The sequence below is a fragment of the Plectropomus leopardus genome, chromosome 5 (assembly GCF_008729295.1).
Source record: "Plectropomus leopardus isolate mb chromosome 5, YSFRI_Pleo_2.0, whole genome shotgun sequence".
Lineage (NCBI taxonomy): Eukaryota > Metazoa > Chordata > Actinopteri > Perciformes > Serranidae > Plectropomus > Plectropomus leopardus.
Genome location: NC_056467.1, coordinates 8,475,693 through 8,536,910, shown reverse-complemented (window position 1 = coordinate 8,536,910; position 61,218 = coordinate 8,475,693). Strand labels below are relative to the sequence as shown.

General features: G+C 38.8%; 2 protein-coding genes across 5 annotated transcripts; one reads left to right on the top strand and one right to left on the bottom strand.

Moving 5' to 3' along the window:
• Positions 1-1,613: 1,613 nt before the first annotated feature.
• serpinh1b (serpin peptidase inhibitor, clade H (heat shock protein 47), member 1b) lies at positions 1,614-5,633 on the bottom strand. 2 transcript variants are annotated; one of them, XM_042486637.1, is made up of 7 exons: positions 5,527-5,633; positions 3,965-4,114; positions 3,652-3,844; positions 3,219-3,489; positions 3,002-3,100; positions 2,656-2,888; positions 1,614-2,546 (listed from the first exon to the last, which is right to left on the bottom strand). In XM_042486637.1, exons 2-7 carry the CDS (start codon positions 4,081-4,083, stop codon positions 2,244-2,246), a joined length of 1,218 nt encoding a protein of 405 aa, XP_042342571.1. In that variant the 5' UTR covers positions 4,084-4,114; positions 5,527-5,633; the 3' UTR covers positions 1,614-2,243. The 2 variants fall into 2 exon arrangements, with proteins under 2 accessions (XP_042342571.1, XP_042342570.1); XM_042486636.1 differs by lacking the exon at positions 5,527-5,633 and adding an exon at positions 4,874-4,989.
• Positions 5,634-13,560: 7,927 nt separating this feature from the next.
• On the top strand, positions 13,561-60,566 carry gdpd5b (glycerophosphodiester phosphodiesterase domain containing 5b). Of its 3 annotated transcripts, XR_006105843.1 has the most exons (18): positions 13,561-13,924; positions 30,852-31,025; positions 42,135-42,238; positions 44,635-44,728; positions 44,933-44,992; positions 45,347-45,445; positions 46,752-46,845; positions 48,697-48,842; positions 50,182-50,264; positions 51,921-52,071; positions 53,309-53,530; positions 54,214-54,371; positions 54,478-54,625; positions 55,722-55,804; positions 56,684-56,698; positions 58,032-58,144; positions 58,426-58,691; positions 58,870-58,960. XR_006105843.1 is itself a non-coding variant. In XM_042486619.1 (17 exons), the coding sequence occupies exons 2-17, from the start codon at positions 30,909-30,911 to the stop codon at positions 58,953-58,955; spliced, it is 1,773 nt and encodes a 590-aa protein (XP_042342553.1). In that variant the 5' UTR covers positions 13,561-13,924; positions 30,852-30,908; the 3' UTR covers positions 58,956-60,566. The 3 variants fall into 3 exon arrangements, 2 of the variants coding, with proteins under 2 accessions (XP_042342553.1, XP_042342554.1); XM_042486619.1 differs by lacking the exon at positions 58,426-58,691 and having other exon boundaries at positions 58,870-60,566; XM_042486620.1 differs by lacking the exons at positions 56,684-56,698; positions 58,426-58,691 and having other exon boundaries at positions 58,870-60,566.
• Positions 60,567-61,218: the final 652 nt, after the last annotated feature.

The following is a 61,218-nucleotide window of genomic DNA, read 5'->3' as shown; positions in this document are numbered from 1 at the left end:
TTTGTCTTGTGTTTATTTTTGCTGTAACATTAAAAATAAGATGTATTTAAATATGACTCTAAGTAATTAAATCATTCATTTGTAACACCGTCATTGTTTGGCATCCTTACAGTGTAGGGGAGAGCGGGGTGATTTGAACCTGTGGGGAAGTTTACAGTCCCTCCTTGTTTCCAGGCAACCGTACACAAAATGAAGTTCTGTGGTCTAATATAGCTGCTTGTTAGACACAATTTCAAAAGTCACAAGTGGGGTGTTTACTGACACATTTTATGTCGTTGAACAAGGCGTAAAATCTCTTAAGCTTGTGTTTACCACAGACCTTATTTAAGGCTTCTAAACAAAAACCCTTTGACTTTGAGACAAAGGAACCGTGAGTGCTGAAATGCTGACTCATTTGCAGGTTTTAGGACTCATTCTTGGGGTACCTTTTAAGTGATTAGCATATTTAAAAAAAAAACAAAAAAACAACTGCTGTCCATAGTGACTTACTGTATTTATGTTCAAGGAGTCATGATTGATTTGTCTGAGCAATTAGCTTGAGTTTGAAAGTCTGAACAAAATCACATATTATTTTAGTATTATGATACAAAGCTATACATGATGATAGCTTGTAACTACTGGGTACAGAGGTACAGAATGCAAAGTCTATGTGACGGGATCGGCGGGATGACTTTAAAGAGATACATGGATGATGTAAATCAGCCAGGAGAAGATAATAAGAACAAGGTAAAAGGTGTCCCCTCATGTGGTTCAACTTACCCTTTATTGAGGGCAAGTTTAGCCAAGTGAGCACTTTTGTTGGAAGGCCATTTAAGAAATGTTTATTTTAGATCCAGTGTGAGTATTGCCAGTGATGCATCACATTTTTATATATGTACATATTGTAGATGAAGAAAATATTGTCATGTCCTCACTCAAGTAAGACACCTCAAGGAAAAAACTGTCTTGACTGAACCCACTCTCTTCTAACCAGTCCTTTTCCTCTTTTTAACCAGAGGGTGGTGCTACAGCTCTTACATCGAAATCCATAAGGGATTCTTTTCTCAGAGAGGGACGGTATAATTTTGTAATAGTCAAGTATTCCAGACACATACTGTATATTTGACATAGTTTTGTAACGAGATTGTGACAGTATGTAAAAACAAAAGTGTTTAAATAGTTCTAATGCTATATGAAAGGCGCCTTTAAAACTACAGATTTCTGTTGTTTTGTCAGTCTGTGCATTCAGCTGCAACATTTTATTTGCTGTGATGGAATTTCAGGAGATTACCACACACCATGAGAATCCTGCACTCCAGTTTTTGCCCTGCAGAGTCTGCTTTCCTCTGTTTGGGATATCCTGGTAACACTGGCTTTATTATATAGGCCAGTGGGGGTAGGAGAAATGAACCATGAGATTCTCTGGATAGTTGTCTACGGCAGATAAGCAATAACCTTCACATTCCAGACCTGGGAGAATTGTTTGACCTCCAGCCAACTGGAAAGATTGTTATCCTTTTCCTCTGAGATGTTAACTCTAGTGAGCTCACATTTCTCTGCTTAATGCTCCAGAGGACTATATCAACTTTGTTTGAATGGTATTCAAACATGCAAAAATAGAATGCACACAAATATTCTTTCAGTTATTTTTTATTGAAAAATGAACACATTATTTCACAATCTCACAATTCAAGAGCTTCTCTGTGGAAAATACCTACAGCGAAAAAGTGGCACAGCATGGTTGGTGAGCGTAAATTAAGCACCAGACATTTGCCATCTTTCCTCTGCAGGCTCAGCTCGTGCAGAGGAACATTTCAGTGCAGACTGGATGCAATATAAAGGAAAAAAAATTGAGCATGTGAAGGGAATGAGTGACACAGTTGTAAGACAAGCTTGTGCAAAGATCTTTTTTTCTTTAAACATTAAAGATGATGCAAGAAAACGCACACGGATCATCAGAAACAAGGTGTAATGAAAACTTACTTAATATAAGCATGTCGTCTGCTGTTTGTTCATGGAGATCTCAAGTGAGGCGCATATTTGTAATTGAGATCAATCATTATTGGAAGGGGATTTAAGGCTGAGACCTAACATTTATAAAGAATGTTCCCTGGGAAGGTTTAGTGTGTCATAAAATAGCGAGCTCAGTCCACAGGTCCTATTGGAATGTGCTCATGAGGTAACAGTCATACCAAAATACACATAGATTCCTGCCATCATTTCACAAAGGACAAAATTATCCACCACAATTTACAACATTAACATTATAGCTCATCACGCATCTTGTCTCCTTTAGGTCTAACCACTCTGCCGATGTACAGGATGGAGTTGGTCTTGTTGTCCTTCACTAGGAAAATGAAGGGGTGGTCTACATAGAAAAGTTGGGGGTTCCTCAGCTTCTCAGAGCCATAGATGTTGGCGTCGAATGGGTTTCCTCCAACATCCAGCTCCAAGGCTGATGCATGGAAGACATTTGACAAGTAAAGGTCTTTCTTTCCAGAGATATTGGACAAGTCAGCCTTGGCTTTGTCCATGGCCTCAGTCAGGCCCAACTCAGCCAGATGTTTCTAGAAAAGGCAAAGAATCGATTTATTAAAAGAGCTGTTGATTGAGTTTTACATCTATAATGTACCTCTATTGTGATAACCATTAGTACATCATATTGACACCATTTACCTGCAGGTTGTGGCTGACTTCCAATGCAATTTTGGGGAGGGAAATGGCTACAGCCTTGGTCTCCAGCTTGCTGATCCAGGTTTCCACCTGCTTCCTGGTCAGGAGTTTCTCCAGGCGGTCCAGGGGCTCCAGGTGGTAGGGCATGATAAAGATCATAGAGGCCTGCTTCTGGCCCAGAGGCATGCTCAGCACAAAGATACGGTTCTCTTTGTCCTCATAGAAGTCGTACAGACCTGCAAAGTGCAGACAAATCGTACACCTTGTCTTGCTTGCATTCTTGTTGGTACAGTCAGTTTTGAGGACATAGTAAGATAAGGTCAGAAGTAGAGGCAATGGAGAAACTCACCTGTACGATGCATCATGGGAACTCCAACCGTGAATGAGCGGGTAACTAGGAAACCACGTGTATCCACCATTTTATCATGAAATTTCTCATTCCAGTGAGCTGTAAGAAAAAAATACAGTGGACTCTGTTAACACATTTGCACAATACTTTGGCATCTCCACGTCTTATTACAATGAGAAATGAAGTGAAATATGAATAAAAGACAGTTTATACTCACGCTTGAAGAACATAGCATTGACAATCATGGCGCCATCTGGGTTCTGCACATCCTTGGTGATCTCAGGCAACTTGCCATCTGTAGACTTGGCTGCCCACTCGTTGATGGAGTTCACCGCGCTCCTCTTGTCTCTGAAGTTTATTTTTGAATGGTCGTAGTTGTAGTGCTTCTTGCTTGTCTTCACAAACTCGTCAGCAAAGGAGACTGAGCTGGGGCCGTAGAGGCGGTTGTTGATCTTCCAGGTGGTGTTGCGTGTCTTGGCATCGCTCACCTAGGAGGGATCAACGTATAAATGGTGATAAATGGGCAATATGTAGAAAGTATTAAATGTCTAGTTTGAGGCTGAGTGCACTTGTGATGCCAGATTAGAGTTATAAATATGAATGTTTGAAAATTAGGTCTTACATACAGTATTTTATATTGGTGTGCTTACCTCAGAGAGAAGCTCGGACAGGCCTGAGTGCAGATGCTCATCCTTCAGTTTGTCCGCACTGAGGACAGTTTTGACCTGGGAGGCAGTGGAGGCCTTTGCACCAAGAGCCACCATGCCCAGAGACGAGGCCACCACCACAGGAGAGATCAGGATGTTCTCTGTGCCTTTCTCCTTTGCCATGTTGTGGTAGAGGCTGAATCATAAGCACAAGAAAGGTTATTTGCCTATGTTTCCAACAAGGAAAATGTAACAAAAAAAATCACCATTGTAATATACACTTAATTATAATTGCAATAATATATAAATGTCAGACCTGAAGGCCAGATTGGCGCTGTTATCAGCCAGCATGGTGGCATGGCTGCTCAATTTCTTGTCCTCTGCAGAGGCCACGAGGGCCAGTAGACAAAGAGCTACGACGTTTGTCATCCACATCCTGTTTGTCTCCAAAAGCAGCTGCAGCAGCCTGTGAAAACGGAACAGAGGACAAAGTTCTGGTTAACGTCTCTGAACCTGGGTCGGTGTCTTAAAATCTAAAATAAAACAAATATGTATTTAGATTGAGATGAAAGACACATGTCTCCTCAGAGTGAGTTTGTGTCATGAATGAATATTCAGAAATGCTTTGATTTAGTGTCTCAGTAACAAAATGCCAGGATATAGCCTATGATTAGGATGTGGCAGGAAAAGGGCCGGCTCAGCCCACACAGAAGCTTGGGAACGCCTCCAGTTTCAGGCAGCCATGTTCCCCGCCACGTAGGCAGCAACTTAGGCCTAGCTGTACTGCTGGAGCTGCTGTCCAATCAGGGTGAAGCTCTGTGCTGACTCCACACTGAAATATGATTTGTCTCTATACTCTACATTTATTGTAATTAATACAAACTGTTGCATTTCTGCACTTTGACAACTTGTTATTGAGCTAGAGGAAGACAGAATCAGAAATCACTGCATTTAGCTATGCATACATGCAGTCTTTGAGACTTTCACATGCTCTCTGTAGCAGCCATCTTTTCGCTTAGAGAAAGGGCGTGTGCCTGCAGGCTTTATTTAACTCATCACATAACTTGTTCAAACAAAGGACCAAATGCACAAAGTCGAAATTAGCCAGCTGCAGGCAGCATCTTTAAACATGTTTCTCATCAATTCTGAGTGCATATATTGCCTGTATCTCCGTACTTGCATATTTGTGATATAGCGGAAATGATTTTACATCATGTTCAGATACCTTGAGATGTTTTGATGTCTGCCATTTTCATTCTGAAAGACAAGAGTTGTATGTAGTAATAGCTGTATGTGGTAATCTCTATAGAGCAGGCAGTAGGACATTATACAGGCTCTGATGCAGACATTTTCTGTGTTGTCTTATTTCTCAATATTATACACTAGTTTTCGAACTTTAGACTAAACAAATGGAAGTTACTATACAGTTAGTCATCCACAATCTGTTTGTGACCCAGATAAAAAACTTTTATCCAATCAGCTCCAAGCAGCACTGATTTCTAGAGGACAGATTTGCACCTCTCTTAATCAAAAACAGATAGTTTACAGTCAGGGTCCAGTTCTGTATACAGGACTTGCCCTCATTTTATTGCATCTAATGCATTTCAAACAACTGACATGCAGGAAGCAGAAAGCTTTAATATCTTCATGCTGGGATAAGTTGCATGAAAACTTAAAGCAGTAGCAAAGATTTAGTCTTTTTCACTCCACATAATCTGTAATATTCTGTATGTAGGTCATACAGTCAGAGATTTGAAGAAAGTAAGGGTTAAATGGAAAGCATGCTGCACTGTTACTTTAAACCATAAAAGACAAAGCACCCCATTCTTCCTCTGCATTCCTTCCTGAATACAAAGACAGCTATCTTTTAATCCTTACCTTGTGCAGATTTGCAGGGTTTTCTCCTTCGAGTTGTGTCCAGTGAGTAGTGTAACTGTAGCACACTCTCTTGCTTTTTATATCCTGTGAGAGAACTTTCTGGAAGTGGGAATGGGATATTAAAATGAGGGCGTATTGTGTGTCCTCGGGAAGCTGGGAGCTGGGACGTCCCCCTTGAAACCACAGGCTGGAATGAGAGGGGTCGGTTTAAGTTAACTTCTCAGCACTGGTCTGGGCTCAGCCTTCAAACTTTACTTCCTGAGGCTGCACACAGAAACGCAGAGAAAATCTGATTCTGGGTCAGTCTTAGCTGCTTTGGAGCAGATATTCTTCTTAGCCTTTAGGTTCTAAAGCTTATAGCTGACTCAATCTCTAATATTGATTTCATCACATGTGAAAAGTGTGTTTTAATGTCTACTGAATGATTTTTATGCATTAAAAATGCATTAACACACTGTTTTTCTTGCAAATTTGAGTGTGTGAGACTCTTTGGTGCACAACTCCTCTGCAATCTCAGCAGACAAGACAGTGAATGAGTCCATTGAAAAGCATGACAGGGAAGTAGTCACCTTACTTCTGTTAATCGTGTTGCACATATTTCTAATTTCAAATGGAAATGTCCAGAACTTTAAAAGCTTTACTCAGGAGAATATCTGCTTCACATAAGCTCCCCAGGCCTACCCCCACCCCCACAGTGCCACGTCTGTCCAACTCAGCAGCTGATTGCAGGGTGCTGGAAGGATGGGGGTGTAAAGGAGAAACACTGTCGTAAAAACTGCCGACAAAGAGACAAAATAAGTCATAAATTGGCCACTTGTGAAACACCAATTCAGTCCTTACTTACACACATCAAACTGATATAATGTCAGCTTTTGATATCAAATTTTATAGTGTATTTCAGTTACATTTAAATACAAAGGATAACCCAATGAAGTTAAATGCATAACTTATTTCCACTGTGGTCCTCTGAAGTAAGTTATAATGGCAACTTAGACAATATTTTAGACATTTGGACAATACTTTACAAATGTCTGCACATAGCCACCACTTCTAAAACCATGCAGTTAATTTTCTTAAATTATATATATACAAGTCCACTGATTATTGTTAATACTTGCTTTTGTTGTCATTGTTTTTATGTGAAAACTTACTTGGCAATAAGCCAGATTCTCATTCTTTTTTCCCCCGTGTATAATCTGTGTAAAGACTCAGATTGCCCCGATTATATCCACTATACAATGACAGAGCAAGGCATTTTATAGCTACCCTGCATTACAGTATACATTTTGTGTCTGACACAAACTATTTTACAAAAGTGTAAAAAACTCTAGCAACATTTGTTGTATTTTGAAAAAATGTTTGCAAGACCAGATTCGGATTGTGGTCTTCATCAGAGTCTACAGGGCCACAAGCCAAAACATGTTGGTCTTAATTTAAGTTTCTTTAAATACTTCAAGTGGTGCTCAAGTTTCCAAGCCTTTGATTTTATCTCCCTTCTCCATACACCTTGGAAGAAGGTTACTCCAGTAACCCCCATCCTGCTTTTTCAACCCAACTAGAGGAATCTCATCAATCCCTTTAATCCCCCTGGCTCCTCCTCTTTTGCAGCTCCCTGTCCTGACATGCCAACTGTTGAGTGGCTTGTGTTCTTTTAATGACTTGTTTCATCAAGAATGTTGTATGAGAGTTTGATGGAAAAAAAGTGGTCCCTAAATCCAAACTCCACAACCATGTCATGTAAATTCAGATATTGCATTTTTTACATTTTGGGGACAGTGAAAAAACCCTGCTTTGAAACATTTGAAACAAGAGCAGGATTGCAGTCCTTTACCTCCCCTCAGGGGGTTATTGTCATGGTGAAGAAGCCCCAACAGTTTGCAATGAAATTCCTCAGCCTATGCAGAGTGAGGGTAACTTCAGGGTCAAGCAGGTCTGAACAAATTTCCTGATACACTTAATCTCCAATGACACTGCAAACCTTTTATTGTCTTCCTTGAGTGGCAAAGGCCTGGAAGCTCACAGGGGCAGGTAATTAAAATAAGATCACACAATTGTAAGGGTGGGATTATTTTTGCAACAGTGCATAATCTAAAGCAGGATTCATGTTTGTAAGGGACATATGTTTAGGGGTGGGTATTTGTATGTTTAGGGATGGGTATTTGTACCTCGCAGTACCACCTTTATACTGTTTAATACTGCGTGTGAGTTTAGGTGTTTTTGTGAACATAAAGAAGGCTCTCGCACTTTCCTGAACCCTATAGTGATACTTTAACTTTTAACGAATGAAGAGCGAAGGATCTTAAAGCTAAAGGCTCAACACTAAGTGATGCAATATTTCAGCACCAACCAAGAGAAGGAAAAGGAGATTTGGAGGGTGGAGCTATGGGTTGCTATTTGAGGAAAGGAGCTGATTCAACATCTGGACGTCATTCCACTACCCTCCGCACCAGTCTTGGTCAGCCGCATCCTCAGTTATGTTGCTAAAAGAGAATTGAATCTATCAATATGATGTTTTTTTTGCTGTTGATTTTCAAGTCTAAATTTGGATTTCAGTGATAAATCATATCTATTAACAGAATACCAGCACTTTTTAACAGAATCATCAGTATTTTAGAAGTAGTTTAGCGTGCAATATTACTGTGGGTAGGCCTAATCATATAAGTTGTAAATCTTTGATATATTGTAAGGAACAGAAAACAACAAAATTACACTCCAACAGGTGCAGCTGCATTGTAGCTAAGGTTTCCACTGTGCACGCTCACAGAGGTATATGGGGGGCTGCAAGCAAACAGAGGAGTTCAGTCAGTCTCCTATTTTACCATCTGTGTTAGTCTTTCAAACAAAAACACTGACAGTATTTTGGCAGCGTGTTGCAACTGTTTAGGGGGTTTCTAAACACCCCTTGGTCTGCTTATCTCTTCTAGAAGGATTGGTGTTTAGTTTCCTCTTAAATTTACTTTACAGATGGGCTGACACATTGTTATTTACTGATTCCAATGTTAAGCTCTCCCCAGGTGCAGCAGAGACAGTTTTAAGTGGAAAATAAAATGTATTAACCTATAGGAAATTAAAAGTTTTCATTATCATTAAAAGTTTCTCAAAGAGGTTTCTGACAGTTTTGTAAATTATGCAACATATCCATCTGTCTAAGTTTGTTGTGGCATACCTGTCAACCCCAAACTGCTATGACCCCGACACACTGAGGACATGATGGACACAAAGACTCAAGTGAAGGAAAGTAGAGCACAGCTGCCAAATAGAGCATGACGCAAGACCAGAGAAATGTTTCAGCTTCACTGTATGATGTAACTTTCTGAAGTTTTTTTCGCCTATAAATGCAGTGAGCTGCTTCACCAGTTTATAATCTGTCTATGTGCGCTGTCATTTTAAACCAGACTCACATTAGCTGTAATGAGGTGGTGATGAATTAAGCAAGATTTTAAAGGCACAGACTATACAGTAACTGCATTAAACAACTGCAGATTTACATGGACCGAAACAGTTCAATTACAGCTCCCTAAGAAAGTATGTTATACATTCATTTTTTTATCAGTAGATTTATGACAAAAAGGTTTTATCCTCATATCACTGATTGTATCCATTCACTAAACAGTGTATCTGTAACTTCATGAAAGAAGACATTTGAAACTAGCCTGTCTGTTTAAAAGGTGTTAAAAATATCCAAATGAATTACTTTCTGGGCAAATGTATGATAATCCATCAAAGTGATAAGGCCTGCCATGTTGACCACATGCTAAAATTCTGTACTGAACAAAATTTATAGTTGGATAACTCAAGGAAACATTTGCAGTCATATTGTGCCAGTTTTTACAGAGCAAAGGTCTATTTTGGATTTCCCTTGATGATGACAGGGCAGCCATACTCTTAATCCCTTTAATAGTTTTGACCAAACATGCCCCCTGGTGGGAAAAGTTTGAAAGGTCCCTCAAAGCAATCAAAGTTTTCTTTGTAGTAATTACGGTTTTAATTAAGGAAAGATTTAAGTTTGTGTTCTCTACTTTATTTTAGAGAAGTTTTTGAATTTAACATGCTGGCAGAGAAAACAATTAAAAAAGCAGAATTTTTGCACTGAAACTAAAAACATCCACCATCACTTAGGATCTAAGGATATAAGCCACAAATGTCAACAAATTTAAAAGAACCAGTGGAAATCATTTTAACTGTTTGTCAGACACAGTAGATATTTCAATTGTGGGTGTGTTGCATTGTGGATAAACAACCACTAGATGGGGTGCAAAGCAACACAATAAAAAAAAAAAAAAACAGTAAGTCAGTAAGATGAGTTCTAGTCACTTCCACTTTATTTTTATGACCCTCTGACACATGTTACTGTTGTCATATTTCCAGTATGGAAAATTAAATAAAATTGAAATTAAACTACATTAACAGGTTCAGTGTATGTGGGATGGCTCCTGACATCAGCACTTGTCTCTGGTTTCTATGTAGGAGTAAGTAATATATTTCATACTAACTCCCTGTAAAAGTTTTTAGAGTATTATAATGTGACAGTGTTGTTTCAGTTCCATCTCAGACGTGATGCAGTGAGGCCTCTGAATAAATCAGACGTCCAGCAGATCTTCAAAGTCATAACAAGCAGCTGAACTGGCATTTAAATGATACGCTCTACAAGTGTCTACATTGGTATTCTCTCCCTGCACCAGTCATGTTCTGTGCCCTTTCAGACAGCAGCCAGTCACAAACTCCTCACCGTGCTGTAACACCACCTGCAGAGGAGACCCATACCAGCCATCCTACCCTTCCTGCTTGTGGATTCTGGTTGACATTTTAAAATGGGTGGAGATCATAACAAAGCGCAGCAGCTTGAGCTGCCGACTAATACCTACCTGTGGAGAGAGGAGCAGGGAAGCCCAGACCTGCCACATCAAATAGAGATATGTCACAGGAAATCATCCTGAGAGGAACATTTCAGCTAGCTCCCCCACCTGTAGAGATGGTCATGGAGAGACAAGGTCAACGTGTATGTGTGTCTGTGAGCGGCTGCATGGGTATGACGGTGGTGATATGATCTTGACATCTAATTATTCGGTTTGAAGTAATCTTTAATGGTGAGAATATTAAGGAGTAGTTAAACCGCTTTTTGATGTGAATGTAGTCTTCTGCAACACACCTTGCACAAAAACAAGCTCTTCATTTGCATCAATATGATGCTACCCAACATCACTGCACTGACTGTCTCCTTGGTGATACATTTGATCTGTTACTCCTTTTAACCACAGTTCCTCCTCCACTTGACACAGACGTGTTCATAATTCAGGTTAACTAATTAAATGCGACTGATCTGAAAATCGTCAAATTCTTCATATACTGTATGTGTATCTGCTGATGAGTCATTTCACATGCTAGAGACCTGCTGTCTACCTGTTGTTGTTGAAGATGATCAACACAGTCTGAGAAAGTTTCACAAGAAAAACAGCAATGTATGAAATAAATACATAATTTTATACTTTATATGATAAATGCACTGTGGGATGATGTACTCCAGGAAAAGCAGTCTGTCTAATCAAACTAGAATCATTGTGATTGAACATCTCTTTTTTTTTTTTTTATATTGCCAGCTGTCACTTTTGGATAGCACATCACAGCACTGTCTGGATGCTTAACAATGGATGAAATTTTATCTTTGCAGACAATGCAATGTGTTTCTTTATGTCTTCAATACCCAGTGACGGCAGTGTCAGGAGCTGGAATCAGGTCAGTTTATTTGGCCCAATTCTGGGGCGTCATTCATCCTGAGTCTTAGCTGGGTCAGACATGACTATTCTTTCTGTGTGCAGAGTTTGGGTGGATGTTGGGCCAGGTCATTTTTTAAGCGGCTCTGTGATGGGAGTTTCAGCAGCCATTATTGGGCCATTGCATTTGGCCCAATTGTAGGGAGTCATTCATTCATAACTGAGTAGGGAAACCAGACGTGTTCCAACGTATTACTTCTGGCATGCTGAGTTTGGACCAATGCTGGGCCAGGAAATTCTTGATAAGGGCCTAGTGATGGTAGTGTCTGCAGCCGGTATCGGTTCTAGGGCATCATTCATTGTGAATCTCAGCCAAGTGGGGCAACCGGATGTAACTCAACTGATTGTTTCTGGCGTGCTGAGTTTGGGCTGAGGTGATTTTGGCTACCAGGGTATGTTAATTGTGGTTAAATGTAATTTCTGATGTCAGTATTGATTCAGTTAACAAATATCTTTTGTGAGGCAAACTTGTTTTATTTGATTATTTCCCGAAAACCATTTCCACATATAAGAGGTCGACACTGATGTGTCACATTGTGTGTCACTTGGGGATTTTCGAGGCACTGCTCTCATTACATGCTGTCTCTGATTATGACTTGGCTGTTGTTCTTGTGACAAAAATCAATATTTCAGTTTCATTTAATGACTCATCCGGTATGTGTCAACACAGTCAAAGGTCAACAAAGTCTGAACCTGGAAAACACTTGACTGTGGAGGTGGTTTGATTGTTTATTTTGTTTATTTGTTTGGTGGGTGACTAATTTGAAGAGTAACTCACTTTATCAGATGCAATGGTCTCCTATGATACTTGAAAGCAACCTCATCACTTATTAAAGTAGGCAACAAGCACAAAAAATAAGGATTTAAAAAAATTCAATGCAAATGAATAATCTCATTAAAAAGACAATACTTTTCATTTGCAGAAAGAATACAAGGATGGAAAAACAAAACAGATAAAGTAGGATTGGTGTGACAGAAATAAATCTGCTTGGTTGGGTGTGCCAACACTCACCTTTATGCCAGACATGGCTCATGACCTTTAAACTTTGATGTGTTAACAAGCAAAACTAAATTTTCTTTATTAACTCTCCTTACCAGCAGTCTAGCCTATTAGGTATGCTGTTAACCCTTTGAAACCTGGTTCTTGCTGCATCACACACCTTCACAAGTATTTAAACCTTCAAAATTGGTTTGCTTTGTTTTGGAAATGTAGGAAAAAAAAGGCAATGAGCAACATAGCAAAAACAGTTCTGCAAATTGCAAGAAATTTGTAGTTTTTTAAATTTTTTTTTTAAGAAGCTTACAAAAAAGTCTTAAAACCTGCATTTATAATTATAATTATAATAATCATACATCATAATAATGATTAATAATCATTTAAAATTATTTTATAGAAATATTTTTTCTTTAGGCTCTTTGTTCAAGTAATTATACATTTATTTTCTTTTGTTATTATATTAATTTTAGGTCATTTTCTTGTACTTCTCTAATTTTTGGGGAATTTCTGGGGAATTTATAGTTTTTGAAAGACATTAAGCCAGTTTACTCAGGTCTCAAGGGGTTAACCATTGTTACTTGACTTTGACATTAACTGAATTTATAATTATAATAATTATTTATTAAAATTTTAGGCACTTTTTCATTTTTTCTTTTTATTATATATATATACAAACTATATATATATATATATATATATATATATATATATATATATATATATATATATATATATATATATATATATATATATATATATATAGGGTAATTTTTGTTCTTTCTTTTTGCTAATTTTGGGTCATTTCTCAATTTTTTTAAAGACATCAAGCCAGTTTGCTCGGGTCTCAAATGGTTAAGATAATACACATATTGGTAAAATACCTTTTAGGCTTTAGCGATGCTTGGACGTTGTTGCGTTCAAATCCCATCAGATTTTTTGAATACGCATGATCTGTGTACTGGGAATGGTAGTTTAACATAATTTTTCATTGCTCTCACAGAGAAAAAATGATGACAATTGCATTTAAAATTTTAACACCATTGTTGAATTTATCTGAGTGTTGGTAATTCCAGTGAATAAAAACGATGTGGACGGTTTTAAAGTGCAGCAACGGGACATTTATCCGCACCAGCGGTTACTCTCGCCGGTACCTGAACGTGCAACAGACCGGGAGTAAAATCAGGTCGGTGACGCTCTCTCACTGTACAGGAGGGCTGGAGATAAAAAGACCGACATACTCCTCCCACTATTCAGTACATTGAATTAGTCCGCCGGTTTCTCACAGGGACGAGGAGGCACGCTTTATCCACAAAGAGGACCAAAAAACACAGAGGACGGGCTAACTGAAAACATGAAACGGGACGTTTGTTAGCCAAATCGAAGCTACCGAGTTGGTATCTGCCGGCTCTTTTCTCCTTTGTTTTCGGTGTAAACTTCAGCTCTGTCAGCGTTTTAACCCAACCGACCACCCACCCCTCTCACACGCCACCTTCGACACGGGTTGTCCCTGTTTGACTTTCGGGGGAAGAGACATTTTTTACCGGGGTGAAAGGAAAAGAAAGGCTTTAACTTCGCCGTGTGCCGTAAAGACAACTGAAATCAAAGAAAAGTGGTGGCAGCCCTCAGACAGGTGAGTGTTTGTTTGAAGTGTTTATCACATTTACCTGTGCCTAGGTGAGTTTTATAGCACCATTTGTGGACTGTTTTATTCTTTCGTAACATTTATGCCACAATGTTGTCAATGACAGTTTTTACCATGGAAACACTAGCAAACATTTCTGTAGCATGCCTGGAGTCGAAAACATGCTAACATCCCTCACAAATCATTAGTATTTCCAAGGGGTGGGACTCACCAGAGGCCCCGTGATACGATGTTATTACGATACTTAAGTCACTACATAGTAATATATAATATTTTTGCGACTTTAAACAATGAGCGATATGCAGAGAATTGAAATAATGTGGTGCGATATATTGTGATTTATTACCTCTTTTTTCCCCAACTTAATGTAATATCCCTAAAGGGAAACTTTGTGAAAATGTGTTTTATCTCATGAGATAAAGTTTTCATTGTGCTTATTTCACTTCAGTCATTTTATTGCAGCAAATTGTATATTTTACTGAAAAAAACACTTGATCTTATTATGTTATAGGCTACCAAAAGACTAATTTGTAATATTAGTTATTAGTTATTTGTAATATAAGTTATATAATTGAAAATTTGATACTTTGCATCCATGTGGCAATATGATACACATGCAAAAATACTGCCATACTGTGCTGTATTGATTTTTTTTCCCCCGCCCCTAGTATTTACACATTTCTTTCCTGTTTTATATGTTTTCATATTTAAAGGTTGGGTCTTTTGGCATCTTCACTTATAGGACTATTTAGTGTATCAGCTATAACCACGTGTGTTTTTATTATCATAGGCTTCCTCAGTACTTGTCCCACTGCTAGCTGGTGGTCTCTTATACCCAAAGACATGAGACACACCCATGACGTTGTATCCTATGAAAGCCAGGGTTTTCCTTTTGTAGTAAAACTGTGTATTGATTTACACACTTGAGTTGCCCATCCCCAGTTTCTGTCCATCACAAAATAATGAATGCATGCATTGCAGCATAATGCCAGTGATGCTACAGAGGCTAAACTCCTTCATCCATATGCACAGTATGCAGTGCATTTGTGTTTACTCATGCACAGCACTCTTCCTATTTTCTTGCATAATTCATGACACCATGCATTTTTATTTTGAAGTTGAAGGGTTGTCATGTAGGTGGTCCTGGTATTTTGGTATTCCAAGTGCCTTGTGCAGGTTGTGTGATCACTTACTTCTTTTGTTATGTAGCGCTTCATCAGAGGGAGTTAAATCTGGTAAACTTGCAGGTGTTTCGTCATCATAAAATTTTTGGAGAGGATTCATTTGGCACATTGTCTCTTACCGTTAGATCTCAATTGACCATATTAACACTTCCCTATCTGTCGCTATTACACCTCCAGTAAAACAGCTTGTACTTATTTGCTTTTGATAGGGCTTCCAGTTGACAAATGACATTTATTTGCATCCTCTAGGCATGTCAATAATTGCTTTTAAAGAGATTGAGAACCTGTTTGGTCTCAAAAGACAGATGACTCAGGAGGAGTCATGACTTTAAAAGTGACTATGTAAGGCTCTTTCCTTTTATTACTTTTTTTATACAGCATCTTTAATGGATTGAAGGGCTTTGGAGTGAAGTGTGCTGAATACTATGTTTTTTCACTTCTTTGCTTGTACAGAACAGTGCCGTATATGCTTCTGCATAGTAAGTTGGGCCCCAGTCCTAGGGGCAGCCAGCACTATGACATTGAATCTTATATTTTATGCCTTGTCAGAAAATAAACATTACTTTTGACATTTGGATTGCTCCAGTTTCAGCTCAGGGGTTTTGATAAAATTATACAAAGGGTGACATTTCGAGGTTAGCCAGAGAAAGTGACACAACATATACGGTTCCTCAAATTTGCTTGGATTAGAGGGGGGTAAGGTGATGTGTTGAAAAATGTGCTGCCACGCTGAAAAGGCTTGAGATTGTTTGAGGAGTGCTTTAAAGATCACCTTAGAAAAGCTATTTTAGGAGAATAAATGGAGAATTGAAGAAGATGTAATAGGTCAGAACAGGGAGGAATGTAGCGTGCTGTGTTCACAACAGTAATCCACTTACTGGTTACCGACTCTTTTTCACAGTTTTGTAGACACACTATAGAGCATTTAACTTTATCTAGCTTTTAAGTTGTATGCATGTTGCTGCTGATTGTGTCCTGCTTATAAGACATGTTAAGTTGCACTGTGTAGACGGTAGTTGAGCCTTTTGTCCATTTGAGTATCGATTCAGTGTTCTAGACATTCTGCTGTGTCCTGCACTGCTTATGTAACAGCCAATGCATACTTACATCTAAATGTTTCCTTAAATAGCTTCATCTAAGAAGAGAAACATACTCACCGTACAGTAACAGAAATATCCTGTAGGATATTTGCAAGCCTTATATACCAAAAGAAACACATCTGTGAGACCCGTTGAAGCTGTGCAGAATTATCCAGGGGCAGGCAGTGCGAGTCTGACTAAAAGAAATGACCTGTTATTATCAGCTGCCCTATAGCAGTGCGTTCCAGTCCAACCCTCTGTGTGTCTCTCTCTCGGTTGCACACAAACACACACATGCACTCATCTTCTGTGCTTGTCTCCAGGGAGGATAATGGTCCTCCACCAAGAGCTGGAGCGCTTATGAGTGAGTTTACAATTAATTCCTATTACCCACATAAAAAAAAAAAAAAAGAAACAGATTTCCATGTGGTTCCACTGGCTGAAACAATAGCAAACATTTAATGCAAAAGTAAGGTTTACTAAATTGTATTTAAAGATTTGAGAAAATGAGAGAAAATCATGGGTACAAGGCTGTGTACATAACAGTCTTGACTCAGTCAGGGACTATAATTTCCACAGCACTTTACGTCACACTGCTACTTGACTGCAACCAAATACAGCTGCCATCTTTGAACAAGGTTAATAGAGCACATGCTAGCAACAATTGAGGTCAAATTGGTGTTGAGTAATGGTGGACTTTGCAGTATGAGCTGGTCTGACTCAGTGATTTATTGGGAGTCTGTGCAGTTTATGAATGTTGTTGAGGGTGATGTGGAAATGTAGATGAATAAAATGCTTGGAATTTCAAAATAGATGTTAAAGAACTCAGTCACTGACATGAAGTGACATAATGGAGCCTTGTTTCGTTATGTCAAAATAAACAAGGTTGCTCAACACAGACTGAATATAATCAACAAGAGGGTGAAGTTGGATGACTGGCTAACAAGTTGAAAGTCTCTTGTTTATCATGGTGGGCTCGGTGGTTCTGAGCTTATCATTCATACGTCTCATGTGTTAGGCATGTAACTGAAACTGCAGAGTTACTATCATGCTGAGTGTAACAGTTCCTGGAATGGTCTTTTACACGACACTACAGATTTATGAGACACAACTAGTTCCAGACAGCAAAAGTAAAAGTCAGAAAACTCATTTGGAAAAGGGTCACTTTCACCCTCCTCAGAAGCCCTGCTGTTCCCATCAAGTCCCCTCTGTTAAACATGCTTGATATTTGCAATGCATAGCAGATCCTGTCACTATGGATGCTCAGCAGTACATGAAATGTGTGTGAAGACACCTCCTAAAGGACTGCATTTTCTGACAAATTGTTGTCCGATGGGAGCCTATAATAAAAGTCAGAAAATACGGAACACATCAGTTTCTCTGCCTCCCCTTATTTGTGCAGGTAACGTTCCCAAGGCCAATTGCTGTTAAAGTAACCCTCAGGAGACACAGGAGACTTTGGTTTTCTGTCATTGTTTGCAACTTGAGCTCTCTTCAAAATCCAGTGCACAGACAAACTGGGAGGTGCACAGTTATTTTGTCAAAGCTGAAGCTCTGCTTTGAAAAATGATGAAAAACTTTTTGACAAAATAACCAGTCTGTTTGTTTTCCTTTCATTCTTGGGGATATTCCCACCATTTGAGACCCACCTCCACAGAGATCAAACATTGGCTAGCTGAGTATATATATACATTTTGTAAAATGAGAATGAGCGCTCTTATAGCTTTTTCATTTTTTCAGTGCCTATGGTGTTTCTGCATCACCTCTTTTGTGTAAAAAGTGTTAAAGGTTAAGTGTTTGTAAATTATTTTATCCTTTTAACTGGAGAGGGAAAGTAGTTTTTCAGGTTATTTCATGATCGAAGTTTATTTTAGCTACCCGGTTTACTGTACCCGTTCTGTTGCTTTTGTGTAATCCCTGTAATAGAATTAAAGAAGCCAAATGTTCGTATAAAGAGAGGTAGTTTTGCTCTCAGAACGCCAAGTCCACCATAGTGGCACCTGCTCGTCTGGCGCTGCCTCCCGGGCTCAGACAGCAGTCACAGTAGAGGACAACTCGATGTGATGTCAACACACAGATGGTGGTGAAGAGCCCTCATGTAGACGTACAGATGGCACCTTGATAAAACATGCTAGTCCACCCACAAAAGTCAGACTGAAGAGGCCGGAGCAAACTAAGCTAATAGAGTTGTCCATTTGCCACACACAGTACAACAATGGTTCCCACCATGTCTCTGCATGCCTCGGATGTCTTTGTCAGCTGTTTGCTTTCCCGGCCACAGTATCAGCACAGCAGTATCACCTATGATTAGGGACCGACCTCCGAATACTTTCTCTCAACGCTAACAGGCAGACAGGCCAGGAAGGGTCAAGACATAATTCTGCCATTGCTTTATATTTCTTTAAGCCTCACAACACACAACAGTGTCATAACAAATGTATTTTTGCTGCAGGGTGAAACAGTGTTGAAAGTAATTTCAACATTTTCTGGCCAGGCTGGCAGCACGACAGTCATGTACCATGAAGTGCCAAGCACGCAGTTTTCATCCAAAGAGTACAGTCACTGATTTCAGTGATTACCAAAACAATCAGAACGCTCTCTGCCTCTGTGAAACATTATTACACATCTTCACTGTTGAAAGTAAGCAGTTCTCAGAGATGAATTGTTACAGCAATTTTGACTGGTCAGGGGCCCCACACCCTCTTCTCTGTCGACTGGTATTTTATGGCAAAAGCAGCTGTGAAAGCAGAAACATTTGTTAAATAAAATACTATAGGTTCAACTGTATGGGAGGGGGGCTCTAAAAAAGTAACTGTAGCCTTGGTTGAAAAGCATTAAGCAGGCTGGAGAGCTCTGACAAGTGGTTGTAATAGACTGTATATCTGCTGCCGTTACACACTTTAACACAAAATGCATTTTGTAGATATGTAAAATGGACCATTAACTTTATTATGAGCCATCAGTAAAAAGTACCTAAAAATATCTGCCCACGTTTTTCTGTGTCATTACCAAATTTATGAGCCATTTTATGAACAGTTTGGTGAATTAACAATTACATGCTCGAATAGCTGGGACAGGGTGTTAAATTGAAGCTGCTGATAAGTCGGGGGAGCTCTGCATGGAGGCTTCAAGCTTTGTTCTCTTTCATTATCAAAGCTTTAATAATCAGAGAGAAGGAACATTAAATCCAGATCAAAGTGTGATTATAAACCTGTTTAAAAAAAGTAACCTCTTCATATGAGGCTTGAATATAACCATATCCAGATTTGTATACCTGCTTCAAGTAATAACACCAACATACTCAAGCTGGTTTGACAAAAAAGGCAAAGTGCTCATCTTCTTACTCCCCGCAACACCCTTTATCCACATTACCATTTTCTCTGTCAAAGCAGAACAAATGTCAATATACTTTGGTTTACAGGGACAAAGTAGCTTCGGCATTCTGTATGCAGGTGAGGCATCAAAGCAAAAAGAAGGTGCTGTTTGGTTAAAAAATAGAGATAGTAAAAAAAAGAAAAGCTAAACCGAGGCACTCTTCTTCTGATAAAATGCTTTATTGTAAAGGCCAGTCCATGAAGGAACAAAATAAAATGACTTTGGTTTACACATTTACACTCAAACAATGTACAATGTACACTGTACAATCCCTCCATTGACCTTTTGTGCATACATTTTGTGTCCTTTATATTCTGTTTTGTCATTTTATATTTTTAAATTGCTTCTATATTTTTTATCTTATGTTCTATTCTATTTAAATTCAATATTTTATTCTCTCCCTTATGTTAAAACTTTTGCACCAAAACACCAAGTCACATTCCTTGTATATGTAAATGTACTTGGCTCACTTTTGGCTGCTTAATGTTTTTGCATTATTAGCCATTGTAGCGGCATGGGTCTGTGAATGGCGATGTTGGTCAGTCCAATGCGCCAACACTTTGGCCCTGAGAAAAATATCTTAAAAATTACTCAGTGAATTGAAATTTTGTAAAGACCAGCTGAAACAACATTCATATTTTTTGTCTAGGGCTGTCTCATCAGGTCAAAATTTCAATCTGTTATTTACTTTGGTTTAAATGTAGCCTACTTCCAAAACATGTAAAATTCACATTAGTCTTAGCTGTACATTGTTTGTACTGCTGATAAGCAAATTTTAGCACGCTGATATGCTAAACCATGATGGTGAACATGATAAACGTAACACCAGTTCAGTGCCTGCATTGTTATAGTGAGCATATTAAAAAGATGATGGTAGCATTTAGCTTGAAGGACCACTGTGTTAAAGGGCAACCTCAAAGGAGCATTTGGCTGTAATCTGTGGACTCTTGTCAGCTTGAAAAGTTGTGTAGGCAGCATGGGCAGAGAAATTCAGCTCTGGTCTCCCCAGACACGTCAGTTCTACTGGTTCTAAACAACCCAGATCCACCTCCTGTCCTGAAAGCTTCCCTTCAGTTTATCTCCAGGCATCGGAAATAAAAGGCTGTACTTAAGTCAATGAGGACAGTGTGTTGCAAATATACATTAAGCAGACAAAAGTGTCATCCAATCTTAGAGGTGTTAATTATTCAGCTAGTTAGCACTGTCCCTTCACAGCAGGAAGGTGCTGGTTCAGAATTCACAAAGTTGACTGGGGTGTTTCTTTGCGAAGCTGTTTTTTCCCTTCTGCCTCTGCACCAAAACATGTCTTTGAATGGTCCATTACAGCATGCTCCAAAAAAAACATTACTCCCGCCTTTTGCCTTTGCACCTGGTAGATTCAACTACAGAGTCTAGCTATTGCTCAAACTGTAGATCCATGTTTTCATGGTACATCAGATGAAGCTTCTGGCTAGAAGCACAACATTTCCAATACCAGAAACACCTATATCAATAATGTCCAATAGGGCAGGGCGATGTGGCAAAAAATGTTACCATGACATAAAATTTTCGTATTGGGTGATATCCATAATTATCCACCAAAAAAGTCCCATCTTTTTTTTGGTGCATGTTTAAAGGCTAATTTTGTCTCCCACATGAAAGTTGAAGGAATCATATGGTTAATTGTGATTTAACTGTTGTTTATTATCAGGACATGACAACATTTGCCAAACAGAAGAACATTTCACTAATCCGAGGGAGATTCAAAACCATATTAATTAAAATTCCATTAATAAATAACATAATAAACAGATGAAGAAATGTTAAGTCCGGTCAGCAGCATGTCAAACTCTGTACAGAGGGTTTAAAACATTTTCTAAGCGTTTCATTGACAGTGGAAACAGAGTGGACAGAAATAGCAGCTGTGGTCGGTATTTTCTATACACCTACATACTAGGTTTACACCCACAGTTTATAATTTCTGCTGCTTCTCACTCAAAACAATAACAAAAGACAGACTTTGATGATGTGATGGGTGGTTTAATTACATGGATTTATCGACCATTTTATATCACTAATTAGGTAAATAATATTGAGATGATTATTATTATTCACAAAGCTCTGCAGAACTTCTACTATTGCTTTATTGTTCATTGCATCTACATTTCTTTGCCAAGCACTGTCCCTGCAGCATGAAGCCAGCTCACTTCTCTGTCGAATTACCTCTCTTCAGTCCGTGAAGGAGGCTTTATACCATCGGGTGAAGCCCACTCTTTAAAGGGTTATTTTTTTACCTCCAGATGACAAACGAGAGCAATGTCTCCTCATATTACTTGACCTACTTATACCTTCCTTTTTTTCTCCTCACAGAAATGAGTGGGTGGATTTTTCCCCCCTTTTCCTAGTTATGTATCATTTTGTTTTGCTCTGATAATGGAAATGAGTGACAGTAATGACTGTCACTCATTTCTTCCTGCTGTCACTGTTCTAATTCGAAGGTGCTGATGGATTGTGATTGGATTAATTGTTCCTCGGATTATGTTTGACCCATATTTTGTCAGATTGATGAGCCGTCGGTTTGATGGGCAAAGTGTAGATGTGATTGTGTGGATGTTCTTCTACCTTACGCCTCCCACCAGCTTTTCTTTTTTTTAAATCAATTAAAAGCACTTAAATGTAAGGATCTGGTGGACTTCAAAACAGTTCAAATCATGTTCAGAGTTAAAAATCATCTCCTCCCTTATAATATCCAAAAGTTGTTTCAAATCAAGGTAAATACACATGATCTGAGAGGAACTTTTATGTTCAAGAAACAGTTGGTGGGGACTAACACGAAATATCATCGTATTACAGTCAGAGGGGTTAATTTATGGAACAGCTGTAGCGTGGAACTAAACACATGTAAAACATTTAATGAGTTTAAACATGTCTATAAAAATAATATACTGAAGAGATATGAGCTGGTAGAACAGAGATGGAAACGGGCAGTAAGAAGAGATAAAAGAGAGGTCGTCTGCTTTTGTTGGTGTGACTTCATTTTTTGATGTGTTTCTTTGCCCTGTGATGTGTGTGTTATACTGATTGTTTTGTTCTTTTTTGTATTGACTCCTGTTTGGTTTGATCAAGGTGTGTATGGTGTATATGTGTATGTAGGTGTATGTATGTATATATAATTGTGTTTATGTATGTATATGCGTATGTATGTGTGTATGTATATACTTATGTGTGTATGTATGTATGTAGGTGTGTATGTATATGTATATGTGTATATGAATGCATATGTTCGTATGTGTGTATGTGTATATATATGTGTGTATATAAAAACTGGAAAAAGGGGATAGAATTTGATACGTATTTACTTCCTCCAGCTCCTTTTCGGACATGAAATACTCATGTTGAGATCTATCTCTCTATCTCTCTATCTCTGTTGCTGATCACTTATATAGCTGATGGATTTTCAGTCCTACTTTCGTGCAGTTGGTCAGTTTAAAATGTTTCTCTCCTCGCAATAATTTAGCTTTATAGCTGGCTTTGGGCTGGGTTGCAGTGCTTACCTTGTATGGCACATCCCTGGAGTCTTAAATCTCAGGTTTAATGTATCACTTTGATACTGTAAGCTGCTGTGCAGACTGCTCATCTCAGTTGGTCAGAAGAGGACACCAATTCTGTAGTGGTGAGCTGTTGTTTGCGCTTCACCAAGCTGTTGTGTCCTTTATGTTATATGTCTTGTGGTTTTCTAACGCTTTCCTTTAATCATAGATAATACATTTACTCAAGATTATCAGGCTAAATGTATCCATCAGTTTCATGGTCAATAATCAATAAAATTATAATGATGTCCTGTCCAGTATCAAGAGCACAGGAAGGACATGCAAGAGCTATCATGTAAGCATTTTGTAAAACCCCTCTATCCTCGCCTGTCAGGCCAGAATGATCTGGCACCGGTGCCTCTTAACAAATATGTGTTGAATACTGGATTCTCATTTTCATCTTGATGTCAGAAGCTTGAGAGAGCAAGAGATAGTTATGCAAAATCATTGTGCCTCAGGTATAGTATGCTTAGAAACAAACTGCGTTTATTCTCATGAATATTCTTAATGAATATGTCAAGAAATACTTTTAAGGTTACCAAGCTGACTGTTAAAAGTTGCACTGTATTCTACAACTACAGCCACCTGCCAGCTTATGCTGCATTTGAATGAGAGAAGCAAGGCATGTGCTAATCACCTTTTTTACCCTAGGTGAATCAGAGTAATTACATTTTGATTGTCTGTCAATTTGATGTGATTTCAATATTTTTACGCATAAAAACTCAAATGTGGAGTGTCATGCACACCATCAAAAACTTGTGGACAGGTGTGTAGGAGGAACTTGTACATAAATGGGGAAAAAGATAACTGAAACTTTGTTTACTTAATATTAAAGTTTATTGCAAGTAATAGGACAATATGGAGTTCTCTCTTTTCAATATTTTTGTGCATAACAGTAAATACAGTTCAATCTGGAAATTCCTACCCAGAAAAAAAATAAAAGAAATCTTCTGCCCCTTGCATCCAGTATTGAAAACGTAGACCTTGGGAGTGATTTTCTTGACATCAGCCCGTCCTAACATCACAGCAAACAGCTTGTTAGTCAGCATGCACTTAATTCTGCATTGTCAGTGCTTATTAACTTGCTTTTTGCTTACCTGCTGCTGCCTAATCAGTACCCCTCGCTTCATCTCCAATAGTGTGTGAAAGCTAATTGTCACACCCTCCTAACTGCAGGTGGAAGTGAAATCAATGGCTGTGATTGATTCTATCATAGATCAGACATTTATCTACCAAAACTATGAAATGCCCAGTTAATCCTAACACCAAATTTTTGGATAAGTGGATATATAATTTAAATGTATTTAGTTTATTTATTCAAAATTTAATTTTAAGTTTAAATTTAATTCTTTTACTAAGATGGGAAGTTAACCAGACTGCGATTATTTTCCCTTCTCAGTTTCAAGCTCTCTCTGTGGACCTGTGACTGAAAGGCTGGGAAACGATGTTTTCATCACTATCACAAATCAGCTTCTCTCCACATGTGCAGTAGTTATCATTTACTTGCAAGGTTGACTTGACAATTAGAGAGTGGTTTGTGGTTGGACTTAATGTCAGACTGGGGATGAAGATAAGCTGTGGTTCTTAAGGCTGCGGCCATTCGTTGTTTGACTTCCACCACACTGACTCATGGGAGTGACTTCTGTGAGGGTTTGGTTGGAATTACGTTGATAACTTGTGCTGAGCTGATGTTTATGGTTTCATTTGAGATTAGATGGAAACATGCCAAACAATGTTTTTGTTGGGTGATGAAGAGGCTTTCTACTAAATTGACATAAAGAAACGTCACTTATTAAAAGAGCTCAATTCGTATTGCACCGCCTTGCTAAACATATAACATGCATTAAGCTTTAAGACCACCAGAAGTGTGTTGGTAAGGTTTTTTTTCTGGCAACCTTGTATAGATAGTTTTTACATGTATATGTTTACAATGAGATATTTTGCCAAGTGATCTTTAAGGCTAGAAGCAAACCCTTTGTCCAATATGTTTTTACGACAAAAGAGAAAAGCCTGCTGAGCCTCGTGAGCAAACTGTTTGTTTAGCAAATGAGCAAATGCTGCAGGGTCTGTTGGTGCTTGAACCAAAACATGCATGGTTTTGTTTGTGTTCCCACAATGTTTTTCTTGTAGTGTGCTTGTACAACTTCTTCATGAGTCTTGTTGTCTTCAAATCTGAGGTTTCTTTTGGCAAAGCAGCTTACATATGCCCTTAGAAAATGAGGGACTCGGTTGGTATTTCAGGGTTGAATCCTCTGCTAATTAACTCCATAGCCGTTAAGGGGTGTTATTCAAGATGATAGTGGTTACAGCTTGTTTTGCTGGTTGTTATTTTCATTATACAGGTAGGAGAAACAAAATGAAACAGATGCTTTGAGGGTCTCAGAACTCATTTAGCGTGAATAAGCTAATTGTCATGGTGGACACAAACCTATTAAATCTGTTTTTATAGTACTTGCTACATGATTATCTTTTAGATGTGTGAATACTTAGTTGTGATTTCCCAGTTTGTTCTTTATGATGCAGATGCAGATTTTTGTGCACTCTTAACAATCTACCACTTACAGAGATTAGTCTGTCATTAAATGACACACTTTATAAGTTTTCTGCCCAAAGGGCCAAAAGTAATAATAAGGTAGTACTAAATTAGATGTATTGTGAGAGAAAGAAATATGAAGCAAAAAAATCTTTTTTTAATGACTTTTCTGCTTTAATAAAGTTATGTTCTGTGGTCTAACTTCATTTTTTGGAGAGCATAGACCTCACCTTTTTTTTTTTTTTTGATCCAAAGCTCCAGTTTTATAAGTAAACATCATTTAACAGTATCGTGATAGAGATGTGACAGTGTTCCCCTTGCTTCACCTTAGTGGTTGAAGGAGTTACATGCACACTCATAAACACTATGTAGTCTACGCCTGGCCGGTTAGAACATGTCTCCAGATTTTTGGTTTCCCAAGGAAACTTGCCTGGCTCTGTTACATGGAGAGAGGAATTACAGAAAGCAGAGAGAGGCATATCCTGTATTAGCATGTGTCTGTTTTTATTATCTCTGCTCACCTATGTTTACCAAAGCTTTTAGCCTTTCAAGATTGATTAAGTATAAGTATATTTTTGTCCCGCTTTTTTAGATAAGCTTATCAGAGAATCACTGAGGCGATAACTACAGTGTAATGCAAAGTTTGCTTGTTTTATCATTTCTACTCTATGGTAAAACTTTAAACTTTTTTTTTCATTCTTTCTATAATTTTTGACACTGTCGAAACTGATACAACACAACAATGGTTAAACAAATGCAAATGCACACAGAGGTTTAGAGAAAGCAGTGGCAGTGGGTAGCTTTAACAGAAGATGGGAGTAGCAGGGCAAAGGAGCTTTAATGACTTTATTTTTAATGTTGCCAAGACACTGTATATTTTCTACTGCTGTATACCGTCAGGGCCGAGCCAGCTTTAACAGCTCTGATGTAATGACTCCCAGTGCTTGTTATAGTGGGTTTTATCACCCATGTGTCACTAACAGGCATCCTTTGATGCCACGTGGATCAGCCGAGTCTCCATGGTGCTTCATTATCCATTGCACATCTCAATAAGCAAGTCAAATTTTAAACATGACAGGGATAAGAAAAAGATTTATCGGGGGCCCAATGGCTGACGGCTGAATAGATTCCTTAATATTAATATACATGATAGTTATGTGTTGTGTTGATGAATTTTTTCATATAGAGACTTACTCAAGTGACTGTATCACCAAGGTGTTGTCGTCTAATATTGCCTTTTTAACTCTCAAACCAAAATTGTAACTTTTATGCCTTTGGACCTAAATTATTCTGATTCTTCTGTTTCAATTTTTTTTTTCACACTAAGTTGTGTAGAATTACTGTGTCATGCAAAAGTTTTTAACCTCTTTAATGTTAACCTCTTTCGATGTTTTAAGATGCTCTTGGAGAAGCTGATGAGGTGGTATGTGGAGTTTTTAACCCTTGTTGCAGTCATTCAGCTCCAGAAAACATTTGACATTTGTGTGAAAAAAAAAGTTATCAGTAACATTATGGAGAGGGGTGACATGAAGCTGCAGCAGCTTCATACCTATAGTTCAGATAACATACAGAGCTCAAAAAAATATCACAAACAACTAACAGTGGTCCTACAATAAACCTGCATAGAATGCCACCTGTCTGAATTCAACTCCAGTTCTGATGTGTGAATGGTATAAGGTCTTACGACCACTCAAAAGTTCTTTTACACTACATCACACACACACACACACACACGCACGCACGCACGCACGCACACACACACACACACACACACACACACTGATTCGTGGCGACCCGCTCTACCTCTGAGCTACAGCCGCCCCAACAAAAACGCCTTACATTGCACTACAATACAAGAACAAGACAACCCCTGCTGAAAAAAACCCAAAACACTAGTTGAATAAAGTTGAGAAGTAACATTTGCTTGATACCTCTCTGAGAGAGTTTGTACATTTCAAACTTCACAGCATATAAAAAAAGTAACTACACTTAAAAGCTACTTTTTGTCCACTCTCAGTACATATAGAGGTATTTTGAGTGACACTGAGTAATTTGTCCTTTTCTTTCTCATTAGTGAGTTTGCCTTCTGTCCCATAGTTCTCTGTTGCTTGGCCTCTCCCTCTGTTCCCTGGTCAGGAGAAGACACTGTTTTCTGCTGGGAAACTGCTGAAGCATTTCCTCCCCTGCAGACTGTTTTCCCTTGTTGTGCCTTTGATTTGAGGAAATGAGGCAGCAGAAAAGGGGATGACGACAGCTGTTTAGGGGTTTTTGATACAACCCTCACATCTTCTCGTTCACCCAAGTTCAAACAACTTGGGATTTACACATACATGTTAGAAAAGCAGCTTCTCCTAAGATGGAAAGAGTTGATCACTTGTTGATTTCACCATTTTAAACTGATTTATTAATTATTTGTGACAGGATCTTAAATTGTGTTTATAGGCTTTGCAAAGTACATTTGTTCAGGAGAGATTTTGATGTGAAACTAAGCAAGAGGAGGGTGGTCTTTGTTTATTTTGTGCTCAATCATTCCAGCTTTTGTGGCTCTGTTGTTTTGTCTGTGACACTGTGAGTCACTGTGACAGTGCACGATGGTCACACTTCTGCACCTACTGTGGCCCGAGTTGTCACAACCATGTTGGCAAAATATGACAAGTGCAGATTCTTGGGTGAATATAATTTCCTTCTGAGTCTGAACTATAAAACATTACTGTCCATGCTGTATTTAACTTAGCTTTGCCAAGTCATGGTGGCTTTTTGAAGATTTAATTGTCTCTGCTGGGAATATTTAGCTGATGAATTTGTGGTAAGACATCATGCTGACAAAGGGATTAATCCCTATGCTTTTCCTACAGCTCGGATGATGAGGGTTGGAGCATATTAACTAGGAAGTAAAAAATGGATGAACCCACTATTTCAAGGTGTCACGTGCGGCCTTGGTGCAGCTCTGCCTAATTATGATAATATCCTACATCAAATAGCTGGAATTAAAGGGCTGTTTGATGTTAGGCTGAATTGAAGTAGCACTGATATGTTTGTGATGTGGCAGTGACACTGATGTAAATGGAAGCTTTTGGAAGTAAACATGTTGTGACATAAACGGCATGAGCCACTTTGCTGTAACAACATGGAGACATCACTGTGGATACAGCAGGTTTGAACATTACCATTTGTCAACAAGTGATGACATGACATGCAGAAAGTGGTTGTTACTTTGCCTTGATGAACTCACCAATGTGGTTTTTAACCACGTCAGCTGCTGTCAGCAAGCCCAGACACACATCCATATTTGTCCGTTCTTCGTGATGTAGGAGATGTTGATCATATGCTACCATCCGTATTCTTTTAATATTAATGCAAAATCATTTAATCCATTTAACATGTCATTTGGTTTTCATATGTGAGTGACATAATTTTAATTAAAAAATCACATTTAAATATCATGTTTATTTGTTAATGGGATTGTTTTAATGTCCAGTGTTCTCCCATGTAGATTAATTAATGCTTCAATGCTGAATTAATTTTAAAAAAAGGGAAAAAAATTTTGGCTCAAAAATATGCATAACCCCAGTGATATTGGACAGTGCGTGTCAGTCAAATAATTGCATAAATAAAGAGGACACATCAGGTTTAGCATAATTGTTTGTCATGCAGTTCCTGATCTGATCAAGACTGGCTGCATTAAGAGCTTGATGAGGACACAGAAGTGCAGACTCCAAGTCGATAAGGTGATTTTTGATAACACATTGACTAATATTGTGTTTGGCCTGTGGCAGAGAAGACAGCGATTCTCTGCATCCATCCGGTCCGTGCCTGGTTTTGTTTGACAGTGTCTGTCCTGTATCAGTCAATGGATAAAGCACAATATTAACCATGTCAGTGTCATGGGTTTGATTCTCATTGCCTCCACTCAGCCTGGTGCCAGTGTTGTTTCCTTTGCTACATCTCTGTTGTATATCAAGATTTATTATAGAAGCTGCTGTGTGTAGTTAACTGAAGTGTAGCACTTTTCATTTGAAGATATAGAGCAGCATTGCCTGTCAAGACCCTTGTGGTCCTGCTGGGGTGGGCCAGGTTCATTATACCCTCGGGTTGGGTCCGCCCCTTCACAGAGCAGTTTTACTAATAACAGGAAACGTGGCCACTGCAGCAGATGCTAATGAGCAGCTGCCCAGAGCCTGAGACGGCGTGATTACAGCAGGAAGAGCGTAGTTAACATGCAGAAATTCCCTGAAACATCAGATGGGACTTAACTGTGCTCAACAAACTGTCAGGAAAGAGGGATATCACCAGTTAGAATGCTTCAGGGAGACACGTGTTTGTGTACGTAATATACACTTTTAATCACTTTGATTCTCATCAGCAGAGAGATGCCATTAATTATGCACAGTTTATTTATGCTTTTGATAGCACTGAGATGCACTTTCAACCCCAGACTGATTTGAGGCAGCAGAACAGGCTCCATGATGTCTCTGGAGAGTGAGGTAAACTTGTGATAACAGCCAGCACTGCTGTAATATCATTATTGTTATTATAGCTGATTGCAGACTCTCAGTGCTGAATCAGCAGCTCAATGGGAGTTTTAACTCTGATTATTCAGGGACAACACTGCTGGCTTTTTTTTCTCTAAATTATCATGGCACTCTATTGCTCTTCACATTGAGAAGGAGTAGTGGAGGGTCTTGCTAAAATATCACCGTTACATCATGTAGCCATTATACCTGTTGGCCTTTTTTTGCCTGGCTTTTTTTCCTGAGGCTGACATAAAAGGGAGAGATGGGGTCTGCATGCTGTCTTTTGACCCAGATACTGACTGTGTGATATATTCATGGTCACTGTAATTTAATGTGATGTTCAATAGATGTTGTGCTCACAAGCCCCTTTCAATTTCATTTTCCTTTTTCTCCTTGATCATTGATAAAAGCTGCTAGCAGTCTCAGTTGGCAATGGAAATGGGAGCTGGGAAATAAGTTCTTAATTTTAGGCTGGGCTTTGTAGCAAAGCACAGTGCGTTTTAGGTCACCTTGTGTTTCCTATCAGCATGCCAGACATGTTCCCTATGTAGCTGTTTGTCCCATGGATTGTTCAACGTGCTCTTCTTCCTCTTAATATTTGTAAGCATGTTGGTTGCATCAGCAGTAATGCTTTCATTTGTTTTTATTTATTATCTTACAGGACACTTCGTAGTCAGTGGGATGTTAGAGCTCTGGGAGCAGGACTGACTGAAGGAGCATGGTGAAACACCAACCCCTCCAGGTCTATGAGCGCCAACTGTGTTTGTCATGTATCACAGGGATCTACGGTTGCCGCTGGAAACGCTATCAACGTTCCCATGATGACACCACCAAGGTGAGAGGGAGTGGAAAGCATTTTTGTGGGTGAACTACATCAATCATTTTTTTTTTTTTTTTACAGAACATAGTCAGATATTGGATACAATACAAGACACAGAACATGTTTATGATTTTCACTACATAATAAACATTGCTTGTGTGTGCTAATCTGTAAATGCACTAGAATTACATTTGAATGACCGTGTAGCATTACACTGTGAGTCCAAATCTTAAACGTCTGACAGATTGACTCAACTTTCATACTCAAGAGAACATAGATTACTGTTTTCCTGTTAATGAAAAAAACCCAACAACAAACAAACAAAGAACTGTGTGACACTTGAATATATGCTTTTGTCAAAACATCACTGGTTAGAAAAGCAGTAGGAAATGGAGTTGAGGCTGCCATTGCTGATATCAGATATATTACAAAATCATATTAAGCTGTATTCTCACTCACATACACATGTGCTGTGCTCACATCAGGTTGGCAGTAAATGAAACCTGATTATCTCATTCTCTTGGTCATTCATCTCATTAAGGTCATTTTCAGTGATAACTGTACTGTCCTGAGAGACCGATGTAGAATAATATAAATTCTAAGCTTTTAGACTGCAGTCCTTTTTAATAGTGTGAAGTTATTTGAATTTTAATTAGACGTTACAGTTTTTTTCACCAGTTTTCAGTGACTTAAAAATGTTCACTTAAAATAAAATTCCAGTATTCCTCCTCTTGATTTTGACTGAAATTAAAAACATTATTTTAACTAATACATTAGTGTGAGCTTACAGCTCTGAATAACAAGGTGGCTGTGTAGGAGAGGCAGGATATTATAAAAATTATTCTGTTACTGAATGCATTACTGAGGAAAAACATATAAAACCCATAGAACTGTCTGTGTTTGGCATCCATACCAATGTGCTCATACACCTCAAGGTCTCTAGATGCCTTTGTCTCTTGTCATTGATTTACAGTGAACAATTATCTTTGACCAAATATGTCCTTGCTTGCTCACCTGCCATTCAATAACCTTAAGCTTTTCACAGAAAGGTTTATTTGGCATCACAGTGCTCAACTGTTTCCAATATTCTGCCATCTCCTACATATCTCTGACGTTCTACACATTTTTTATTAGTTTAATCATATCATATTTTTTTCTATGAGGGTTTCTTGCAGCACCTGGCCTTTGTGTAATGTGTTACATTTGTCATAGTCTGAAAAGACTGAAACAAGACCTATATAATTGGTTAACCATTTTTTATTTCTTAAAAAAAAAAAAAAAGCAAAGTGTGCACCCAGAACATCCAGGTGCAACTCTCAACCAAAGACTACTGCTGTGCTTTTTCTAGTATTTGGGCCCATAACACAACCTACACAAGATAAGCAATTTGTTCTAACTTTTCCCTTTTATCTATTCTGTATTTAGAAAGGACACACAGGTTATGTTGCTGCAACAAATTCAAACACACACTGCCTGTTCCTATGTGACACAAGGTTGTATAATTTATTTATGCCCACATACCATAGGCTACTTTAGAAAAGCAGAAACCTAGCACACAGACAATAGACTCATGTCACTCAGCACACAGATGCTAAACAAATTGTGTGGCGTGCATCAAACCTGCATTAGGTGTGTAAACAAACAGGCACAAATAATACAAGCAGGAATGCGTGGTTATATTTTGATAGCTCTTGGATCATAAAAAAGCATTACAAAACAAAATAAAGATATATAGATTTTTTCCCCCCTCCTGTTTGCAGGAAACTCGACACTGTGTAGCTCTGTTTCCTGTTGCAAGTGGTTGTCTTTCAGTCCAACTGATAGGATAGAGCTGAGTCGGCATTCTGTGTTCACAGTGCTCATCCTTTGTTTTGACCGTGTGGCAGTGGATAGCACTTGTCTTGACCCCAGTATAAGAAGCACACAGACAGGCACATGCACTCTGCAGGCTACAGTTAATTTCCATTCAGTTTATTCAGAAAGTGGATATTTTTTCCTCCACATTCTTTTAATTTGTTTATGTGGTGAGTGATGGAGCCAAAATGGTGCATTCTACAAAAATCGTAAATATGGACAACTCAGTGCAGCTTTAGGGCTGTCAAAAATGATAAGAATAGCGGAATAGAGCTGTAATCTGCTATATATTTGAGTGTCTACAAGGAGCAGAGAGCTGCCATGTCTATTGTAGATGTTTCCTACCACAGGTCAAGGTGATGTTCTAAAACTGCATATTTAACGATCCCAGTAAACAAACTATGACCAATCGAGGACAGGTATCAGCTACACGTAACTGGACCTGTGTGAATCACAGAAGCGTGAGAACTGAGAATCTCCTGTTGAAACAACTGTAGACTCATTCATAATCTACAAGTGGATCATGCTATTTCTCCCCTTTTTCATCTTTGTTCATTGTAATGAGCCGTTCAGGCTGACTGGTTGTCCTAGTGAAGTTGTCTTTGTCTGTGCTCAAGGTGCTTTGTAGGAAGACAGCCCACGTCATGCAGTGCAAGGCGATCTGGCCTCTCAGTAATAATTGAAAGTATTTCCATTTAGCCAGTCTTTACCATTCAGTAACACAAAAGGCTTCAAAAATGGAAGCAAAGCTGCTCTGCCTTTATTTATCAGGGTCCTTGTTGGCTTCATTATTCCTGGCCTTGGAAATATTGGACTCCACAGAGTTTCATATTGGTGTTCGTTTGCTTTGGAAAATTAACAGTCACCGTGTCAAGAGAATAAATGATCAAATAAGCAGAAATAAAATCTCTTAAAATAACTGAAATTATTTCTTAGCATAAAATAGCTTTATTGCCTTTTTTGCATCCTCTGATATGTAATGTTTTTTAAAGACTTGTAAAGGACACTAACGTTTCAGCTCATTTTGTGTTTGATCACATACTTGAGCTTTACTCCCACTGACTGGCAGTCTGCAAAATCATGATCCTCAATAAATCAGATGTGAGGTGGCTTGATGATGAGGCTGAGGATATAATGGATGGTCTCAGATGTGTGTTAATTGAGGGGATGGAAATAGTTCATATATATATCACAATAAGTAATAGTAACATGTTTTGTGGTTTTGGTGTCCTCTGAACTTTGCTCATTTTTGTCAGCAATGTGTGGGAAATTCATCCGTTGTATCAGTTTTGTCTTAAAAAAGCAAAGAGGATAGTTATTGTGGATTATATTCTTCTGCTAGACCTCCTCTCCCCATTACTCCCATCCTCTCCAGGGCATCTGTCATCTTTGTTCTTCTGTGACTTTGAAATCACATTTGGTATGAAATATGACAGTCTAGCAGGGCAAAGGCTACATTGGGTTTTTTTTCTGCTTTGGGACATTTTAAGGAATATCGTCAATAGGAACCATTTATCTTTTATTCACTGATTGCCTCCGAATAGCCAGACATGTATGTGATGGAAAAGCCACATTTTATTATATGGTTTGTCTTCATTCAGTGTTCATTCAAATATGCTAAAACCTTTTTATTTTTCACCACATTGCTATATGTTATGTACCTAACTAGAGCTGAAACAACTAGTTGACTAATCAATAAGTGAATCAACAGAATAGTAACAGAAGGCTATTACTTGATTACTCATTTGGGACCTCTTTAAGGCTGAACATTGCTTATTGATAGCTTCTCAGTTGTGAGAATTTGTTTCTTGCCTTTTTCTAGAATTATAGGTTTCTGAAAATCTTTAAAAAAAACAATGATAAGCAGTTAGCAGATGTCAGCTTGGATGAAATCTTGATTAGATTTTTCACTCTAATCTGACATTTATTGACAAAACAATCAGTCGATTAATCAAGAAAATAATCAGCGGATTAATTGATAATACAAGTAATTGTTAGTTAACCTAACACCTGCACTCTTACTGTATTTGAAATCGGTTAATAATGACTCATAGAAGTCTTTTTGATAATAGAGAGTTTTTATGGCAGCAGTAGAAATGTATATTTACTAAAAACAGGTGATCTGCTGTTTTCACCACCACAGCCAGTCACTCAGACAGTACACACTCACATGTTCCAGTTAGTGAAACCAAGGCCTTAAAAGGTGAGAAATATATTTGCAGCTTCACCATAACATCAGAAAACGGCAAAGGTCGCAGTTGTATTGTTAAGAATCAAAGTAATTTATCTGAAACTTTAATCAGAGCCTCTTATTTCCGGGCTGTCACATTAAGGTGGACTGGCAGCACAGACATTGCCTTACAAATGTAACACACTGTGGAAGAATCAAAGCAGCCGTTGCTAAGGGGCTGAAAGAAACTATGTTGAATCTAAAATATCCAGCTGTTAACGCCTAAGTGCTCTGATAACTTATGTGGTTGCTGAACTACGTATTTACTTTATCCACTGTAATTAGAAAATCCCCATGCTACTTCCTGGTGTGCGGCTGTTCAGCCTGTGATGAATACAGTATGTGATTTGTGCCATATTGACAGTGTTATCTGTAGTTGTATTTTCACTACACAATATTGAATAGAGAAATTGAGGCTCAGTTCAACAGTAGACGGGTGTCATATTTTTCTGTTAACAGGATCACAATCACATAGCCTATTTGCAGACATTTTTACACTGTATGCATGGCTGTGGTAGTGTGGCTACATTATAAAGCAGTGCACACCCCTGTGTGAAATGCCAGGGACTTATCTGGATACGCTCAGGAATGTGACAAGGGACTGAGGTGTTAAATCCGGTGAAGATGGAGGCATGTGAGGCTGTGCTGCGCCTCATGGAAGAAAGATGCACCGTCAGCGAAAGCAGATTTATCTTTTTTTTCCCTGCTTTAGCTGAAAAAGTGTCCGTCCTTCAGTCTTCAAGTTTATTCACACCATGTTTGGCTTTGTTTGTATCTGTCTGTATTTATGTTTGGCAGCAAATTGATTTCAGGATGATCCCGCAGCATATTTTCTCTACACAGTGTTGGCATGTTAGATGGCAGCATACTGAGCCAAGCTGTTAATTTAATACATCATTTCATTGTGTGTTGTCCACACAGGGAATCCTTATGTTGGCTAACAAAATATGAGATACACATAGATACATATTACATAGAGTCAATAGCTGAAAAATAAAAAAAATAGATAACTAATAAATACTGACAAATAGGTCTGATTGGCATGATGTCTAAGCTTAGGTATAGTGCTTCAACAGACATTTCAGCATCTCTAACTAGGTTGCCAATATCGACGTTGCTATTTGTCTTCCCTGTGTCTTATCTTGTCATATAGTCAATATGTACTGAAACCCACATAGACTGAGTTTGCAATTTCTAAAGTCATCCGACAGCCAGAAGCACATAAACAGCCAAGCACAAAAAGTTTTCAGAAAATCGTCTTGTGATGTAAAGAGCTTTCAGTGTGTCAGTGTACATAGTGACGCTCTGTACATGATACAAGCAGTTTCTTCGTGTTTTTTCCTGTCACCTCATACAGTAGGTCTATTAAAAAAATGTTCTGGTATGTTTGCAGTTATAATAAATCCACATACTCCCCAGTGTGATTTATAGGCTTTCGGGCTATCTTCCTCCTCCGTGTACATGCTGTTCAGGTTGTCAGAGTTTAGCACAGAAAGCTACTGTAGCCACAGTGTAGGTTTGACAGTTTGTATAAATTTTCATATATGCATGGTAATTTACAACTTTACTTGTGAATCTGAAAAATGACTGTGTTAATGAATAGATGAATGTATTATTTTTCTTTTACTTCTCAAGAATGTTGTATTGTGGCTTCATATTTGCTTTGTTTAAATCCTCATACAGCATGTTTATGTGTATCTAAGTAAAGTAAGCAGGGCATGCTTGTCCATGCATATGTAACCTGTGCAGTCGAGCAGCTGCTGAGCATGAATATTATCCATCCTACGGGTATGACACTATTAGCCTAGATCCTGTTGTGTGACATACAGTATTGAAGCATTCTTGGAAGGATAAGAGAGAGCACACAAATGGTTCAGTCTTGTTGGCATCATCATTAGCAGTTACTAATAAAGGGAAAAGGACGGCAAATCAATATCAGAGAAATCTCTGTAACCAATAGGCTACATAATCAATGACTTTATGCTATACCTGCCCCATTTTCATGGTTTTAATTTGATTGGGATTGTCCCAAAGGACCACATTAAATGAAAATGTCAACACAAAAAAAATCCTAAACATTTAGAAGTCAGTTTGTTGCATATCTGCAGTCTACTGTAACTATAGTAAATATGTATGGTACACCCTAGTAGGATCAGGGCTGGAACACAGTTAAATAAAATGACATGAACTAAATTCAGATTTAAAGACCTGGGCTGTTTGAGACTCATCTCACGCCTGTGGAAAGCAAATGAGCACAAATGTTCTCTGCTAGAGACCTTGAAATAAAGAGATGACACTATTTTGGAGCTGTGATCTCGCAGTGTGAGGAAACATTAGTTGCATAGCTTGATGGTGTCAGTTCAACAAGAAAATCAGTAATATAATTAAAAAGACCTTTCAGAATTATAAGACTTTTTGAACTTCTCAATATTATAGCAGTAAACAGATTTTAGAAATCCAATAAGCCTCCTCAATAGATATCTTATTGGCTTCTTCAATTGTTATTGACTGTACTGTACTGACTGTGAGCCATTAGAAGTTCAGACTAATAAAAACTTGAGACAGAATGCCACTGAGGGAGGCAGAAAGATAGAATTATGTTGGCTGTTATTGCAATGTTGCACAGCAGTGGCTCTTTACAGACAGCACCTGCATGGGATTTTATATGCACCTCTTTTTTAATATGCTACAACATTTGTTGCTATGTGTGTCTTTTTAATATTTCTGAACAGGGCCAAAGTTGTCTACTTTTTCTCTCTTGACACCTGCTTTGCCCAGATGTTAAATAACTGATGTAATTTCCACTGACACAGTGGTGAGTCAGCAGTGATTTATCAGTTTCATGCTATTTTTAGGGTTTTTGCAATTGCTAAATTACCTAGTTTTACCTTCCAGCAATCATGTAATGAAAAAGAAAAAAAAATATTTGACTTGGAAGTAAAAAGGGATATAAAACCATAACAGATATGCTCCTAATAACTGTATGTTTGTAGCATTATGCAGACTTCAGTGAGCAAGTACAACCAGAGGATTTTCAGGAACATATTATTTTTTGGTTTTAATGTGAGTGTTTACATACTGCATTGATTTCTTTGATCAATTGATCCTTCTAATTTTAGTACTGGAGTTTGTTCTCTGAGGCATCTTCATTGACTTCCATGTTTTTTTCAATATTTTGGGTGTGGGACACAAATTCTTTCATTATTTTAGACATATATTTAATCTTAACCACTGCAGCTGTCGTCACAACATTACTTAACTAGTCTTTGGTGGTCTTCAATAGCCATTCAAATGTTTTCTTTTTTTCCTTTTTTCTTTTAATTACAGCCCACAAATTTGATTTGAATTGAAGCTAATTCAATAGATCCGACTCCTCACAAGGAGAACTTGTCCTCTGCGATTTCTCTAAGGGACGAACAGCATAACACTATTCAGAATCATTATTAGAACAAAGCACGAATGGCTGTTAGCATACACTGCTCTTTAAACATTCCCAGTGATTCTTGATAGATTTCTGCTCTGCACTGTCAGTCCGTGCCATGGGGTGTTGTTCCCAGATAAAATGCCAGCCATGCAGAATGGTAATGTGATGTCACCAGGGCAGGCCAAGTCACGTCAGGCTGGACAAGCGCGGCTGCCAAATTGGCTAGCAAACAGGAAAAGAACATCAGACCTAACAAGGTGCTTAAATCTTTTGTAATGAGAAATCAGCTATTCTTTAATGCAGATTTGTTTTGAGAGCAAAACATGTTTACATGGTTTGTTCAGAACAAGGAGAAATGTGTCATTTGCAGTGTCATTCGGATGCAGTTTTTATTGTGCGCATGAATGAAATCAGAAGAAATGAGAGATAGAACAGAATGGGCATACATTCATCCTGCCTTAAGAGATATTTAGGCTAATCGCTATTTTCAAGCCAGTATAGCAGTGTGTCAGTCATAGTAGATAATAAAAGCCCACCTTCAGCATCAGTTCTCATAAATGACATTGGGATTCAGTTTATTAGGTGATCCATTTAATTAAAGAGACCTCAGTGCAGGTTACTTATTCACCACACTATCACAGGTCTCTAAGGGGCATCTCAGCTCGCATCCATTATAAAGGGGGGGGGTGAAAGGGGGATGAACAATGTCCTCTGTCATGAGAGCAAGGTCAGATCTTCCAGGTGTTTCCAGGTAGTCACTGGGGAACATGGGAACCAGGGTTGCTGCTTTCTTATCAATGATCAGAGTTGTCTGTCAGACACAGAGTTGCCTCTCACATACCTCATTCCCAATTAACGGGTGCACGTAGGGTTTTTAAACACGGGTAAACCCGCTAAATGGCTGTATTCCCACTGCCACTGAATTAACCGCTGGAGAGCGAGTCTGCCTTTCTGTCAGCCAACCTGTGTGTGTGTGTGTGTGTGTGTGTGTGTGTGTGTGTGTGTGTGTGTGTGTGTGTGTGTGTGTGTGTGTGTGTGTGCGCGTGTGTACGTATGCGCGTGTGCGCGTGTGTTGTGTTGTTGGTGTGACCCTGCTATGTCACAGCTAGGCAGAAGAAAAGGTAAACAGCATACAGGAGCAGGAACGGAGGTCTTTGGAAACATTACAGTGGTTTCTTGTTATTTTTCAAACTCGATGCAGATGTTCGAATCTGTGTTTTAGTGCTGCTTAGGAGGAAACGGACAATAACTAGTGATGACGCATCATTGCATCTCGACGGTTAAGGAGCTGAAATTACCACATTCACCCGGGTATTGCGTTCCCATCAATGCCAAATGGAGCCAGAAGCGATTAAAAAACCCATGTCTGCTACAGAGTTATTTGACCCAGGTGTGAATGCAGATTGTACGCATTCTCATTAATTATAAAGCCGGATGTTAGTGGTTGTTAGGGTTTTTTTTGTGCAGTGGGAATTAGGCTAAAGAGAAACCATAGTAGCATTTTTGTTGATTGATTGATTTATTCCTTTTTTTTAAAATTTTTTTTTAATTTTTTTTTTTACAACAAAGCTAAAAACACCAGAATGGTCAAGCAGTACTTGTTTTATTTGCTTAAGAAAGACTGCTTTTACTTTTTAGGGTCATTCCCTCCATGTGAAGACAGTTATGTGCAGCCAAACTTATCTGATGCCCATATTATATGTTGTAAGTGGAGCTTCTTACATAATAAATTTTTTTCTTGCATGTCTGAGATGTACTTCAGAGACCATGTCCAAATATGAGAGGGGATTAAATTAACATTCCCCCGAGCTTGTTTCCCTTTTTTGTACAACTGATCTCTGTTATGCCATAAAACCATGCCCAGAAATTTAATAATAAATCCTTATACCATCGTGATTTCCACTTCAAGATAGACCCCAGGTCTGAACGTTGAAATGTGGGAAAGCTCTTAAAACAAACTTGAGGTCAAAACATGACCTGCAAATGCTGGACTGTTTGAAAAAAATCCAGGAAGTGTATTTTGATTGTATCATGGTTAAAAACTTCCATATTTAAGATTTGAAAGTTTTTAGATTTTGTCCTAAAAAAAACCCACACACTGGGAATGAGACCAGATATAAACAGGTCAGGCAGACTGTCTTACCTGTGCCTCGCATCAGCTGGCCGAGGCGATAATAATCTGATCCTCTGCACACACAACAATGGTGTGTTCAGGCTGATATACTAAGGTTGCTGAACTGCGTTTCTTTCAATGCTCCCAGTGCATGCGTACTTATTTTTAAACGATAATAACTGATGAATAAGAATTGGTCTATTGTTTTTTTCTTTTTTCAAGTCACTGGGGTTTTTTTTTTTAATTAAAGGGCCATCACTGGATTCTTGGAGCTCAATGTAGTCTCTTCACTTCAAGTTGCTTGTTTTTCACAAACACCAGTCCAAAACCCAAAGATACTTAATCTACAGTGATGTAGAACAGAAAACACTAGCGAATCTTAAAACTTGAGGGGCTGGAACCAGTAAAGACATTTTTGCTACAATTAATAAAAATTAATGAATTAATGTTTACTGTCAGTGCAAATGTTTGCATGTATTGGGCCATAAGTCTTAGCCTTCCTAAGGACTTGATACATTAGACACATGACATCTATAATTACCACAGTTGACCTTTTGTTGTGATATGACTTTTTTTCCCTAGATAAAAAACTGATTTTTTAAAATTTTTTTTTAAGGAAATATGCAGTTTGTCCAGATTACATAGAATTCAAGTCACTGAGCGAGCCTAACTAATATCTAACAATGTGATTAAAATGTTTTTGTGGTGTTCTCACACCCTGTCGCTTTATGTGTTCACTGGTGTCGGATGATTCAAAGTCTTGTTAAGCTTTAGAAATTTTCTGTCTTTCAACACTGTGTGTGTGTCACTTAATCAGCATCAATTGTCAGTGAACACTGCTACTGCTCAGTTCCCTGGGTGCACTAAGTTTTTTTTAACCAAGAGCAATTTTCTGTGCTGTATAAAGAGATCATAAGGTTCTTGCCTGAGTAAAAGGAAAAATGTAGCTGAGTTTAAAGTACGCTGAGAGAGACAGAGATGAACATGCCTGCTTGGACATTGCCTCCTGAGAATGGTCTAGAGGTGTGTTTCTGTCTGTATCTGAAGATGTAGCTAATTTAATATTTGCCATAGTACAGAAGTGCATGGCAGGTGAGGACAGTAATTAGTCTGCTTGCTTATGAAGTTATTAAAAGTCATTTGTTGATGATGAGCAAAGTGTAAAAGGGAATACTATCTGCGGAGGTCAGCAGTGAGGTTGACACCATGTGCTCCACGAAAGTAAGTTTGTTGAGAGTTAACTTCTAATGAGCTCTGCCGCTCTGTGAAGACCTTCTGGAAAAGTTAAAGTTATCGACCTGATAAGCAATAGATAATCGCCCCAAAGAAATTCATCATAACAGCTTTGTGCTACAGTATAATTTATTAATTATATATCTTTCCTTTGTTTTGGCAGCATTCAAAACAACTCTCCACTATATGGACTTAAGTCATTTTTCATTGGTTGGTTCTAATTGAACAAAGTGGATCGACAGAAATGTTTTTATGTGTCTGTGTGTGCAGTGGGAGCTGCTGTGGTCCCTCATCCTCCTCTTTACCTTCTGTCTGCTGCTCGTCTGGTTCTACTTCTGGTGGGAGGCACATAATGACTACAATGAGTTCAACTGGTAAGTATAGCCTAACTGTGTCTTCCTGTGAGTTTGTAGGGTCAAACTGTAGCCTGTGAACGTATTGTTTTAGCTGTAAACAAATTCTGTCCATGTGTGCTGGTATGTTGATTTCCTAATCGTCAATTCAGTCTGTCCTCTGCCTTAATCTGAGCAGAGACCACCCCCTCCTCCCCCCTGCAGATTACACCATTACATAACAGAGATGGCTCGCCCAGCATTTCCTACACTGCAAATGACTCAGCCCTGTGACATTTTAATGTGACCACAAGTTTATGTCACTGAAAACATTATAATCTACCAAAATAAGACTTATTGCTAGTTTGTAAGCAGAATTCATCTGTTTTCAGTTGCATGTTTTTATGCAAAAACCACACGCAGTTTTCCTTTACGGGCAAGCAATCCCATGATTTCATGCAAAAACTGCTGCTGAAATTCAAAATACATACTTGACTTCATGACCTCAAGGTGAAAATACTAACAGAAATAATTAATCAAACACCCTTCAGAACATTAAGATTATGTATTGCTGGGCAAAAAAAATTGAATCCTTCAGGATGTAGATCAAACAGCACACATTCTTTTTAATGACAGTCAATTAACATTCATTTAGTAGGTAAATTTGATTTTGAGTGTAGTTTTATGTTCTGTATGTTCTTATACATGCTGTAGTACTGCTGTTTCCCATAATCTCACACACCCGAGTCTTTCTCTCCAACTACCTTTCCCATCCCCCGCTCTACCTGCTCTCAGTAACCTTCGCAATGTCACCTTTTCCTCTTATTATCGTCCGTGGCCGCCCATTATCTCTTCTCATAGTCGTTTCCCAATATAGTTTTTCTATGACATCCCAGCCACCTTTTCCTCCTCTCATTTGTCCCTTTTTTCCTCATAGCCCTTTCCCCAACATGTTTTGCTCTGTGTATATTCCCCACTCTGACCCACTTTTATCAGCAATCTCACCAGTGTTTATTTATCTCTGGATGTCAGTTATGGTAGACAAAAATTTGCCATTCCTGTTTAATAGGAAGTGTGCTGCTTTTTCCTTCCTTCCTTTTTGGTTTCCACAGATAATCACCAAGATGACATCCCTGCCCTTATGTGCTCTAGTGATTTAGCAGCAGGGAGTGTCCCAGTCCATCTGCAGTATAAATTTATTCACAAAGGGCTGGTAGCATCAGCACTAAGTGACCCTGCTGTGGCTCTATGCCACTAGAATTAACGATAAGGCTTTGAAAGTAATTAGTGTTGTGTGGTCTAGCTGTCATATTAAAACGCACATGTGCGCACTTTGTATTTGCTCTGCAGATGTAAACAAAATGTTACTATTTTGAGCATTTCAGTTAAGGTTGACATGGATGTGTATTTTTATATGTGTGTATGTGTAAGAGCAACAATGTCTGTCTTCATCTATCCATAAAAGAAATATATGACAGGCAGTAAAGGCAACAGCAAAGATAACCAGCCTGCACTTGTTTCCCTCCAGAAGCACCCCATAAGACAGAAACCAGCACACAGCAATTTGCCACCCATCCATTAATAAAACAATCACATAATCTTTTTGGTCTGAATTCTCCCTGCTGCCCAACAATAGTTTCTGCGGTTACTGAGGCTGCTATCTTTGTTGTGTCTCTGTTAGCTTTATTGCAACAATAAAGCATTAAGCTTGAGGGTACCTGATTGGTATCTGAATGCAAGTCAAAGATCTTTTGAGACTGCAACAGTCTAGTTTTTAAATCACCCACAAGGCTTTAATTTTGTTTTTGTGCTTGTTTTTCAACTCTCCTTTAATGCTATAGGCCTCATGAACTCACATTACTGTTAACCCCGCTATCTATTTGGGAAAGAAGGCTGCAAATAACCTCAGGCTGTAATTGTCAATATGATGGTGTCATTCTTTACATTATTATGAGTCAACTCAAGCTTTGTTTATTCTAGCATCATGAGACACTGTGGCGCAGGTTTCTGTAGATCGTGCACAAGCTACAACATTTACAGAGGTCTTTATGTTAAAAAAGTTTTTTTTAGCTCGGCTAGTCCTCCTTTGAAGGCGTCCTTGTTGAAGTGATAAGCACAGCATGTGCAGTGGGTGCCTAGTTACAAAACTTTTTTGCACAACCAAGCGCCACATCAACTTATAGAGCCTTCGTGGCATAATTGTGTCATGCACAAACTCATGCTGGGGACACGCCTACAAGCTCTAACCTAGCTTTATAAGGCATGGTTGGTTTAAAGGTAGTGAAAGTGGCCAAAAAAAAAGATTCTAAAATCTAATTCAAAAGGGCACACTCATACACAAACACTAAGGTGTCCCAAGCCTTCATACCTGTTGATAGTGATGAAATGCAGATGAACTGTAAGTATGAGACGTGTTGTTCAATCTCTTGTTACTGCAGGTTCCTCTACAACCGCTCTGGGGAGTGGAGTGATGGCACTGTTCCCATCCTGGCCACCACTGCTGCTGGCTTTACCTACATTGCATTTTTAATGGTCAGTCTTATATCTAATATTTAATATTGAGACTTAAACATGTTGTGTCCATCATGATGCTTGGTAGTGATTTAGCAGCTTTTGAATTGTTTCCATGTGTTGCCACATAGTAAGCCGTCATGTGGTTATGCTGAGCAAGTTGACTGTTAAGCAGCAGACTTGTTTTTGAAAGTTGGACTTTTCTGTGTGTGTTTCTCTTTTCAGGTTTTAGCACTTTGCCACATTGCACTTGGGCAACAGTTAAATTTGCACTGGCTCCATAAGGTAATGTGATGTCTGTGTCTGTGTGTGCTTGGTGTGTGTCTGTGTGTACATGGTGAGGGTTTTTATACACTAATCTGCTGGCTTGATGCCCACATGTGTGCTCATTCATTGCTGATCAGCTGAACTTGTCCTGAACTTACAGATGGGATCATGTTGTCCCTGCAGGGTTGCGAAAGCCCAGTAAATGACCTGGTCTAATATGCTATCATCAAACCAAATACAAGGACCACACTGTGTGGGGTGTGAAAGGGCTATTTGGGGTTATTCTGGTGTGAGTGTGTGTGTTTGTGTGCCAGCAGTCCAAAGTGACAGCCTCTCTGATTTTCGGTATCTCTTTCATCTCTTCCCACACAGATAGGAGTGACTGCTGCTCTACTCACCACCATTGTTGGGGTGATATCTGTCAATCAAACATGGGGGCAAGAGTGGGATGTCGTCCCCATCTCACTGCAGGTCAGCACACACTGAAACACAGTAAAACCCCCAGGCTGCTTTGACAGCTTCATATATGAAGACGGAGAACTAAACTGAGTGTTGTGATACACTGGGTGTAGGCAGTCTGCCATACCTACATAACCTCAATATATCATTACACCCCTATTTTTATCTTTCTAATATTCATAGACCATTATCTATAAGAGTCAATCCTACCCTCAAATGCGCCATCATGTTTATTTCTCCAAATGCATTGTATATAAGTTTTTCTTCTCTTACAAAAACCATACACTGTGTATAATGTACAAACATGTCATGAATTATGTTTGTAATTCAAATTCCATATTTTACATTGCCATATGGAAAGTAACACAACCTTCAAGCCGCATTTATCCTTCTAAAAGTTCACAGCTAAACGATAGCCAAGGAGTTGTGAGAAGCCTATAATTAGTGTGTCTCTGTGAGATTATTGCACCACCATGAATGTGTGATTGAAGTGGACGCACAATTCCACTGAAACTGGTGCCATTCAAACTGAGATGTGAGCTCCCCTGCATACAGCCATCTACGAAAATTGGTGCATTAACAAGGCCCGTAGAGTCATCCGGGACCCTAGTCACCCTAGTAATGGCCTCTTCCAACTGAAGCCATCGGGTAGGTGATACTACAGCCTCAGAGCCAGAACCAGCAGGCTCTGTGACTCCTTCTTCCACCAAGCAGTTTAGACTTCTGCACTCCTCCTAACAGTGACTCTATCAGTTAAATGGCACCAAAAGCTTAGTGGCATATTTTTAGATTCTGTTATTATGATTGTGAAGTCTTGTGATTTAGGTTTTAGTATAGTTCTTATGTTAATTATTCATTTTAATATTTTATGGGACATTATTTATTCTAATATTGCTTTTAGTGTAATTATGGTGCACTTTAACACACCTCAGTAATGCACTTTATACTGCGCACTTTATATTGTATCCACAATAGCATTGTATTGTGTGGGACAAGACCCAAGAATTTTGCACTTTTTGTATTTTTGATATGATAAGATGCAAAAGTAAGGTAAATCTGAATCTGAATGCCTTCACAAATTACAGCTTTTATCTCTGAATGGTGTTACCATTGTTTTAACCCCAGATAATGTCTGTTATTGCACACCTCTCTGTCTTTGTCTTTGTTTCTCTTCTCTTTTGGCTCACTGTCATCATTCTTAAGCCCTGACTTTTTTTTTCTTGTACCTTTTTTCCCTTTGTCTTCGTTTCAATTTGTGCTCTTTCTCTCTGTCTGTCCAACCCTCATCCTCTCCACTGTGCTTCACATCTCTGTCCAGGCCACAGGTCCCTTCCTGCACATAGGTGCCCTTGCTGCTGTCACAGCGCTGTCTTGGATTGTGGCTGGACAGGTTGCTCGCGCAGAAAAAACAGGTACACCTACTTCTGCAACACAGAATATAAGCTATTCTTACCTGCGGTAAGCATCGGCAGCACACATACACGCACGGGAAGAGTGGTGAATGATTAACACTGTGTAGACAGAGGCCAGGACCTCCACCCAGGGTGTCGGAGATAACGAACATTCCTCAGGGCTCATGTGATGTTTTCCAGCCAGGACACCTTGGATTGTTTTCTCCTTGAGGACAGGGATCTTTCTGTGAAAAGGCAGCTCTTAATGTGTATTCTAAATCTCGCTGCTATTGGTGTCTGTAGAATGGACTTGAAAGTAAGTGTTATTTATGCACCAATTTTACTGCCTTCTGAGGAAATTACAGCCAGATAGAAATATTGATTACATAAATGCAGGCAGTCAGTCATGCAAGTTATGTGTTTTTTTTCTGAACCCCTTGAATCAATCTGAAGATGCATTTAGCTGTGAGGATTTTATTTTCAGTGAGTTGCATAACTGTCTTTTTTATGACCTTCCTGGAATTGGACAAGGTGGTTTGTTTTAGGTTTTGCTTTTGGAGAGACTTGATGAGGTGGAAAGGTCTAGGTCCACTTAAGCGCTTCTGCTGTAATGCAGAGTGGACTCTGAATACCATAGAGGATGCAAGGGTGTGTGTGTCGGTGTGTATGTGTGTGGATGAAGGCTGTGAGTGTCCTGTGTAACAAGAGTTTTCTACTCAACCTCACCCCTGAGCTGACCTTGAAACAAATACATTCCCCTGTGTGTGTGCATTTAAGTGTGTGTGTGGGCCCACACTCGCAGCCTTCATTGCTCACTTACACTGAGGCGGATGCAGGGGAAAGTGTATCTGCTTGGCCGCTAATGTTAATGTTGCTGGCTGCTGTGTAAAGCTAACGGTACTGAACATTACCCATATTAACACCAACTACTTACATCACATATATTTGAAAACTGAGACTCATAGATCGCCCCCCCAAAATTATCTTTGTTTCAAATCAAGACACAACTTATTTCAAATCACCATTTTCTCCTGAAAGTCAGTGATGTTGTTCGTATTAGTTTATTTATTAGATTGTTTACTAAAAGAGAGAAACTAGCTTGGATAATGAGCTGCATTGTAACTGGTCAGCCAGGTGAAGCAGCTAACCATGTAATAAGGGCAAAAATACCATCACTATCAGCATGGCAGTTGTTTTATAAAAGCCAATTTAAAAATGTCTGAAAATTAAATTAGCTTGTAAGAAGTAGTTTTGTATGCATATTCTTTTTGATTACCTTTTTTTGTACACATCAAGAAAACAGGATATGAGATGATAATTAGTGAGCTTTAAAGCTGATTTTGTTCTTTTGACTGAACTAGGCTAACTGTTTCATACTTTTCTAGTCTTTATGCTAAGCTAAGGTAACTGACTGCTGGATGTAGCTTCATTTGAATACTTCATGTCGACTAAAGTTTGTTAAGGATTTTCACAAGGTTCTGTTCTTGGATCACTTCCATTCACATTATATGTGCCTCCCTTAGGCAGCATTATTGGAAATCACCCTGTAAACCTCCATTGTTATGTAGATGATATACAATAATAGCTATTGATCAAGCCAGAAGAAACAAATCTGTTAACCAAAAGTCTTAAACTTTAAAAACCTGCATGACCTGCAATTTCCTTATGTTAAACTCAAACCAAGCCAAAGTTACTGTACTTAGTCCCAATATTGGCCATCATGAATAAAACTCAATGTTGAAACTGAATTTTTACGGTACACACATGAGAGCTGTAATAATTTTAAAATCCAATTTTTGACAAAAATGTAAATAAGTGCATCGCCCAGACTGTTCAACCTCTGCAACTCTGTCATCATCTGTTATCTCCCAGTGTTTCAGGTGGTGGTTGTGCTGCTGTATCTCAGTGTGTTGCTAGGACTCTACATTGTGCCCCTGTACATCACCTCCCCCTGCATCATGGACCCCTCCAGCCTCAAACAACGCCCTGATGTCATCGGCCACCAGGGAGCACCAATGGTGAGTCAGCTGACCGCTGTCGTCCAATCTGAATGTGGTGATATGAAAACGGGCCACTTAAAAGAAATTGTATCAAACATGCTTTCACACTGCCATACAAATTTAGCTACCTGATACTGGCTTCACAGATGGCCAAACCACTAACATCAGCAATGTAAATGATGCTGAGCCACTCAGGATATGAAGCCGTTAATCCAGAGTGTCAGTGTCCACTTGATTCTGATTAAGAGGAGGAGGAAAAACTGTGCTGCCCTTGCAGATAAATGTTCCTCTTGTTTTTTTTTTATACATTTTTCTTCTCCTGCACTTCCCAAAGCTATTCTAGTCTATTAATGACCCTTTGGTCGCACAACTGAAAATAGTCCACAATCACAGCACAGTGAGGGACCAAGCTCTCACTGCCTGATACATGACCGGGATAGATTTTCTGATGGATTTTGTGTAGTTCTGCCTGACAAAGACAGACTTGTCAGCTTGTTCTGAATCGATTGGAGACTGCTTATGATCAAATTCACTGCTTTCTCATTCAGATTTCTGTTACACCATCTCTCACAGATCCGATTGTCAGCTCTACTACATGGTTAAAAAGCCTGTTAGAGCCTGTTTGTTAAGTATGCCGTGTTAAAATCAGGTTTATGCACACCAAAGCACATTTTTCAAAGTTTGATTTATGCGTTTGGAGTAATGTTATTGCTTCTAAATGTTACCTGAAGAACGATTTATGTACTTGGCACAATATCTGACTCAGTATTAGGCAATACTTGAAAGGATAATGAAGGAGGATTTCTGGTTATTCATAACAGTTACTCACACGACCCAATACACACCCTGCTTTCTGTGGTATTTGTCTAATGCGATCGATCCTAACGGTGGAATCTAAAATTAGGAGTGGCTCTGCGAGGCTGTGAGAAATTCAGTCACATGACTCAACTGTGTTTCCCAGAAGGACTCTGTATTGATTACTGCATCTTTCCTATCCTGTGTTTCTCAGTCATAAGCTTTACTCATAGGTCTCATAGGAGGATGCTTTTCTTGAAAGTGATGTTTGACCTCTCAACTATTATTATTCATAACTTTGGCTTGAAGAGCTGAAGAGCAATCTGTAACCCTGTCCATTTCATTTCACAACATTCCTCATCGCTCAGGAGTACTTTTTCATATATATTTATGTGTGTATGTGATACACTACACTAATGTTTTTGACATTGTAACATAACCTACATAATAGATTATTATGAATTAACGTCTTGTCTGTTTTGTAGGGCTTCCTGTAAAGTCACATATGACATCATTATTACAGGACTACATGTAATGACTGTGTGTGTTTGTGTGTTTCCAGCTTGCTCCAGAGAACACACTGTGGTCCTTCCAACGAGCTCTGCAGATGAACGTCACTGGGTTGGAGGCTGACGTGGCTATCAGGTACACACACACACACACACACACAAACACACACAATCAATACAGCAGGATGACAAAGTCAAATCCAAGGGTCATTTAGTCTCTGGCTTTTTTCTTCTCAGCTGTTTGATTTTCTTTCATACTTTATGAAAACAGTTGTTCACCGAAAACATCTTAATACCCGTCCTCGGAAAAAGCTCACACAGGGCCCGGTATTACCAATCAAAGCACAATGCGTTGCTTTTGTTACTCTACTCAAAATGTTAGGCAAGGATATATTGTGAATTTATTATTATGCAGTCTTAACAGATGACTGTTGTCAAAAAGAAATAGGCAAAGGATAATACTCTTTCAATGTAAAAAAACACAACGAAATAACAATAAAATTTGATACTTGGAACACAACAGTCAAAGGGCTGCAACATTGAACAGGCTACAGAGAAGCAGCAACAGATCAGTCTATCAGCAGGCAATGGATAGAAGCATAGCCTCACCAACATAATGGGAGGTGACAGGCTGCGTTCAGAGAGAACACACTCGGAGGAAGAGAAGAAGAAGTGGGGGGAGGTTGGAGGGTTGAGACGGTATGGCCATGGTGTATGATGGATAGTGGGTGAGCAAGTCCACTCATGCATGTGCAGGGATGGAGGATGAGTGATTGTGTAGAGGTGGGGGAGTGTTGCTTTTCTGGGAGAGGGTTTTTTTGTGGGTTGGAGCATTATTTTCTAGAGAAGTGTGTTTAAAGGTGATTTAAATTACTCTTGCACATTAATTAGTTGCAGACTATTTTGCTTCAGTAGCAATTATGTAAGCTGTGTGTGTGCATGTGTCTGTTTGTGTGTGTGTGTGTGTGTGTGTGTGTGTGTGTGCGCGCGCTGTTGAAGAGAGGAGAAAGGGTGTGTGATTGGTGCAGCCTGCTGACAGATGAGCTCCTGACTGTGCAGAGTAATTAGACTTGATGACAGCCAGAGCGACAATGACGCTCCACTCCTGCTTCAGATCACACAAACGCCCACAGCATGACAAAATATTGTTTATGCATTCCTTATTTCAGTTTTCATCAGTTTATCATTCAGTGTTTTTTTTTCTGATAAACTTTGTATTAAGATATTTTTAGGAGTTATCCGTTCACGTCCACACACATCCACATAACACACACACACATAGGAAAGGAGTTATTATTCAGCAAAGTATTTGAATAGCAAATATTGAGTAATGTGTAGGCGTTTTCTTTAGTTTTGGTTTTGCCTTTTTTTTTTCTGGTTAACAAAAAAGTACATTCATTTGGTATTCAAATGTTGAGCAGCCACTTTTTCAAACACCCAACCCCCCTCATAATTAGGACAAACTCTGTCACTTTTTCTTTTGCTTTTGTTTGATGTGTTTTTAAGAGTTTAGCCTCTTGCCATCTCCAGTCTCTTTTGCTCTTGTCTTGTAACTAATGTAACTATGAGCACTTTGATTCCTCTGTCACAAGCTATACATAAAGTTACCTTTAGTGATAATTTTAAATCAGAATCCTGGTTGAATTCTGATTCAATTATTAAAAAAAAAAAAAAAGAATGACAGTGGTTTGGGAATGTCACCTCTGTATTTGATGTCAGTGGGGTAAAAAAAATATGTTGACAAAAATTGTGAACTGCATCGTATAACTCTACACCCCCTTCTGACCATTAGTGTAGATGGAGTGCCATTCCTGATGAAAGACCACACCCTGCGGAGGACCACAGACGTAGTGAAGGTTTTCCCAGACAGACAAATGGAAGATGCTTCATTCTTCAACTGGACAGATCTGCAGCAGCTCAACGCAGGGCAGTGGTTCCTCAAGGTAGCCATTTCATCTTTTTGTAAAAGTGTGATGTGGTACTGTGATATGTGATAAAGTTTAATAGCCCAATGAGTCATGAGTACTCTGGTCCTCTGTTTTCATCTAAATACTGAGATCCATTAATGCTTTAGAGACACTCTTCTGTATGCAGAGCGGATCAAGGTCAACTAGTGCTTCAAAATAATTGTTTGTTTCCACCTACTTGAAGTACTTAGTGGGACAAACGGGATGAAAACACACTGGCTAACAAGCCATGACAAATGCTGCCTGCTCTGGTACCCAATTACTGTTTCCTGCGTATGATATTGCACCGTCTAGAAATGCTCCATTGTTGTGTTCTCATTTACCCATTAGCTGCAGATTATGTAAATTAATTTATCTTTATATTCCAATAGGAAAGGAACAGAATCCGTGTAAATTTTTGGCAAGATGCAGTGATGTAGATACATTGCTTTTTTTGTGCCCTGTGCTACTTTGCTGTGTTCCACTTTAATCCTTCTACATTCCCTCCTGTCAAATATTCTTCTCTATTTTTGTCTGCTCGCTCAGAAACTGCTACAGCATGTGTTTCCTATATTCTGTATTTATTATAATCTATACACTCACCGTCTATTTCCGTGTCTAAAGGAATGCTCAAACACATACGTATATGTGTTTGAATATATATTTATTTTACTCTGAAGCTATGTCAGTATTTGTTTGATCCTGCATTATTTTCTCCCTCTCAGGCTATATTGCATGAGAGCACGCTGAGGCTGGAGACTGCATTCCATGAAAAGCCTAACTACTTCTGTGCATATTAATTGTGATTTCTCATGTCCTAATCTGTCCTGACTGTGTAATAAAACTGTCATTTCAATGATTAAGTGTCATTTTGTCAGTAGTGAAGCACATCATGGAAGACTTAAAAAAAGAGGCATCTGAACTTCTGCTCTGCAAAGTGAGAAAAGTTGTGAAGGAAATGGGGGAAAATATTCCATTATTTTTATTTGCTGATGGCTTTGTCCAGTTGCTCTGCATGAAATGGATGGGCGCTTTTATTCAAAGTAACTATAAGAATAATGAATACATGTATATATTTTTTTTGTACATTTTTTGAACACAATTGAATTTCTAGTAGCAGAAATGTTATTACCATGGTGTAATTGTATTTTAAAATGTAAAAGTAGTGATATAATGGCCCTGTTAAACACATCTTTGATCTTCATCCTCAGGCTGTTCTCTGCCTGTGTTTCAGGATGACCCCTTTTGGACTGTGCACACCCTGTCTCAGCGTGAGAAGGATCTGATTGCCAACCAGAGTGTGTGCAGCCTGGAGCAGCTTCTAAAGCTGGCTTCCTATCATAACAGCACAGTGGCTTTCCGGCTGAGGAGGCCTCCTCCGGAGCACCCCTGCTACCACAGCTGGATCAATGATACACTGCAGGCTGTGCAGCAATCTGGCATTCCTCAGAGCCTGGTAAGTACATAGAAACCAAATGCTTAGACATACTCAGTCTGAATCTTGTTTAGTCCTCTCCACAACATTAAGTATTCTGAACATCACCTATGCAAACAATTGGTTAAAATGTGAATTAATACAATAATGTCCACCAAATTCTGTGCTCACATTTAACACTTTAAAATTTATCTAAACATTTATTAGATACTTTCCATATATTTATTAGTGCACATGAACCACCCTTCAAATGACAATAAATTACTTCCATGACACAGCAATTATCTAGTAAGAATTTTTAAAAAAAAATTTAAAGCTGGTTTGTCTGTTTCTGTTCATAACATTATCACTGATCTGTTTTAACTAAATATACTCTGGTATAAATGAAAAAATGAAAAATACAAAAACACCAACTCAATCAGCATGTTAGCACTTCTTTCACTGCCGAGTTGGTTTGTGAGCGGTAGTCGACTGACAACGTTATCTTAATTCGCATGTTCAACTGACTTTAGCAGTTATTATTACAGACACACTGTAATAACACACATGAGAAGTAACAGACATTGCCTTGTTCAAGGACATTTTTTGCCAGATGGGGCTTCCTGTTGACGTGGCTGCCCAGTCGACCTGTACAGTTATACAGACAACACTGCACAAAGTTTCACTGTGACAAGTGTAACTGTTATCCTCTCTGCTGTGTTCAGGTGATGTGGACTCCAGATGAACACAGAGCTCAGGTGAGACAGCTGGCACCCGCTCTGATTCAGACCTCAGTGGAGAAACGGAGTCCTCAAAGCCTTCATCAGTATGGCATCAGTAGGCTGCTGCTCAGATACAACCAGGCCAGCACATGGGAAATCAGGTAGGAACACAAACACAGACATGATAACGTTATCAGTTTGGCACCTTAACACACATATATACATATATATTCAGAGACATGCCTGAATGTGTGTGATTGCTTTCAGAAACTTCTCCCAGAGCAACATCAACATCACCCTGTACACCATCAATGAGCCCTGGCTGTTCTCGGTACTCTGGTGCAGCGGGGTGTCTGCAGTCTCCTCAGAGGCCTCACATATCCTCAAAAAGGTGCCTTACCCCATCTGGCTCATGGTAAGGACTCATCACATACTATTTCGCATTTTCGTCCTCTTTGCACTAAACATCTCAGGTATCGCTTTGCAATCAAGCACTGTTGTTTGAAAAATATCTTTTTCTTGCTGTCTTTGCTGATAATGTTTGAGTTTCTCAGTGTGACTGTCTTATTTTTCCTCTGTTCAGCCATTGTCTCTCAGCCTAGAAAAGATTCGCTTGCTAACAAGTTTTTTAAAACAAGTGTAAAAAGTGTTTCATGAACTGGTTAGAGGTTGAAATCTGTGCATTATTCGATGACGACCTTTCTACTGTCCATCAGCAGCCTCTCCTCTGCATTACTAGATTTTAACAGGAGATACCAACAATTGAGCCTCGCTTTCATCTCAGCTCATCAAGTCTGTTTATTTCCTGCAATGAGAATGCGATCCTCTTATTTTTCCACACTCATCCGAGGTCCCAGCACGGTTCAAAAAAGAGCATCATCAGTGTAGTGGATCCTGTAGTGCATGACTCATGCTTTTCTAGTTCAGTCATCTACTAAAACCTCCTCAGCATGGGCAGCACCCACACTGTGCTTCTCTGGTATCAATACATGCACCTCACCTGTGTAGCGTGCCAGCCTGGTCTCCCACTCTGTCGCACCATACGGGAACTCTGCGTGACAACATGTGGATGTGACCTTGGCCCCCTGCTGAGGTTCAGGGAGAGTTTAAGCTGCCTGGGCATCTGCAGTGTCAACTGTTGATTGAAAAGTCAGATGAAATCTGCCATTTGATGTTTTAAGGCCAGTAGAAGGGAAAATTTACCCTCAGAGATAGTTTTTTGCAGGTTTTCGTCTTGTTGCCGAACATGACAATGTTGAGGATCGTGTTCATACATCTTCACAAGAGTGCACATCCAAAAGGGTTTTAAAATTCCTGCATTTCACAGTTCAGATGCATTTTCTCTAAAATGGATTTATTTAAAAAGAGAGCAAAGTGTGTGTTTATTTGCAGTAGTATTGAACAATATGAGACAGTTTGGATGTTGCTGCTCACATTAGAGATAGTATTATTGACTTATAGCGCCACCCAGTGATGTATTCTGCTGTAAACTTATGCGTTTGTGTTTCCAGAGACCAGATGAATACTGCCTGATGTGGGTGTCTGTGGACCTCATCTCCTTTGCTATAGTCATAGGAATATTCATTTTCCAGAAGTAAGTACAGCCACTCAATGATATAACCACATTCAAGTCATTATAGTGAGTTCTTACAGAAGTGCTAACGTTTCTCCATTTTCCTGCCGGTGTATAATGAGGATAGTTAACACTGATCTTTTTGTTTTTGTGTGTTTTTCTCCTGTTGTGCTTTTTCACACATGTGAAGTACATACCACTCATTAGTGCTAATTAACAAGCAACTTTAATCTCTCTCAACGTGACACACATTACCTCAGTATACCTGTCTGTATGGAACACATCAGTAAAACACTAACTCATACATACAGAGAGTGCTGTTCCCTTGTGTTTCGATCACTTTTTAAATGATTTAGCTAGTGATAATATTGAAATGACAGGCTGGAAAGGACAAAAAAATATTTTTAAATGTTATTTTATTTTAAATGTAATTATTTATGTGTTATGTGATTTAATAAGTTGTTATGATGAATGTATTTGCTGTTTTCTCCTCTTGCACTTCAGTGTGGCGAAAGAGAAGATGTACTTTCTACGAGCATGTATCTTCTGTTGGCTAAAATGTTTAAACCCTTTACACTCCTGCAGTATTTCCTCTTTCTGTTTGAGAGATTGGTTTTGTTTGTTTTATGTGACAACTCCAGAGACAGATGGCCTGTCCTCATGTTGTCTCTGGGATGGAGAGCAGTGGTATTTTCTTTTTCCTTTTTTTGAAACAGACCACTGTGGGTTTGCTCTGCTTAGCTGAGCTCTTCAGTAGCTTCTGCTGGCTTCTAAACTGACCTCTCTTGTCTCCCACCTTCTTTTGTCCTTTTTTGTCCTTCCGCTTCTCCTCGTCCTCTTTCCTCTGCCTGATGTGCATGCTCTTCTCCTCCTCTGCTGCATTCTGGCATCTTCTCTCAGCTATCACATGATCAGGTAACTGGGTCACCTCTTCTGACCCAAAGTCTTCTCTTCTTTCACCGTCTTTCTGTCTTTCACAGTCTTATCCATCGTTCTGTTGTTTGATGAATTCTTTTGCACTCTCTCTATCTTTCCTTTTCTTTCTGTCTTTCTTTTGTCGCTCTTTTTGTTTTGACATCAAGTCCATCGGATTTCTGTCTCCACCATACTCCCACTGTCCTTCTATTTCTCTCTCACTTCTCTCTGTCTCACCTGAGTCGTTGTACTGCACTTCTGCCACTTTCCTCAAGGGAGGAGCTCATCTCAGGTCTTTCTCCTTGCGGGATAAATAAAATGAACGCTTTCCACCCACACAGCACAAAATATCCACAGAATTAAGTCGCCAATGAGATTTAAAATTTATTATCCATCTTATTAAGCCAAATGACTTAACGTCCAAAATGAAGTACGGATATGCATTCATCAGGGAAAGTGCCTCAGGATTGGCTTGTATCGATGCTGAAGGACTAAAAGCATGCTTGTTTGCATTTCTGTGTTTAAAAGCTGCAGTGCATTAGTCGCAGTTCATTGTGACTACTGCAGCTAATAGAAACCAAGGCTGTTTTTATTAAAACAAGAATACAGTTTTCACTTACAGGAAAGGGACTGTTTTTCTGTGAACAAATTTTGAGTAAATGAACTCAGAGATAGAGCAAAATGTTCTGTATTTAATTATGTTTTTTTTATCAATCATTAATTCAAAAGGTATTTTTAATAGATGAGTGCAGGAAGAAAAGAAAAATAGCTCTGTTGTAGTTGTGTTGATTTTTTTTTTGTCTTTTTGCACACATTGTAATCACAAATGACATAATTTGGTAACATTTTCCATCAGGGCCCCTATATAAAGTTGTAACCATTAGACCTTTCAGTGCATAATGTGTAATTTAGTAAAATTTAACAGATAAGGCAGTTAATAAAAAACACTTAAGGATTTCCAGGTTTGGAAAATTCAACTGAATACAACTGAACCACTAAGTATAAGGAAATAATTCATTAACTGTTAACAAATCCTTTAGTTATAATATAAATACTTACAGGATGCCTTATCAGTAAGTGGTACCAGGGATCAACAATAGAGGAATGCCCAGGGAAAATAAAATGCCACATTAAGCTATCTAAAATCGAATAGATCTGTTTCATAAAGAACAGAGTTAGGCATGTATACTAACTCCATAGATCCTTCTAAAAATGTAAATGTTATCCCTTTATTGACCAAAACTTGACCCTGAACTGCATTCTGAGAGGGGAGGCAGCAGTATTTATTGATGTTATTGTCTTGAAGATCTCTGACTAACATGTGATCCCACAGGTACCGGATGAGTGGTATGCGCAGCTACAACCCTGAACAGATCATGCTGAGCGCCGCAGTCAGGAGGTCCAGCAGAGACCTCAACGTCATGAAGGAGAAACTCATCTTCTCAGGTAAGACCCTCACATTGAGATGAGGAAGACGTGTTTGTGTCTGTCACTCCTGGATGTTTTGTAGTGTGCTATTGTTTGGGCTTCTGAACTCAGATTTAAATCCCTCTCTTTGTACTTTAAATTTAATTTGCTGATTTACAAAAAGTCAGAGATGAGGAATCAAGGTTTTGAGTTTGAGGTGCCCAGCTAGCATGTCACCACGCCCCAGCATGCATCTGTCTGAGTGTCTATGAATGTTCTTGCTCCTCCTCTTCGTCTTCCTCCTTTCTTCCCTGTTAAAGGTCAACCCCAGTAGCAGCCTGTGTGATGTGCACCACCTCCTGTCCATGCTACCACCTCCTCCGCCAGCAATGACTTCTTCCTCCTTTAATCCATGCATCCATTACCTGCCACCTCTCTGCATACTATGTCCCTCTCCCCTTCATCCATCCACCCCTTCATGCACCAAACCTCCCCCACTACTCTCCCACCGGAGACAACGTCAAGTGTAGGGGAGCTAATAGACGCCCCAGTCTGTCTAGACAGCCTCTAGTGCTGGGGGTCAAAGGTGAGTCATATCAGTGACAGCTGTTTGAGGCTCATCATTCTTTCATTCATCTTTTCATTCAGTGTTGCCTGCGATGACTCCTTTATCTTCTATTTTCTCAACGGATGTGTATTGGAAGTGATGGTAGTGCATGTTATTATGCAGTACACTGACTTTTTTTATCCTTTGGCGCCCCCAGAGGTGGGGAACGGAGTCGGCAGTGCTGAGGAGCTGTACGTGGACAATGGTTACGACTACTACACCAATCAAGGCATCAGCCAGTGATTGGGAGACTGTGTGAATCGGCTGTAGTGATGCGGAGACGACACCGCTCTATGTGTTCACATCATTCCTATTCCAGTAAGTGTGAAGTCTGGTCTCCCCGTCTCTCCTACTGATTACCTTACAGACTGCTGTATCTGATGGCGAAAACAACCACCCAGTTGCTTTGTGTACATTCTGTAAATACTTTTTGCTTGTCAGACATACTGTATATCACATGGAACTACACGCACTTTTTATTAATGGAATTCACCAAATCTGTGGCCGCCTCCTCTTGCATCTAACTTTCCGAGAGGTCCCCAGGAGTTACCAATGCTTACTTCTTTTTAAACGTGTTTCTTTATACATTTTAAGCTAATTTTCCAAAGCAGTTTCTTGATTTTAACCACTGTATGATATTCTTCTCTTAGCAGATGAATTTTATTTGAATGAGGCTTTATTGCAGCATGAGTCTTAACGCTAACAGCTCATTATGCTCTTGCCTTCTGTCAGCACTCCACTGTGCTGTTGTTCATAACAGTACTAGAGTTAATATTTATATTTAAAGAGAAAAACAAACAAAACAAAAAAAAACACGAACAAGCTGTTTACAGAAGTCCTGCCTTCTCCTCCAAGTGAAATATTCACAAGGTGTATGTAAGATAATTATTTTGATAGATGCCCCCCAGCCCCGCCCTCCTTTTGAGCAGTGCATGTAATCGTATTGATCATATCAACTGATGTATGTGAGCTGTGCTCCCAGTGCACCAGAGGAACTGGTGGAAATGGTTTGGGGGTGAAGATTTATCTTTTATGGTTAAAGTAAATGTGTTTGGGTTTTTTTTTTTTTAAAAGATGTGAAAGGTTTAATGTGTGTATTTTGGCTGGGTATATATTTTTTACCCTGTGTGCAGTGCTATGTTGAGTATGTTATTGTACATGGTGAACCAGTGTGTGAGATGCTCCAGCCAACCAAGCATTACATTTAAAAAACGTGACTGATGATTAATAATTACAATAGAGAAAGACTGGTCACAGTGGACGTCACTTCACGTCCCTACGCAGCCTCTGTATTGCAGTAACCTCTGTGGTATTTTAGTGTTGACAGACAACATGCATCTAAATGTTGGTTGCTGGTGTAAACTGACTGCTGTAAGGTTACTGAAGTGGGTGCTAAATGTGAAAATATAAGCTCTAAGCTTATTGAAGGGACGCTACAGGGATCACAACAGGGTCAAGAAATCGATTGCCTTTTGTGTTTCTTTTCTTTCTTTGGGTGTTACTGTGCCTCAGAAGTAAACATTAAAAAAAACTTCTAATACAGGAGTTTTCTATTTGTGTTTTGTTCTGTCAGTTGTTGTAATGAGGGGTCTATGCAGTGAGTTGTCTTAGGGCTCACGGTTCTGCACTTTGACCACAGGAGGGTGACAACACTCTTTTTAAATCATGGACTTATATGATTGCATCTGTGCTCTACATACACTCTGGGCAGCTGCAATCTGAATTATAAGCAGGGCTAATGTAGCTCATCAGTTCAGAAGGAGAGCTTTACTAGCAAAGTAGCACACTTCATTAACAGGACATTGATTTCAGAGAAGAATGTAAAGGTTAATTCTTAACTGTCAATAATAGACACATCCCTTAGTTAAGTGTTTTTTACATACTATACTATGTCATTTTCAACATCTTGGTTGGAATACTAACATTTTCGACTGTTTTTTTTTTTTTTCAACATGCTATAGTATGGTGTTTTTCTACATAGTATATTATGACTTTTTTGTTGTTTAAAATGTTGACTTTTTGGACCGTTTATAAAGATTCTATTGTAGAATTTTCTTCAACATGCTATACTGTAACTTTTTTGACATTTGGAACGATAAGGTGGTTTTTTTGTTTTTACTTTTATAGTAGTAGTAGTAGTAGTATATTCTGAGCATGTGAAATAAAAACACGTACAAAAGAAAAGAAGACAATCATGAAGTAGTGGACAGACATAAAAAATACATTACAAAAGAAGACAAAAAATGTAAACACATCACGATTTGATATACACGTTCGAAAAAAAAGTGGGAAGAAATACTAACTTGATCCCTTCCTTTAGCCATAACTTAATATTTGTCAGTTATTTAGTTTCCACATCAATATAAAGCTATACAATAATTAATGCTCTAGACTTTTTTATGTTATCTTAATTACCAATAATCTTTATCTTTCAAGATATAAATTAATTACAAAATAATTATCTTAATAAAACTATAAATTGTTACATATAAACCTGATTCAAAAA

What these genes read in the sequence shown, in the direction of transcription:
- serpinh1b (XM_042486636.1), bottom strand. Translation starts at nt 4,974, where the DNA reads ATGTCCTACTGCCTGCTCTATAGAGATTACCACATACAGCTATTACTA. An exon ending in TGTCCGAGCTTCTCTCTGAG is followed by an intron (nt 3,490 to 3,651) that starts GTAAGCACACCA and finishes GATCCCTCCTAG; the next exon opens with GTGAGCGATGCCAAGACACG. An exon ending in CAATGCTATGTTCTTCAAGC is followed by an intron (nt 3,101 to 3,218) that starts GTGAGTATAAAC and finishes TTTTTCTTACAG; the next exon opens with CTCACTGGAATGAGAAATTT.
- gdpd5b (XM_042486619.1), top strand. Translation starts at nt 30,909, where the DNA reads ATGGTGAAACACCAACCCCTCCAGGTCTATGAGCGCCAACTGTGTTTG. An exon ending in CCCATGATGACACCACCAAG is followed by an intron (nt 31,026 to 42,134) that starts GTGAGAGGGAGT and finishes CTGTGTGTGCAG; the next exon opens with TGGGAGCTGCTGTGGTCCCT. An exon ending in CCTACATTGCATTTTTAATG is followed by an intron (nt 44,729 to 44,932) that starts GTCAGTCTTATA and finishes TTCTCTTTTCAG; the next exon opens with GTTTTAGCACTTTGCCACAT.